This window comes from Dromiciops gliroides, chromosome 5 (assembly GCF_019393635.1).
Source record: "Dromiciops gliroides isolate mDroGli1 chromosome 5, mDroGli1.pri, whole genome shotgun sequence".
NCBI lineage: Eukaryota > Metazoa > Chordata > Mammalia > Microbiotheria > Microbiotheriidae > Dromiciops > Dromiciops gliroides.
Genome location: NC_057865.1, coordinates 101511240 through 101583328, shown reverse-complemented (window position 1 = coordinate 101583328; position 72089 = coordinate 101511240). Strand labels below are relative to the sequence as shown.

The 72089-nt window shown below is 39.2% G+C and overlaps 3 protein-coding genes and 1 pseudogene across 3 annotated transcripts; all 4 read left to right on the top strand.

Moving 5' to 3' along the window:
- The first annotated feature begins 13111 nt into the window (after window positions 1-13111).
- LOC122727787 lies at window positions 13112-13999 on the top strand (annotated as a pseudogene).
- An 18840-nt stretch (window positions 14000-32839) lies between these two features.
- Window positions 32840-33787, top strand: LOC122727659 (taste receptor type 2 member 41-like). The gene has a single exon (XM_043965337.1). It carries the CDS (start codon window positions 32840-32842, stop codon window positions 33785-33787), a length of 948 nt encoding a protein of 315 aa, XP_043821272.1.
- Window positions 33788-48517: 14730 nt separating this feature from the next.
- Window positions 48518-49420, top strand: LOC122727692 (taste receptor type 2 member 134-like). Its single transcript, XM_043965395.1, has one exon. It carries the CDS (start codon window positions 48518-48520, stop codon window positions 49418-49420), a length of 903 nt encoding a protein of 300 aa, XP_043821330.1.
- Window positions 49421-67410: 17990 nt separating this feature from the next.
- LOC122727708 (taste receptor type 2 member 134-like) lies at window positions 67411-68313 on the top strand. Its single transcript, XM_043965421.1, has one exon. The coding sequence runs from the start codon at window positions 67411-67413 to the stop codon at window positions 68311-68313; it is 903 nt and encodes a 300-aa protein (XP_043821356.1).
- Window positions 68314-72089: the final 3776 nt, after the last annotated feature.

Here is a 72089-nt window from a genome sequence, read left to right as displayed (position 1 = left end):
AACCAACAAGTGTTGTACAAATGACAGTGTTTCCGGGACACCTCATTTTCATGATTCTAGGTTTCAGGTTAATAGGATTTAGGGCTGGAAGGCACTTTTGAGATCATGTAGTTGATACCCTTTATTTTGAAGAAACTGAGATTCAGAAAAATGAAAGTTCTTACCAGACGTCACACAACAGATGCAGGAACAGGAAATAGCAAACCATGCCGGTGTTTTTGCCAAGAAAACCTCAACTGGGGTCACAAAGAACTGGATACACCTGAAAATGACTGAACAACTACAAAAGCAGAGACAGAGTTTGAACTCACATCCTCTGTCCATAAAGGCTGGTGATCTTTTTGCTATTTGATGGTGTCATTAAGACATGAGCTATCATTTGAAAGCCCTAGAGAAAATGGTAGAAAACATGATGAGTCTGGGCAAATCTTCAGGTTTCAGAAGTTTGGGAAGAAGATAAAATTTACTATTAGATGAAGCAGAAAATGCTTTTCATGACAGCTAATAGCTGAATCATTAGAGTTCAATGTGGCCAAATTTTTATGACTCTTTTTTCCCCTTCTTTTATATTCTTAGGTTTGTTATGAAAACAAACTTTTGTGACTGCTAGAGTGTCAGACAGGCAGATCAAAAAAGATAATCCATCCATTCTTTTGATTTCAGTTTTAAAAGCTCAGTTTGACAAGTATTTGGTAAGTGCTTTCTATGTGTAAAACTTAGTGGGCTTACAGAGACAAAAATAGAAAGTCCCTGTTCTCAGGAAGTTTACATAGAGAATGTATATAGGTATATACTTACATAAACATACATATACACATGTGTTGTATATATGTACATACATTTATATAGGTATACACATACTCACATATGTACACATATGTGTATATATCTGGATATATAAACAGATACACATACATAAATATGTACACATATGGATATATGTTCATACACACATATATACATGTATGTATATGTGTATACACACATCTACACCTACACTTACATTTTTTTTTTGGTGAGGCAATTGGGGTTAAGTGACTTGCCCAAGGTCACACAGCCAGTAAGTGTTAAGTGTCTGAGGTCAGATTTGAACTCAGATACTCTTGACTCCAGGGCCGATGCTCTATCCACTGCGTCATCTAGCTGCCCCCTACACTTACATCTATATCTACATCTACATCTACATGTACACCCACATCTACATCTACACCTACATCTATATATATATGTATATATATGAGTATATCTATATCTATCTATCTATCTATCTATCTATCTATCTATCTATCTATCTATCTATCTATCTATCTATCTATCTATCTATCATCTATCTGGAGTGTAATCCTAGGCATTAAGGCTGAATGCATCCACTGAGGGGGAGATCGAATGCCAACTTTAGGGAATAGCTAGTAGGCCATTTAGTCTGAAACTAAGACATCCTTAAAATTCATCCTTAGCTGTAATTTGTAATAAAATGGAAACTTCTAGAGGTAAGTTCAAGGAATCATTTTGTAATTATTGCCTTAAATTTATATGAAAACATAATACTCCAATTGTGAAAAATTATAAACAAACAAAATTATACACAATATTTTTATATTCTGTAAAAATTTAATTCACTATGTCTAATCTAGTCTGGAAAAATAAAGAATTGGATTTATGAAAAATTATAGGTTTAGAAAAATTATAATTGGGCCATAAGTCCCATCTGGGTTGCCATTCAAATGTAGAAATATTTTAAACTGACTAGGGCTAATTTGGGGGCTAATCTGACTGGAGGACTAATCTGGGGATTTTTGACTGACCGGCTATCTGACTGCAATTAACTTAATATGGACTGTTTAAAAATTTCTCCACACTGCTCTCAAATTGATGAGCAAAAGATTAAGAAGCCTCTTAACTAAATAATCAAAGCAGAGTTTATTTATGAGATACTATTTGAAATTATGAATACAGGGAAATAAAATGTACAACCTGACTGCATTCTGGGCATCTCTTCCCACCTTTTGTGCCTGGAACTTTTTTAATACAATAAGGGCCGTTGCCCGCCTTTTGCCTTAGGGTATGTTACACTTTCACTGCTCAACTACTTTCTTCTAACTTTCCTCTTAATCTTCTGGCCTCCTTCCAGCATCTCTAGTCTCCATTCCCTCCTTGTAGCCCCTTTCTGTCCGTTTCTCTCCAATCTTGTCCTTCGGCCTCCTTTTCTGTTCTTAGCTTTTTCTCCTTCCCCTGTCTCTTAGTGCCTTTCTGCCTCCAGCCTTTCTGCTCCCTTAATCTCCTCAGCCCCACCTGAGTCTAATTCCCAGGTCTATATATATATTTTCCTTTTCTCCACTCAAATCTTGGGGTTTGTTTTTTTTTTTTTGCCCCCACAGACCCCAAGCTAATCTGCCAGCCAGGGCTGCGGCTAGGGCTGGGGGGACGCTTGAGCATCACGTGCCTCAGCACAGGCTACGCCAGAGCCTGGCCTGGACAAGCCCAGGATCTCTGGGATAGATCTGCTCAGGTCGGAAGGAGCTGGGGGCTTTTTCCTCCCAGTTGTCTGACCTGGCAGCCCACGGGGCTCTTTGGCTCAGCTGAAGTGGAGGGGGAAGGGCGCCAGCTCCTCCCACACAGAAGAGACCCTGAGGGCCTAAGGCTTTCTAATCTCAGCCCAAAGGTAGGGTCCCCAAATCAAAAGAAATTTCCACAATTCCTAAACTAACAAATTGACCTCAGATCTGAAAATACATGGCACATGTTTGGATTTGACTCAATATTTCCACTTCCCTCTTAAATTTAAAAAAATATATTTCAGGGGCAGCTAGGTGGTGCAGTGGATAGAGCACCGGCCCTGGAGTCAGGAGTACCTGAGTTCAAATCGGGCCTCAGACACTTAACACTTACTAGCTGTGTGACCCTGGGCAAGTCACTTAGCCCCAATTGCCTCACCCCCCTCCCCAATATATTTCTTTGTGGTTTATACATTTTTTATCTTTAGAAGGGGAAGAAATACTGAAGTAGGAAAGAGAAAGCTGAAGGAGTCACTGCTTGGTTGTTTCCCTTGTCTTACCAAAGTAGCAGTTGAGGTTATATCTGCTTAAAGAGAAGGAAGGGGCTGAATTAGGGGCCTGAAAAACAGAGAAATTTTGGAATAGTAATTGTAGGGAGTGTGCTAAGAGATCAGCAAAGGATGAAAAATAGCTTTTCTGAGCAGCAGTGATGCATGGCCCATTTGAATTGGGCATGAATTTATACTGGACAAGGCTAGCATCTCTCCCAGGGGGACAGAGTACTGGACCTGGAGTCAGAAAGAACTGAGTTTAAATTTATCCTCAGACATTTACTAGCTCTGTGACCTAAGCAAGTTACTTAACCTCTCTCTGCCTCAGTTTGATCCTCTATAAAGTGGGGTAATAATAGCTCCTACTTCTCAAGATTATTTTGAGGATAAAATAATATTTGTAAAATACTTTGCTGCTGTCGTCATTGCAATCACCATCATCATCACCACCACCACCAACACCAGAGCAGGAAGGAGTTGGTAGAGCTGCTTGGTGTCTGGGGAGTGACACTGCAGTAATGTCAGGTTCCAGCAATTATAGTGCACAATGTCCAAATTTGCTCTCACAATGTCACCGAGTCCCATCTACAACATTTTCTCAGTGCCCATACCCAACAATTTGCATAGAATGCTCACCACCTGGGCCTTTAGTACCTTACCCATGACTCATTGCCTGCAGTTCCTTGCCTTCTGAAAGTAAAAGATTAGATTTGGATTGTCTTTTATTGCCCATAAATCCAGTAACACAAAAGAGAACATAGGTATGTTACAAGGAGGAATAACCAGAGACCTTGCTCTTAGCTTGTAGACAGCAAGGTACATTGGGGTAGAACTGGTTAGAAGCATAGTCTTTGACAAGAGTTGACATTAAAGAAGATTGAGTGTGGAGTGACCACATACGAGCCACTTAATGCCTTTGAGCCTCAACTTCCTCATCTGTAAAATGTAGATAATGGTAGCCATAATAATTTTCTTACAAGGTTATTTCCTGGGCAAATGAGATAGTCTATGTAAAATTATATGTAAATACAAATTATTTAAAAAAGAAAAAAATCTTTGCTGTGGAGACCAACTGATACCTATACCCTTCCAGGTGCTGGGAGTGGGGGTTGGGAACTGTCTCCTTTCCTTCCTTTCCTTCCCCTTCCCCTCCCCTCCCCTTTTCTTTCCTTTCCTTCCTTCCTTCCTTCTTTCCTTCCTTTTACTCTTTCATGTAGGGATAGAAGTGACTTTGTTATTGACCAGATAACAGGACAAAGGTTGTTGGATCCATTCAGCTCTTTTCAGTTTATCTCTTAGGGGTAAGATTTATATGGAACAAGGTTGGAAAGGAGTCAGTCAGTCATTTAGCACTGTGGATACAAAGAAAGGTAAAAACACGGTCCCTGTCTTCAAGGAGCTCATATTCTAACGAGGAAGAGAAACATGTAAATAATTATATACATATAAGATACATGCAGTGTAAATGGAAGGCAGTCTTGCTAGGCAGGGCAGGCTGTGTGTGTATGTTTGTAGACACCACCAAAAGTTTCTTGCAGAGGGTGGGATTTGAGCTGAGTTTTAGAGGAAGTCAGGAAGTGGTGGTGAGAAGGAGAATATGGCAGACAGGTATTGCAAAGACTTGGGGACAGGAGATGATTTGTTTGTGAGGAATATCAAGTGGGTCAGAGTAGCAGGATTATAGAGTGAATGGAAAAGAATAAAGTATAAGAATGGTAGGAAGGACCTAGGTTATGATGGGCTTGAAATGCCCAGTAAAGCATTTCATATTTTATCATGGGAGTCATAGGTAACCACTAAAATTTATTAAGTAGTGGAGTGAATTGTTGAGATTTTCATTTTAAGAAAATCCTGTTGACAAGTGAGTAGAAGATGGAATGGACTAGGGAGAGCCCTGAGGCAAGGAGACCAGCCAGAGGACAATTGCTCTATTGTTTCTTTTTGAGGTGATGAGAGCCCAAACAAGGGTGGTGGCCTAAGTGCATTGACCAGGATATGGACAAGAGATATGAAGGTAGAAATGACAAAACTGACCATGTTCTGTATATGTGTGGTGAGTGTGAGTGAGGGGGTTTAGAATGACATCAAGGTTATGAACCTGCATAATTTGGAGAATAGTGATCCTTTCCAGACTAAGAGATATGTTGGGAAGAGGAGTGGGTTCTTTTTGGGATATTTTGAGTTTAAGATGTTGAAAAGACATCCAATTTGAGATGTTCAAAAGGCTTTTGGTGATGTTTGATTAGAACTCAGGAAAGAAGTTATGACTGGATATATAGATTTGGAAGAATCTGTATAGAAATAAAAATTCATCCTATGTAAGCTGTTGAGATCACCAAAGGACATAATAGAAATGGAGAAGAGAAGAGAGCTGAGGATAGATCCTTGTGGGAGAAAGAGTTTTCATACATTCAGGAGGAGAGCCAGGAGATAATAATATCATAAAAATTAGAGAGGAGAAAAAATCAAGAAGAAGAAGGCAATTGACAGTTTCAATTTCACCTTTATGCACCAAATATTTTAGAATATGTTTTTAAAGGAAAAGTTAAATGAATTACAGGTGGAAAAATTTTATAGTTAAATACAGAAAGGCAGAAATATTAGACACATATTTTTCAGATCATAATGCAACAAAATTATATATAATAAGGGACCATGTAAACACAGAATAAAATGTGTTGGAGACTAAACAACCTAATATTAAAGAACGAGTGGGTTAAAGAACAAATCATAGGAAGACTAATTTCATCAAAGAGAATGATAATAATGAGATAGCATCTACAAACTTATGGGATACAGAAAAAGCAGTAATAAGAATAAAATTTATATCTATAAATGCTTATATCAATAAATTAGAGAAAGAACAGACCAATGGACAGAGTAAGCAGCAAAAAATATAGAAAGAACAAACTAAAAATTCCCAACTAAACACTAAATTGGAAACCCTAAAAATTAAAGGTGAGATTAACAAAATTGAGTATAAGAAAACCATTGAATTAATAAATAAAACTAAGAGTTGGTTTTATGAAAAAACCCAAATTACTAGTTACTAGTATTAAAGATGAAAAGAATGAATATACCATCAACAAAGGTGAATAGGGAATGAGTTATTAAAGCTACCTCTTTTTGCAGATGATATGATGATATACTTGGAACATTCCAAAGACTCAACTAAAAAGTTAGTGGGTTATTCCCCAATTGACAAATGGTCAAAAGATATAAACAGGCAGTTTTACAATGAGAAATGCTCTAAATTATTATTGATTAAAGAAATGTAAATTAAACCAACCTTGAGATATCATTTTACACCTATCAAATTGGCTAAAGTGATGGAATGGGAAAGTGACAAATGTTGGAAGGGATATGGAAAAATTGGGACACATTCACTGTTGGTGGAAATGTGAGCTGATCCGACCATTTTGCAGAGCAATGTGGAATTATTCTCAGTGATATTAAACTATCTATACCCTTTGACTTAGCAATACCACTGTTTTCCAAGGTAATTAGTGCAGAAGAAAAATAACCTATATATTCTAAAATATTTATAGCAGCTCTGTTTGTGGTAACAAAGAACTGGAAACTGTGGGGATGCCAACTGGGGAATGGCTGAACAAGTTTTGGTATATACTGTGTCATAAGAAATGATAAGCTTGATGATCTTAGAAAAACATGGATAGACTCACATGAAATAATGAAGAATGAAATGAGCAGAACCAAGAGAATATTGTATACAGTAACAACAATGTTGTTTTAAGAACAACTTTGAGTGACTAAATCAATTTGAATAATATAAATACTCAACTCAACTTCAAAGGACCCATGAAGGAAGATGCTATCTGCTTCCAGAGAAAGAACTGATAATTAGAAATATGTATAGCATAGTTCTACATATACATGTATATGTATATCTATATATGCATATGTAGATGTGTATATATATGCATATATCTACATCCATTTTTTGGGTGGGGAGGTGGAGAAAAATATAAAAAGCACACAGCAGAGAACAAAAGAAAATTTAAATGGAAGCAGAGAAAGCAGTGTAGTTTTGAAAACAATGTGTAATACTTAATGTAGAGATTTTTTAAGTAAGCAGTGTGAAATATAAAATCATGGTTTTATACTCAATCCTCTTTTTATGTTGTACTGTGTACATAGAAATGTTCTTTTTATCTTTATGTATTTCAGTTCAAAATGGATAAACAAGAGTGAGAAAAAGATCACTGGTGGCTCTGGAGAGAGCAGTTTCAGTTGAATAATAAGATCACAAGTCAGATTCAGGGGGTTTAGAATGGAGTGAGAGTGAAGAATGTGGGAACACCTAGCAGAGATGACTTTTTTAAGGAGTTTAATCAATAAGGGGAAGAAAGATCTAGAATGGTAGCTAACAGGGATCTTCAGATTAAGTGAGAGTTAAGGATGGGTGATACATGGGCATGTTTGTAGGTAGCAGGGAAGGAGCTAATAGATAGGGAGAGAGATTGAAAATGAGAGAAGAAGAGGGGCAGCTAGGTGGCACAGTAGATAGAGCACTGGCCCTGGATTCAGGAGGACCTGAGTTCAAATCCGGCCTCAGACACTTGATACTTACTAGCTGTGTGACCCTGGGCAAGTCACTTAACCCCAATTGCCTCAGCCCCCCCCCCCCAAAATGAGAGAAGACAAGATGATAGAGAGACAATATTCTTGAAAAGATAAGAGGTGACAGGATAAAGGGTATATGTCAAAAGGTTTGCCTTGGCAAGGAAAAGGGCCAGCTCTTCATGAGAGATGGGTGGAAAATATAATGGAGGAAGACATCTGAGTGATGAGACATGTGAGGAGAAAAGAAACTTTCAGTGAACAGCCTCGACTTTTCCTGTGAAGTATAGGGTAAGGTTTTCAAATGACAGGGTAATGGGAAGGGATGCTTTAGGGGGCATAAAGAGAGATGAGAATATTTAGAACAATTACTGTGGTGAATGGGATATAGCAAATTGATTAAGGGGATGTAAAAGGATTGCATAGTTGCTGTGAATACCCAATTGAGATAATTTATTATAATTTTGTAGTGGACCAAGTCAGCATGGTTTCATGATTATTTCTAGCTTTTTTTGGCAGCATGTGAATAAAAGACAAGGAGAGGGGTATGAGTAAAGTACACCACTACTGGAAAGGGTGGACAGGGATGAGTGTTATCAGGTAGAGGCAGGCTCAGTGAGAGCCAGATGAAGGAAAGAGTGAGAAAGGAAAAAGTTTAACATGAAAATCAATTTGTTAATTATGGAGCAGGCATTTCATAGAGCCCAGTGACTAGGTCAGGTAGCTCTACAGTGGAATATTTGAGGAGTAGAGTTAAGGGGGACAGGAATAAGGGAGCAAGAAGCTGGAGATGGGAAGTGGATTTTGCACATCAATGGCGGGGTTCAGAACCATAGAGATAAGAGTATGAAGAGGCTGGATTATGCCAATCATTGAGGAATAATTCCAGGCAGAGTTTATGTGTGGTTTTTTGACTTTCTTGCAGGGCAATGAGGGTTAAGTGACTTGCCCAGGGTCACACAGCTAGTAAGTGTCAAATGTTTGAGGCCAGATTTGAACGCAGGTCCTCCTGAATCCAGGGCTGGTGCTCTATCCACTGTGCCATCTGGCTGCACCCCCCAAAGTATCTGTGTTTTAAAGTAGTCTATTAAGAGGAAGGTGATTAAACTGAATATTCAAAGTCCTCCCTCAAGATCCAATCTTATGGAAAGTGGTGGTATTTAGGTACCGTAGGATCTACCTTGGAGCAGTCAGGACCAGGAGAAGGTATAGTATGATGGAGCTTGGTGAGGAGTCAGGAGATGGCATTTGAAGATATCTCTAGTCAAGGATTGGCTCTGGAGCATTGAAGAAGGCCTTAGGAGACGTAGATTTGATCTTGGACTGATGTAGGGATTGTTGGAAACATCTTAGAGCAATGCCAGAGTCTAGAGGTTGGTGATAGGATTCCGAGCTATTATAGGTCTTATAGAGATCATTATGAAGGCCCTGGAGGAAAGACATGATGTGTGTGGGGGGAGGTTGGAGAGGTTGTAGTCAGAGAAAGAACTTGCTGGTGAGGCATTGAAAGGAAAAGAGAGCATCCAGAGCTAGGTGGCCAGATTCCAGGATAACTTAGGGATCACTGAGAAGGTCCTGGAAGGAAAGGACATTTCTAAACTCAAATGAGATATTAGCCTGGGGTCATGGAGTAGCAGGTGAAGAAGAAGCAAATTGATTTTAAAAATAGGTTTAAATTCCCAAAGACTTCTCCAATTAGTTGGCTAGGTGTAACTGACTAGGGAGTCTAGCTAGTCACAAAAGGCTTGTAATAGTTCTGGGTCTATGAACAAAAGAATTGGGCAGCAGAAGCCCCAAAGAAGCTGAAGACCAGTAGATGGCAACTCAGTGGCAGCAATTGAGTGCAGCTGCTTAGTAGAAATCAACATGGAACTGATAATAGATAAGCCTGAAACCTCAGTTCAGTGGAGGAAGAATCTCTTCTGATATCATCAAAGATATTGGTTGCTCGGTGGGGAAACAAGCATCAGCATTAGAAACACGAGTTACCTTGATGATGTATTTTGTGCATCCTTTTTCTCATTGGGGATATGGTAGCCCTGTGTATCTGAGAATCTTTCTTGTCACTTATTTTGCTGCTTTATCTAATTAAATGTCTTTTGCTTTGGATGAATGTAATCTCTGGTTTGTTGGTAATTTCATGAGATGTGATTTTGCCTGGATACTGACCCACAATGTGCCTAGAACCTGGCTTAGCTTTCAGGACCTCCATCTGTGAGCAGAGACACAAGCATTCTCATTTGTTTCTTTTCTCCTTAGTTTCCCATCATCCCTATTTTTAAATTTGTCCTTCATCTTCTCTTGACTCTCTTTCATTGGTATACATGGAGTGGACTATTTGTGCTGACAGGCCCTCTTTCACTTTGTTTTCTTGATGTCCTCTCATTACTCCTGTTATACCAGGACTTCCACTGGCCCATCCATCCCTTCTGCCACCCCACCCCCCTGAACTGAGTGCTCTGAATTATTATTATTATTATTTGTGAGGCAATTGGGGTTAAGTGACTTGGCCAGGGTCACACAGCTAGTAAGTGTTAAGTGTCTGAGGCCAAATTTGAACTCAGATCCTCCTGGATCTAGGGCTGGTGCTCTATCCACTGTGCCACCTAGCTGCCCTGGGTGCTCTGAATTATGATCATAGAACCCTAATGTGACAGAACCATTGATTTAAAGTTAGAAGGACCCTCAGAGATCAGATAGTCCAACCTCCTCCTTGTACAGTTGAGAAAACTGAGGCCCAGAGATATTGACAAATAGAGTTATTGGAAGAGTCAGGATTTCAATCCAGACCTTTTGATTTCACAACCAGTATGTTTTCCATTGTCTTGCATTGCTTTTCATTTTACTTGTAGGGCAGAGCTGGCCCTGGGTAGAATGAAGGAGGGGAATCCTGTGTCTGCAATCCATGCCACCTTACCTCCCCCTTCTCCCTTTCAGCTATTCAAAACCTTCACAATTACCTATCCTCAGCCTCCCAGAGTACCTTCCCTCCCTACTCCTATAGTGACCTCATGGGACACTTTTTTTTTCTGAGGAGAAACCTATCCTGTCTCTTTCCTTTTCCCTTCATAGAAACTCATCTGCCCTGTTTTACATTCCCTCAGGGTATTGCTACTGACTGGAATCAGAACAAATTAATGCCAAGGTGTTAATTAATGCTATTTTTTGTGGACAAGATAGAAAGATATAACTTGAATGATTGTGCAATTAGGAACATTCAGAACTGGTTGAATGGTGGGGCTCAAAAAGATGTAATTAGTGGTTCAATATCAATTTGACACCTACAAAGTGGGACTTGATATACCAGTCACAGAGGACAAAATAGATGTGTAAATCCAGGGCATGAATGGACAACTAAGTGTTTACATTATAGACAATAAGGTATTTAATTGTGTGTTTGTGGGAGGTATAGATTAGGGTGTCACTATATGAACAGGAGAGGGGGAGGATCGCGGAGAGCCTTATAGCTAGACTTAAGGGAGGGAAGCAGCATAGGCAAGGAACAAGTATGCATTTTGGGGATATTCTTTGTTGTTTTTTAAAAATGTTTTGCAGGGTAGTGAGGGTGAAGTGACTTGCCCAGGGTCACACGGCTAGTAAGTGTTAAGTGTCTGAGGCCGGATTTGAACTCAGGCCCTCCTGAATCTAGGGCTGGTGCTTTATCCACTGCACCACCTAGCTGCCCCCTTGGGGGCATTCTTGAAAGGTTCCAGGATAAGTAGCCTATATTCAGATATTTCCTTCATCCTGGTGTAATGATAGGAATGATGCCACCTACTGGAGACTTACTATAGGAAAGCTCCACCACGAGGAGAATGCCTCAGAGGGCAAGGCCATGCGGCTTTTCCTTGGCGTCAGGAAGTGACATTTGCTCATGGTTGCTGTCTATCAAGGCTACCAGCCAATCAACTCGAGGAGCCTCCTATTTTCTGGGAGGGGACAGGAAGGAGGAAGGAGGACCTGCGCGGAGAGGTCTGTGTCTTTTGGGTTTCTGACTTGGTGGTGATGGCAGGAAAAGACAGAGAGGAACTGAGGAAAGATAGGATTGCGAGGTTGTAAGAATTCTGTTCTCAATCTTTCTCTTTCTGTATTTCAATAAACCCTTAAAAATCTAAACTCATTTTATTGGTGATTTTAGTCAGTTTCCCCCAAAACTGGGGGAACAGATTAGAACCCACATTTAGAATCTTAAATTTCACACTGGCTCTGGTTAAGGGACAGACAAATCTAAAATAAACAAATAGAGACTGGGTTTAGTGACTGAGCTATGTCAGATTTGCATCCATAAAGGTGGTAGGATTCTTTTCTAATCCACATCAGGTACATACAATATCCTCCTGCTCCTCCACTTTTTTTTCCTCCAGCTGGGCTCCTATATAAAGCAAAGAGAGCTGCTGAATCCTTGGAGAGTCTGGCCTTCCAAGTCTTATGCTATTAAAGAGATGCTTGGGCCATTGAGAGATTGAGTGATTTGGTCACACAGTTGGTATATATCAACAGCTGGACTTGAACCTATGGCTTTCTTTATTTCAGGGCCAGCTTTCCCTTTGTTGTATCATACTGATCTTCATGTACACACATGCCCAAAGTTTAATGCTGTTTCACCACAGCAACATTATACTGTATAGTAAAAGAGAAAATAATATAATTAGAAAATATACTGCAATTGTAATCCTAAATTCAGCCGTGATTCTCCCCAAGTATATTTAACCCTATGTGTATAAATGCTTATAAAGCAAACAAGCTATACATTTATTTTTGTGGGGCAATGAGGGTTAAGTGACTTGCCCAGGGTCACACAGCTAGTAAGTGTCAAGTGTCTGAGGCCAAATTTGAACTCAGGTCCTCCTGAATCCAGGGCCAGTGCTTTATCTACTGCACCACCTAGCTGCACTCAACAAGGTATACTTTAAAAGTTATTTTAAAAATCATTTCAGGAGACATTTTTGTAATCTGAGTGGGACAAAAGAGGATTATTTTCTGTTTATAGAAGCCTTATTAAATATTGAAATAAAAATATAAAGGTTTATATGTTCTTTTGTACTACATACTCATTTATTTTTTGGTGCTTCTCCTTTATTCTACTCAAGTCTTATTCAGTTTTTAAAAATAGGACAGTAAAAAGATGTTATATTTTTCAATGTGTTCAAACCCACTCTTGATTATGGTAATGGGTATGAAGAATAGTGCAGATCATTGAAATATACAAATAATTGAGCAACTTCATTCCCATTTCCATTACACCCATCAACAACCTTCTGATTAAAGCTACTAAGAAGTAACAAGACTGCTTCATTAAAGCATTTATTACTTCATTTCTTAGCCCACTTTCTCATTGCAATGTAAAAAAGGTGGTAATCCTTATGTATTTGTAAACTGCACTTCATATTACAAAAATGATGCTACTAAAAAAATCCTCCAGATTTCTTCTGGGTAAGGTGTCCTGGAGCAGCTGAGTCTCAGCAGATCCTCAGAAGAGAAAGAATGCCCAGTCTACTCATTGTCTTCTTCATGATCTTCTTTCTCCTGGAGTCTGTGACAGAAATTATAGAAAATGGTTTCATCATCCTAGCGCTGGGCATAAGTGGGTGTGATATTGGACCCTGCACCCATTGTTATATGATCCTTGCCAGCCTGGGCATCTCTCACCTCTCTTTCTATAGTGGGTGGCAGTTCTTAGCAACTTGTACACATATTTCTCCCCAATAAACAGAAGGCTCCACTTTTTCATTTTCAGGAATTTTACTAACATGGCCATGTTCTAGTTGACCACCTGGTTTGCCATTTTCTATTGTGTGAAAATTTCTTACTTCACTCACCCAATTGTCCTCTGACTGAAGTGGAAGATTTCCCATTTGGTCCCCTGGCTACTGCTATGGCTCCTACTGATATCCATTTTGATATGCATCTCAGGTTTTGTAAAGAGCTATTATATTTTCCAACTGCCAGTCACTGAATTACTCAAAAAAGACCACTTTGGATGATATATGTATTTTTCAGAGGTATTTTTTCTTTCCACTGCAAATGTTTGTTTTGTCCATTACTTTCCTCTTTTTCCTGGTCTCTACCATCTTTCTTATTTCCTCCCTGTGCTGACACTTGGGGAACATGCTGGTCCTCAGGATCCAAGTATTCAGGTCCATATCACAACCTTGAAGTCACTTTTCTTCTTTCTCATCCTCTATATACCATACCTTCTGTCTCTGATAATCACCAACACAGCACAGGGTTTCAGTTTTCAATTCTCAGTTTGGGGTATGGGAGGTAGTGACTTATGCTGACATCTCCATCCATTATGCCTTCTTGATCCTGAACTGTTCAAAACTGAGAAGGGCTATAAATAATATGCCTCATGAACCAGAGACTGCATAAGAGGAATTCAATTCTGATGTGATAACTATCAGTAATCAATACTAAGTAATGACCAATATTGCTACTTGTGATATAGATGCATAAGAATTAGAAAGGAAGAATGAAAGGAAGGAAAAAAGGGAGCAAGGAAGGAAGGAAAGAAGGTGAAAGGAATGAAGGAAGAAACAAGGAATGAAAATATATTTTATTAACTACTTCAGCATTGACAGAGGTGCAAGGAGAAAAACTAACAGGACTATCATAGCCAAATTTCAAAATTCCCAGGCTAAGGAGAAACTGTTGGAAGCAACAAGAAAAAAGCCCCAACCATTTAAATGCTGTAAAGGTACAATAAGGATCTCACAAGACCTAATAGTTTCTACAATAAAAGCTTGATCTTAGAACACACACACACACACACACACACACACACACACATGTTCCATTTATATCTCTATCTCTATACACACATATATTCCATTTATATATATGTTCCATATATGTATGTGTGTATATATATTCTATTTATATATGCATTCCATTTATATATACATTCCATTTATATATGTGTTCCATATATATGTGTATGTATATGTATAAAATAAACAATGAAATATTTAAGGCTTTTTTGTTGGGGTGGGGAGTCAGGAAGGAGAGAAATAGTAAAATAGATATGCTATTCCCTAACCTCAATTTAAAAAAAAAGGAGAAAACTAAATTACCAGTATCAGCAATGAAAAGATGAAGTTACAACCAATGAAGAAAAACTAAAAAAATATTAGGAGCAATTTTGCCCAACTATATGCTTATAAAACTGGCAATCTAAAAGAAATAAATGAATGTTTACACAACTTAAAATTACCCAGATATAGAGTACAGTAAAAAAAGAATACTTAAAATAACCCTATCTTCAAAAAAGAAAGTTTTTAAGGGCATAAATGAACTCACAAAGGGGAAAAAACATTAGAACCAATTGGATTTGCAAGCATATTCTATTAAACATTTAATGAACAATAAATCTTAATACTATAAAAACTGTTTGAAAAATAGATATGGGGAGGGCAGAGCCAAGATGGTGGAAGAAAGGCAGTGACTCATCTGAGTTTTTCCCAAAACTTCTCCAAATACCTTTAAACAATACCATAAGACAATTCCTGGAGCAGCAGAACTCACCAAAGGGTGAAATAATTTTCCAGCAAAAGACAACTTAGAAGTTTTACAGGAAAGGTCTGTTGTACTGGGGTGAGAGTGGAGCACAGTCCCACACAGGCTGTGCCCAACTGGCCCCAGCAAACCAGGAGCAGACCTTGGGAATCACTGAATAAACAACTGCAGGAGCTTCCTCAGAAGCTTTCAGCCCACAGATGGTAAGGGTGTCAAACAACAGGTCAGGAGATTACAGGGGTTTCTTTGCTAGCACAGAGGTAGGACTCTGTTGCTTTGCCCATGCTTGGATCCAGGTTGCAGTTCTGGGGGGACTGCTAGGGTGAAGAGCAGCCTTAGCACACCAGAGCTTGTGGCCATGGTGGAGCAGGGACTCTCCTCACAGTTCCAGGGTAGAAAAGAGTACTTGTTGTTGGTCACAGGCCAGATCACAAACCAGGAGAGTAGTGAACACATCTCTACATAGATCATACCACTTTGAAAGAACTGAAAACTTGCAGATCCCTACAAGTTTCTTGGAAAATAGCTGCACAAACCCCCTAAAGCTTGGGACAGTTCACCCTCCACCTTGGAAGCAGAGCCCTAAGTCCTTAAAAGTCAGGAAATAGGCTGAGAAAATGAGCAAACGACAGAAAAATTCTAACTATAAAAAGATAGTATGGTCACAAATAAGATCAAAACACACCCTCAGAAGATCACAAAGTTAAAACTCATATACCCAAAGTCTCCAACAAAAATATGAATTAGTCTTGGGCCATGGAAGGGCTCAAAAAGGACTTTGAAAATAAAGTAAGATGACTAGCTGTGTGACCCTGGGCAAGTCACTTAACCCTGATTGTCCCACCAAAAAAAAAGAAAATAAAGTATGAGAGGTAGAGGAAAATTGGGAATAAAAATGAGAGTGATGCAAGAAAATAATGAAAAAAGAGTCAATAACTTGGTAAGGGAGACAAAAAAAATAATGAAGAAAATAATATTTAAAAAATGAACTAGACCAAATCATAAAAGAGGTACAAAAAGCCAACGAGGAGAAGAATGCCTTGAAAAGTGGGATTGGCCAAATGTTAAAAGAGACAAAAAAATTCACTATAGAAAAAAAAAGACTTCTTAAAAAGTAGAAGTGACCAAATGAAAAAGGAGGCACAAAAGCTTGCTGAAGAAAATAATTCCTTAAAAATTAGAATTGAGCAAATGAAAGCCAATGACTATGAGAAATAAAGAGAAAACCAAACAAAACCAAAAGAATGAAAAAATTGAAGACCATGTGAAATATCTAATTAGAAAAATAACTGATCTGGAAAATAGATCCAGGAGAGATAATTTAAGAATTATTGTACTACCTAAAAGCCATGATCAATAAAAGAGGCTAGACATAATCTTTCAAGAAATTTTTGAGGAAAACTGCCCTGATATTCTAGAACCAGAAGGTAAAATAGAAATGGAAAGAATCCACTGCACACCTGAAAGAGATCCCAAAATGAAAACTCCAAGGAATATTGTAGCCAAATTCCAGAATTATCAGGTCAAGGAAAAAATACTGCAAACAGCCAGAAAGAAACAATTCAAGTACCATGAAACCACAGTCAGTATCACACAAGATTTAGCAGCTTTTGCATTAAAGGATCAGAAGGCTTGGAATATGATATTCTGGAAGGCAAAGGAAATGGGCTTACAATTAAGAATTACCTATTTAGTAAAACTATTTTTTTCAGGGGAAAAAATGGGCATTTAATGAAAAAGAAGACTTTCAGGCATTCTTGATGAAAAAACCAGAGCCGATCTTTTCTGGTGGCAAAGAATTCAAAATTGAGGGGATGCCCACTAACTGGGGAATGGTTGAACAAATTGTGGCATGTAATTATAATGGAACACTATTGTGCTATAAGAAATGATGAGCAGGATGCTCTCAGAAAAACCTGGAAAGATTTACATGAACTGATACAAAGTGAAATGTACCGTGTACAAAATAATAGCAGTATTGTAAGATGATCAACTGTGAATGACTTGGCTATTCTTAGCAATACAATGATCCAAGACAACTCTGAAGAACTTATGATAAAAAATGCTATTGATCCCCAGAGAAAGAACAGATAGTGTCAGAATACAGATTGAAGCATATTTTTTAACTTTATTTTTCTTTAGATTTCTCTCTCTCTCCTTCTTTTTTTGTCTATATTCTTTCTCAATCTGACCAAAATGGAAATGTTTTGCATTTTTAAACATGTATAACTTATATTGAATAACTTGCTTTTTTAAAAGGGATGGGGAAGGGAGGAAGGAAGAGAATTTGGAAAACAAAATTTAAAAAATGGATGTTAGAAGTTGTTTTTACATGTAATTGGGGAAAAATAGAAAATACTAAATAAAAAAGAAATAATTAAGAAAAAATGAAAATAAAAATAGGTGTGATGATTAAAAGGTTTGAGAGACATAGTTTCTGGGTAATTTAATCATTTTATTAATAAGGCCAGTGCACCATTAATGAAAGGATGGTAATTTGGCATTTCTCTTAGACCAGTGACAATCATAGCAGCAGGTTCACAGTTTACATATCCTTTAAAGAATAGGTATTAAATGAGGGGCTGAGAGTGACATCCTGTAGAAAATATTTTTATATTCAGACTATCCTCAGCCTTGGTCTATCTAGACAAAAGGTTCTGTTTACACCCAAGGTTGAATAGAACACATTGGGCTTCCCCCATCTTAGATTCAATTCCTTCTATGGTTGGGTGGGTTCTGACCAAGATCTAGGAGAGTTAATTCAACCTCATTATCAGTAATGTCCTTCAGGAGACTGAACTTTTTAAAATCAGGAATTTGGAAGAAGGACAGAACTCTGAATCTCTCCAAGAATTGGTTATTAAGAATAATTTCTCTCAATAGATAAGTAGATTAGAGATAAAGATGGACATGAACATGGAGAAAGGTATAGGCATAGATAAAGATACTGAGAGAGAGAGAGAAACCAATGAAACAAAGATGCCTCATAAAAGAGAAAAATATTATCCTTTCATATGGAAAATAAGAGATGGAAATAGAAAGGAAATGTCCCTTTCTCCATCCCCGTGTGCTCCTTTCCTTTTCTGAAAAACTGTTAAAGTTTATTATCTAGAAGATACTAGTTAATCTCAGTTTATCACAATGGAGTGAGTGAATCCAAATATTAGAATTAGTAAAAATAGAAATAAAATCATAGACCTAGGAGGAACCTAGCCATCATTTAGAGTTGCAACTTGGGGAAATGTGGTCCTACAGGGCTAAATGAGTTGCCCAAAGTAACAGAATTATTTGTAGGTCTGGAGCAAAAGGGGAAGGAATCAAGAAGAGTAAGAAAAAGGATACAAGAGTTGTAATGTGAAAAGAAGAAAGAAAAGACCCTTGAGAGGCTTGGAGGAGAGGCCTGAACCAAGAGCAGGGATGGTCGTTAGATGAAAAGAAACTCCCTGATCAGCTAAGTACAAATCTATTCTGCTCACCTGGGTTATCTAATGTGGGAAAATAATGGAGTTCTGGGGGATGCAGAATGCCCCCCCCCCACTCGATGGAGCCTTGCCTCACCTCTTTCAGAGCCAGCCCAGAGTCAGTACAGTTGGAGAGACAATAGAGATTAGAACCACACTTCCCTAAAAGCTTTGCCCTCAGAAGGTCTGTCTTTCACAGACTCTGGGCAGCAGGTCATTGCTCATGTTGATAAGGACCACCCTCAAGTCATGCCAATCAATGGACTGACCAATTAGCTTGGATCAACGTGCAGTGACCCACCTCTACCTGAGAGAGGATAAAACCCTTGGGACAGGGTGGGTTGGGGGGGTAACTCTCTTCTCTCCCCTGGTCTTCTCGCTGAGCCACTCCCCATCCTGGGATTTTATGCTGGGCCTGGGACACCGGAGGAGGTAGCCATGCATCCCCTGCTCTCTCTCTTTTCTATCTAGGCACTTACTGCTTAATAAATGATTGCTAGCTATTTAGGTACGTAACTCTAATTCTGAGCAATGTGTTCTCTTTCTTTACTAACATTGAATATGCTTTAATAAATACTTAACACCAAAGACTGGTACTTTAGCCTCTAATTTATAAGTAGCAATATATTAGAAACCTCAGCTAAGTTCCCTAAAACCTAGAACAGAGACAGGCAACCCCATATATTTTCAAACGACACACTAACATGGAAATAGTCTTTCATTTCTTTGTCTATCATATTGTTCTGAGTTCAGAGCTTAGGACAGTGCCTGGCACATAGTTGGTACTTAACAAATAAATACTTGATTAATTTAGACAGTTTTCCCCCTCTAAATCTGGCTTTCAGAAGATGGCCTATGATTTGTCTTTTAGTTAACACTGAGCATGATGAAGATAAAGAGATCATTGATGATAAAAATGACTGAAATATATTTGAAGGGAAAGATGTTTTTGCATAGTTATTTTCCATATATATGTATACATACACATATAGACACATAACAGATATATGTATATATAGGTATACATATACATGTATTTCTTTCAAAGAGCTCTTATTTTATGATGATATTTATAGTCTAGGTGATCCTCATTCTTTATAGTGAAATTGCCATGATGCACTCAAGAAAGTTAGTCTAAATATATAGGGGCCCAGCTCAATGACTCACTATAGGCAGGGGCCTTGCCTTGCCCATGTAGACATTTTCTGTTCCCATTGGATTGCAAGCAACTAGAGAACAGAGGTTATCTTTTGTCTCTGTGGTACCATACGTATGTAAAAAATACTTTGTTGAGGATGCTTCTCATGGTGACAACTGTTACCCTTGTGTCAGAGACAATCCTCTAACAAAAAGACCCCAAGAATATTTTGGAAAATTTTTCTTTCTCTTAGCTCACAGTCCCCATCCAGGAAACCTGGAGAAATGTACACATTGCAACCTCCATTGCCTAGAGACCAAATATTCACTTGCAATCATGCAGTGTAACATATTACATTATTTATTATTACTGTTATTGTTATCATTTGGCAAGAAGGAAAACAATAGAATTCTTAGAATGCATCTCCATTTGTTCTAAAGATCTCTCTCTCCTTCCCTCTCCAACTCCTTTTACTATACTTATACTTGTATGTGTATGTACACCTATGCCAGTACTGATATCTGTATCTATACCTATATCCATCTTCATGTCCTTCTTAACTTCTAATCTCTATTGCTATAAGCAAAAAGTATATATATATTATTCCTTCTTCCCAATTTCCCCAAGGTTCTATAGCATAGAACATTGTCCTCATTCTTGGTCCTGGCTAAAATATATTTCCATAGAATTCTCTGGTCTTTCTATACCATTTTTCCTAGTACAAGATAAGGGCAAAAAGAAAAATCCTCTTGAGTCCTTTTTTCTCTCCCAGAAGATGCTTCTTTTCTTCTCCAAGTTGCCAATTCCACTAATCACCATGAATATCCCTGGAACAGGGACACTTTCTTTCTTCCAGTTACTCAAAAGTGAAAAGGAGGAGCAAGAAATGTCAAAGAATCTAGCAATTGCTGTATAACAATACACTTTGTGAATTAGCCATAGACTACACCATGATAATTATGCCTACCAGGTACATTGCAAAATTTGATGAGTTCTTGTTCTCCTAGTATCCTCTTTACAATCTGTGCCTCAGCCTCAAAAAGTTAATGGCTTTCAATGCCATAAATAGGCTGCCCCCAGGGCAAAAACAGTTGCAGGTAAGGGGTAGGAAGTTGTGCAGAGCACAGTACGGTCATGGAAACAGTTGTGCAAGGAGAGGGAGAGGCCTCTTTCTCAGAGAGTCTGGCATAGCCGAGCAGAAGTTGGGAGGGAAGCTTGGCCTAGGGAAAGGTGAGCCATGGTAACAGGACAGTGCTACTGGTGGCCTGGGGGTGGCCCCATCAGCATGGGACATCTGAGGACAGTGATTTGTGGGATGGGGAGGGTGAAGGGGAAAAGCTTTGTTCTCAGGAGGTAGCAAGTCCCACTGGATGTTGGCATACTGGGATAAATGCCTTTTCATTCCATGCCAGTTAAAGCTCTGATGACTTTTCATTTTCTATAACATAAAATATAAACTTCTTAGCTTAGCATTCAAGGCCCTCAGTAATTTGGTCCTTCACAAACTCTTCAACCTTATCTCTACCATATTCCCTAAAATAGTGGTCAAGATGCCCTACTGTTTGTTCCTTGGGCATGGTGGCCTACCTCCAGTTGTTCCCTCTGCCTGGCATGCCCACCTGTCTTCTTTCAATTTATCTAAGTCCCATATTTATTTCCTTTCTCCCCCTATATTTCTTTCAAGGACAAACTCTAAGTCCCATCTTCTCTATGAAAACTTTCCTGACTTCCCTGGTTTCAGTGATTGCTCCCTCTTAGTACTCCTGTAGGACTTACTGCCCTTTTTATTTACTTGCCACTTATATTGCTAATTATTTTTGTAAGTCTATTTTTTGTCTCCAATGAGATTGTAGGATCCTTAAAGGAAGAGGACATATGGGAAGCTTCTTTTAAGTCTTTTGGACCTGGTGTAATGGCCATCCCACAGTAGATACCTAGAAAAATACTTGATGGTGGTGATTGAGAAGCAGAATCTATGTTGAATCTATTTTTGTATCTTCAGTAACTAGCATTAGACCTTGAACAAAGTAAATGCTTAATAAATGCTTATTGCATAAAGCTGAACAGCGATAATGATGGGCGATGTTGACTGTACTAGAGTTTAGAATATGTGGAAATATCATGGATGACACTAAATCTAGAGCAGAATTGGGTTGAGTAGGGATAGCAGCATCCCCTTTACCCAATCAAAAATGGGGGGCAAGAGGCTGACTATATCTTATATTATCCTTGTGCCTCAGGTTTAGGTTGCTCAGATTGGTTCTCCTTACCATTCAGGAGTATGTAATTATAGTGTAATCTGTGGCCCAGAGGCCCATGACTCTGGGTCAGATAGAGTGGGATTAGTTTTGGGAGCTGTACAGCAAAATCATTATTTCATTACCTATATTATTCCCACATAGAATGTACTATGTGAAATTTCTCAGTATGGTTTATGTATAGCTTATGTCTTGTTTTCTATAAATGTGGGTAAAACTAACTCTTGTGGAATTACTCAAGGTAACATATTGTTTTGAGTACAAGGTAGCCTCATCAACAATATACACAATTTTCTTCATTCTCCAGGGAGTTCCACTTTTCCATGGGATCCTGTAGACTGTTTCAGCACTACCTTGTGGTTTGGATTTCCCTACAAGGTAAACTGAACTTGGGGTGACCATCAGAGCAACACCCTCACATTTTACTGACTCCTCTCCCTGAAAGTCCCACATAGATTCCTGCGAAGTTGTATTGCTATCTCATGATTTGTATTTACTTGAAAGTGAAACATGATTTGGACAGATAATCCCTTTCCTATTAGATCTACTTGGATTTTCCTTCCATCCTTCCTTCCTTTTTTCTTTCCCTCTTTCTTTCCCTCTTTCTTTCCCTCCTTCCCTCCCTCCTTCTTTCCTTCCTTCCTTCCTTCCTTCCTTCCTTCCTTCCTTCCTTCCTTCCTTCCTTCCTTCCTTCCTTCCTTCCTTCCTTCCTTCCTTCCTTCCCTTCCTTCCTTCCTTCCTTCCTTCCTTCCTTCCTTCCTTCCTTCCTTCCTTCCTTCCTTCCTTCCTTCCTTCCTTCCTTCCTTCCTTCCTTCCTTTCCTTCCTTTCCTTCCTTCCTTCCTTCCTTCCTTCCTTCCTTCCTTCCTTCCTTCCTTCCTTCCTTCCTTCCTTCCTTCCTTCCTTCCTTCCTTCCTTCCTTCCTTCCTTCCTTCTTTCTTTCCTTCCCTCCTTCCTTCCTGCCTATTCCCTCTCTCCTTTTCTTCTTCCATATGGGGAATCAAATCTTTACCTCTGGTTGCTCTGACCAAAGAAAGATAAATTTTGATCTCTGAAACCTTGCCAAATATCTTGGGGTTTATGGGCTAGATTCCTTTCTATGGAAATAAACCCAAATCACTCTGGCTCTCATTGATTAGCCAACAATAGGTCCCAGCCCAAGCATCACTTGGTCATTGTTTGGGCTCTCATGGCTCAGAGTGTAAATAGAAATAGTTTCTGTTTTGGCCAGAGACTCTGAGGGTCTTTCCTTCAGAGACTGATTTTTTTGACTAGGTAAAAGAGGCCATTCTTTGTTTCATTTCTTACCTAGCTTTAATCACTGAGTAGGTTTTGCTTCAGACAAAATGAAACCTGGGAAAGACCTTAGCTTAAAAAGGCCAAGGTCTCCTATTGTATCCTAGGACATCTCCAGTCATCCTGATCTCTATCTTGCCACTGGACTCAGCTCCAGAGGAAAGAGTGAGGCTGGTAACTTTGCATAGCCATGCCTCACTTAAAACCAATTCACTTGCATGTCATAATAAAACTATCCTGATGTCATGGTCCTCTTGGAGAATGAAGGACAAATGACAACATCAATATATCTTCTCCTATCAGAATATAAGTTCCTGGAGTGAGGGGAGGTCTATCTTTTTGCTTTTATTTGTATTCCCAATGCTTGGCATATTGTATATATTTAATAAAAATTTGTTCATTTGATTAATATTGATTCACCCTCCACCAATGTATATTTAAATCTCTTCAAGTTTTCTCATCTTTGGCAAGTTTTATCCATGTTTCCCCATCTTTAGAGTATGCATCGGGTCACACATGAATAGCACTTGGCAGAGCCAGAATTCAAATCCAGTTTCATCAACATTTCAACTGTACTATATTGCTTCCTATTTCATTTATAAAAGAGTCCTTTCCCACTCCATAATAATGGAGTACAACTCCAATGGCTGGCTATGTTATTGAATGAATGACAAATGTATGTCTGCCTAAAGTCTATTTTACAGAGAACTCACACAAAGCAAGTTCTCACATGGAGGTCAGAAGAAGTGATCCAAGAACACTTTTGATATCTTGTTGAAGAACTTTGAACCTGATTGTGTGCCATGAAAGACACTGGCAAAGGACAGCTCTGCATGATATGCCTGCATCAAAGAAGGTGCTTTGTGAGCAAGCAGATTTGTAGTAGCTCAAAAGAAATGTGAGATGCATAAATTTAGAGAAATCTCCACTCCAAATGTTCATGTGGGCTACTTGTGCCTAACCTGTGGTAGAACCTTCAAATCTCATATGGGTCTGATCAGCCACAGTTGGGCACACTGTACCTTGACTCCAACATAGTGATGTCATTTTTATCCTCTTCAAAAATGAAGGAAAACAACCAACCAACCAACCAACCAACCAACTAACCAATAATGGAGTATGGATGTTGATAAATACAAATTTCTAGAGGAATCTCTCTTCTTCTAGGCTCTCTTTCTGGTTTCTTCTTTGGTGATTCAGAGCTTTAGTAGAACTGGACAGGAAGGTACATGATTTCAAGCCAAGGGACAATTCATCTTGATAGAAATTGATGCAAATCTTCCACAGGCCCAATAACTGTTGTTTCCTTTGCATCCCTTTGATTTACATTGCATTTGACTAATTTTTAACAAAGTTAGAATGAGTTGAAATGATCTTCTGCCTATGCTCTGAATCCATCAACCCCTCCACTTCTGTAAATTCCCTGTTTTTTTTCTCACTTTTCTCATTTAACTCTCTTTCATATTGTTCTCCATATGTCTCAGGTCTCTATTGTTCAATTAGTTTAAAATCTTCCTTGCATTTACTTCCATTAATTTTTTAGGGTTTAACTGATTACTTAAAGTAATTTGGAGCTAACTATTTCAAACACTTAACAACCTAATCTTAGTGCTAAATAAAGTAAAATAAAAAAGGGTGGTGTGGAAGCCATAGTAAAATCTCAGAGATTTCATTGGATTTCCATTTGAATGGTTGTCATCCTATTTTTCTAGAGGCTTTAAGTGGTGGTGGGACTAATGTTTCTAGATGCCTCTTGCTTGGACAACTACATCCATTATTTTGCTACTAATTGACCTGCTACTAACTGAATGTTTTTTTTTTTTTCTGGGCAATGAGGGTTAAGTGGCTTGCCCAGGGTCAAACAGATAGTAAGTGTCAAGTGTCTGAGGACAGATTTGAACTCAGTTCTTCCTGAATTTAGGGACAGCACTTTATCCACTGTGCCACCTAGCTGACCCCTGAACCAATTGAATCTTTCAGGAGCCTCTGTCTACCTGATTGGAATGCTCTGCTTCTTCCTTTCTTCTAATTCTAATTCAGATATAGTCCAGAATCCTGCCTGAGTTGCACAGTGTGGGGTCCCACCTAAGAGTTCAGAGGCCTCCCTCTTTGGGAAGGAGAAGAAGCCCTAATTATGCACTCCATTCTTTAGGGAGACACTGAGCTAATAAGATAACTATCTCTTACAACAAAGTAACCCTCAGAGCTAGGTGTATGAAAAGTCCCTGGATAGGCTGGATGAAGAGATTGCTTTAGGACTAAATCTTGTGAGTGAGACTAAAGTGACTCATTGGTGAGCACAGTGAGGAAGAATGTAGGCCTTGTTAAAGAATTAGGAAATACCCCTAGTATGCATATGACTTTTTCTCAGGGTAGTTAAACAGCAGGATGGAATCCCATCTCAATATCTATGCACCTAAATTTCCAAAATGGGGGATTGTGCAGGAATCCAGATGATACAAACAAAGAGGGATGACTGCCTGTCCTTGGAAGGCAACACTGTACTTGGCAAGAATCAGAAAGTGTTAACAGCACATAATGAAAGTCCTCCTTTCCAGGGAGGGCAGGCTTCTGTGAAGCTTATTTCACAATCCTGCTTCTTTTTAGCTCAAACTTTCAGCCTGGTTTCTACCTGTTATTCAATGCATTGCCATCTTCCCACTCTCAATGGGTGTGTATTTTGGGAAGGCAATTTCATTTTTTTTAAATGCAATTTCATTTTTTTTTTTTTTGGTGAGGCAGTTGGGGTTAAGTGACTTGCCCAGGGTCACACAGCTAGTAAGTGTTAAGTGTCAGAGGCTGGATTTGAACTCAGGTACTTCTGAATCCAGGGCGGGTGCCTTATCCACTGTGCCATCTAGCTGCCCCTAATGCAATTTCATTTTATAAGAACCATTTCTCTCCTTCTCCCAGCATTTAGGCACTGTGTCTTCGACTTCTGTCAGCACTTCCCAACTGATTCTTGAAGTTTAGAGGGATCCTCCCTTTCTTTCTCCAACTGCCTTTCTATATTCTATGACATGGAGACGCAAAGGAAAGAACACTGGTTTTGGAATCAAATGACCTTGGTTCAATTCCTTCCCCAGATGTCTATTACCAATATGACCTTGGATGAATCACTTCAGGCCTCATCCTTTCTTTAAAGTGAAAGGGTCTGACTAGGTCAGGGATTCCTAACTGGCGTCTCTACACACATATCTATATATCTCAAACATATATATGTATATGTATATATACATATATACAATAACTATTTCAGTATAAGTGGTTTACTTTGTAATTCTGCATTTTTTATTCAGTTAATATATTATTCTAAGTGGAGGTCCATAGGCTTCACCAGACTTTCTAAACTCTTTTCTAGCTGTATGCCTTTCTATGCCTCATCCAGGGCAGTTTATCTGGAACATAAAAATTACCCTAGGTGGTTTGTTAAAATCCTTCAGGTCAAGAAACACTTAAAGTTAACTGCTAAAGCAGGAGTTCTTAACCTTTTCTTTTTTTGGTCACAGACCCCATTGGCTATCCAGTTAAGCCTGTCTCAGAATAATGTTTTTAATGCAAAAAATAAAACACACATGATTACAAAGGAAACCACTTACATTGAAATGCAATTTTTAAAAAGCATATATCTTATTTATTTATTTTTGGTGAGGCAATTGGGGTTAAGTGACTCGCCCAAGGTCACACAGCTAGTAAGTGTTAAGTGTCTGAGGCTGAATTTGAACTCAGGTTCTCCTGACTCCAGAGCCAGTGCTCTATCCACTGTGCCACCTAGCTGCCCCCAAAAACATATTTTAAAAGAACTCAGGCTAAGAACTCATTTGAAGGGAAAGGAAAGACCCAACTCCTTTAGAAACTGGGGCCTGTGCCAAGGGAAAAAGACCTGTACTGAGTGTAAGTGTGCTTTTAAATAGTTTCTGCTACTCTTATTTCCCAGTCTGTTTTTTTTTCCCCAGTGAGATCCAGCTATCTGTAGTTAATGACTCTTTGGGGCTACCTTTGGGGTTGTAATTGAAAGAAACTTTTTTCCCCACATAGACACCCCAGGGCAATTTCTAAAGGCCTGGAAACATTGATGTCTCTGGTGAAAACAAGAAAAATATCTCTATCATCCTTTCAGATTGTTGTTGTTTTTCCTTCATTCCTGAAGAAGACCATGACATCAGAGTGATGTTATGACTTGCAGTGAATTGGATTTAAGGGAGGGAGGGCTGTGCCAAGTCACCAATCTCAATTTCTCCTCCAGAGCCATCTGGGTCCAGTGGCAAGATATATATATCAGGACAACTGGAGATGGTCCTAAGCAGCTAGATGGCTAGATGGTGTATAGAGCACAGGTACTGAAAAGATTTGAGTTCAAATTTTACCTTAGACACTTCCTAGCTGTGTGATGCTGGGCAAGTTACTTAACCCCAAATTGCCTTAAACATCCTTTCAGGACAGCCTGATTCAAAGAAAAAGGTGTGATAACTATATAGCTTCTGAAGCTCCCAACATCCACTCACATAACATCAGGAAAGAAGAAATACAGAGAGACAAAAGGAAAAGATGAAAATACCATGCATTAATAGCCACATAGTTACTAGGTAGAGGGATAATGCAGCAAGGGGCAATAGTCTGGGGTACATCTCTCTTCCCACCACCTGGAGGTCCATGAATCTCTTCTTCTTCATGTGAAAATTTCCAGAGAAGAAAAAGAAATTTTGTCCAGGCCTGAGCCTTTTCTATGCACACAGAGTTTTGGCTTGCTAGCCAATCAAAAAGCTTTTAAAAAATCAGTACTCAACAAGCTCATGTAAGCCCTGAAATGTCCAAGGGCAAGGAAAGAGCCCCTCTATCTCTCATTTCCAGAAGCAGTCTCACCAAAGGTTCCACATGGATTGTCAGGAGGCAGCATGTTCTCTAAAGATTTAAGGATTGCAACCTCATTGACCAGTACCCTCATTACACTTAGTAAACTGGAAATGTTACAAATTATATAGGTCTTTATAACTTAGTATTAGTTTTCTATATAAATTTAGACACAGACCAGCTTCTATATTATTTAGCTCTCTACCTATTCTCCCTCCCCCTCCACACACTCTATATCCTGAATGAACTCCTTTGTCCAAGTTTTGTTTCTGGAATTAGTTGGGCCATCTTTGGTTTTTAGAGAAGTTTCATTCATGAGTAGTGGGTGCTCTTCCTTTTTCTTCCCAGGGACTTTATGGAAACTTGAGCACCCCCTGCCTGCTTCTGGCTATGTATGACTCATCATTGGTTTGAATTCCCTAATTGGTTGAGGACCTAGAACTTTGGGGACACGCTCAAGGTATGGTCTTGTCCCTCACTCATATTCTTTCTTCCTAGGTTAGAAGGGAAGGCTTTTTTGGAGCTGTGTACCGAAGAATGGGATGGGGGTGGAAGGGATGTTTGAAGCCTTATTCCTTTCTTGTATCTATACATTCATCCATGCATGTCCTACCTAGGTAGATTTATACTTGGGATGGGGCTTCCTCCATTTTCTTACTCTTCCTTTTCCCAGCTAGATGACTAAGCTGTAACCTTGAGATGGTTACGTCCAGACAACCTAGTGAGTTTCAGAAGGTCCTGAGGTCCTGAGAGACCAGTGAGGCTGTGATTTCAGTGTCCACTTGAGTGGTTGGTTGTGGTCATAATAACAGTAGCTGGGGTGATCTGGTGCCAAGAGAAAAACCATTATCAGAAAGAGAGGCCAACAGAAAAGAAGAACATTCTTGGATTGCACTTGGCATTTGATTGGATTGTGCTCAGTAGAAGTAAAACATGAAAATCTAATTAGCAGAATTATCAGACTGTGTTTTGTCATGATGAGTTTTACTGCCAATCTTCCAGCATATTGTAATGTCCTTAAAAATGGGAATCTCTCAATCCTGTTTAAATCATTCTGTCAATGAACACTGCGTCTCTTTATCCTTGCTTTCTGTGTCAGAATAAAATGCTCTAGCTCAATTCACATGATGCGTTGAGTACCTCTTTTATATCCCCTTATGTTGGGAAATCTTAGGCTAGAGGCAAAAATAGATTTGTGGGTATGATGAACCAAATGAATCTAAGAAACAGGGAACCTACTCCTCCTGTTGGGAAGTCAGAGTTTCTCCAGAGCTAAACTCTGAACAAACCATGTCATTAGGTAAAGGAGAGGAAAAGAAGGAATAGACATTTATATAGCACCTACTATGTGCCAGCCACTATGCTAATCAGTTTTTACAAATTTTATCTTATTTGATCTACACAACAACCCTGCAAAGTATGTCCTATTATTCCCATTTTTACAGAGGAAACCAAGGCAAACAGAAGTTAAATGATTTGCCCAGGGTCATAAAACTATTAAGTGTCTGAGGCTAATTTTAAACTTAGGTTTTCTTGACTGCAGACCCAGAACTCTATTGTGCTACCAGCTGCCTCTTAAGGACAGAGATTGGCACAGATCACCAGTTCCTGTGACCTCAAAGGAGCAGAGCAATGCTTAGCTAGTCATTATGTTAGACAGGCTTCTAGCTTCCTTAGCTTTTCTGTCCCTCATTTCCCAGTCTTAGTTCCAAGTTTGGGCACCTAAGCTTGAGACAGATGTTTCCGAATTTGGTCCCAAAGGTTCATAGGAACGTAGATAATGGGAATTTGAAGGGATCTCAGTGGCTGGCCATGATAACTTATACCTGAGCAGGAACCCCTACTAAAATATACTTGGCTAGTGATCTTCCAGCCTATGTTTTAAGACCTTCAATTGTTGAGAACTCATGACTTCCTAAGGTAGCCCATTTTATTTTGAGGTACCTTTAATTGGAAGTTTTTCTTTTTTTTCTTTTCTTTTCTTTTTTTTTTGCGGGGCAATGAGGGTTAAGTGACTTGCTGAGGGTCACACGTTAGTAAGTGTCAAGCGTCTGAGGCCGGATTTGAACTCAGGTCCTCCTGACTCCAGGGTCAGAGCTTTATCCATTATACCACCTAGCTGCACCTGGAAGTTTTTCTTTGCATCAAACCAAAACCTATCTCTTTTTTTCCCAGGTTTTGTGAATTGCTCATAATTGTGCCCTTTAGGGACAAATAAAAAAAATCAAATTCCTCTTCAAATATTTAAGAAGTGCAATTATGCCTCCCTTCTCTCCCACTGTTTTTTTTTTTTCTAGGCTAAACAAACACAGTTTTTTGAGGAACTTTCAAATGGAATGGTTTCCTAGCTCTTCAGCATCCTGATGGCTTTTCTCTTTTCACCATTTTTCCTAAACTGTAGCAACCAAAACTAAACGTAATACTTTATGGGTGTTTTTTGTTTGTTTATTTGTTTTGTGGGAAAATGAGGGCTAAGGGACTTTCCCAGGGTCACACAGCTAGTAAGTGTCAAGGGTCTGAGCTTGGATTTGAACTCAGGTCCTCCTGAATCCAGGGCCGGTGCTTTAACCACTGCACCACCTAGCTGTCCCCCTGAACATAATACTTTAAATGCATTCTGACTAGGGCAGAGAACAGTGGAACCATAAATCTCCCTAATTCTGGATACCATATTTCTATTCCTGCTCCTTAAGTTCACACTAGGTTTTTTGGGTGATATAACACCTTTTGACTCATATTGAGTTTGCATTTCACTAGCACTCTATCCATCCTGCATTTTTTCACATTTTATAACTGTATTTTAATCAAATTAATATCCCTGTATTAACATAAGTTGTATCCATTCACATTGTTATGAATGTACTTTTCTGCCTAAGTAGGGGACTGCCCCCTCTGGAAATTGCACCACCCATAGAGGACTTCCCTTTATGTATTGAATTGTGTACATCTTTTAGACTGTTAATGATCCAAGAGACAAATTTTAGCATTTGTCTTTGGATCAAAGGATGGATAATGTGAGTGAGATTTTCTTTAACCCTTAGATATAAGTGATTTAACTTTGGTAGTAATCACAGCAGAGAGCATAGATATTATGTAACTTGTACTTGATGTATTCTAAATATTATTTATTAGCTTTCTTGTAAACTTGTCTCATAACTGATGTCCCTCTCCCTCGTGGTTACATGTTCAACTAAGGTACATTGTGGTTAACCACAACACTAAAAATAGTATCTTCTAAGCTGAAGGAGCTAATCAGCATTGAGAACCCTAAACATAATCCCTTTTGTGTGACAAACTTGACCAAATCCCTGAATTTGCTGTATTCAGAGCATAACTTTGCCTATATCCCTGTCCCCACGAACCTTGTGTATGACCTTGATCATGACAACTATGATTCAATTTCTCTTTTCTGTATCATTTATATTATAAAATGGGAGGGCCACCCTGCATTTTTCATACAAAATACTCCCTGGCCATGACTCTTTTGTGTTTCAGGCCAACTTTCACTAATATGTTATTACTTCCATCATCCTCCTGGATGTTTGGTGGCTCTGACACCTAGAATATTTAAAGTAGCTTTCACATATTTATCTCTATTCTGGTTTTTCTGAGGCAAATTTACTAGCTGGTGTTATGGTAGGTTCTGTTTTTGTCTTCAATCCTCCAGGGGTCCCCCGAAGGGATACTTGGCTTCTCCATGTTATTCTCTGTAAGGGTCTCCAACACACTCCGGTTGTCTTCTGTTAGAAATTTTCTCTCCTTTCCAGGATTCCTCCTTTCTACGCTTCCTTTTTCTGGGTCAACTTTGATTCCCGTTTCATTTTCAAAAGTGAGATTATTGACAGGTTTACTATTTGTAAAGCCTATTCCTGGAAGAATGTTTATCTTTGTTTTGTTTTGTTTTTGTGGGGCAATGAGGGTTAAGTGACTTGCCCAGGGTCACACAGCTAGTAAGTGTCAAGTGTCTGAGGCCAGATTTGAACTCAGTTCCTCCTGATTCCAGGGCCGGTGTTTTATCCACTTCGCCACCTAGGTGCCCCCAGAGTGTTTATCTTTCAACACATTTTGTATATATAGTGAGAAAAAGAAAATTCTTCTTTCTCTTAGTCTTACCTATAATGACAGAGCACCATGATCCCTATACTCCAAGTCTTGGTAGGACATCTGGAAGAATAATCCTGTCTTCAGGGAGTATGGTTGGGAGGGAGCTTGGTACAGTGAAAGGAACACTAACTCCACAATTAGAAGACATGGGTTCAAATCCCACCTCTGATGATGAATACCTATGGTCAAATCACAGCTTCACTGGCCTGCAATTTTTTTCATTCACAAAATAGGTTGGATGGGACTAGATGGCTCCTTAATAGTTTCTCATCTCTTGATCTATATTATGATAGAAATGCCCAGTTTCCATGGCAGGAGCCCCAAGAAATTATTTTCACAGATCCAGGTAAGGTATGCAAATCACATGCAGTTGAAAAGAGCAGTGGTAACTGAGGCTGGTGGAGATTTGCATCCACAGAGAATTGCATGAACCTTTCTTCCCCAACCTCACAGGGTTCCCTCATTATACTGTGGCTTGGAGGGAAAGGGTAGAGCATTCTCCCTGCCCATCTCATCAAGAAAAGTAGGAGCTCCATGAATCAGAGGCCAGCAGAGACCTAGGCAAGAACAGTCATTGGAGGAGGGACTGAAATGGTGGGGCCATTCATGATCTTCTCCATGATTATCTATATTCTGTTGTGTTTCCTGGGGATCATGGCTAATGGCTTCATTGTTGTGATACTGGGAAGGGAGTGGGTTCGATGCCACCGCAGGTCTTCCTGTGACATGATCCTGATCAGTTTGGGTGCCTCCCGCTTTTGCCTGCAATGGGTTGGAATGATCCACAACTTTTACTATTTTCTTCACCACCCACACTATTCCACAGAGCCTGCTCGCCAGTACTTTGGAATTTACTGGGATTTTCTGAATTCAGCCACATTCTGGTTTGGCACTTGGCTTAGTGTCCTCTTCTGTGTGAAGATTGCAAACTTCACTCACCCCATTTTCCTTTGGCTGAAGTGGAGAGTTCAGGGACTAGTACCCTGGTTCCTACTAGGATCCCTGCTAATCTCTTTCATTGTCACCATGCTGTTTTTTGTGGGAAACAATGCTTTGTACCAGGAATTCTTGAAGGGGACATTCTCTGGGAACATAACCTTATATAGTTTCACTAGGAAACTAGAAATATACTATTTTCTCCCTTTGAAACTCATTACTTTGTCTGTTCCCTGTTCTATATTTGTAGTCTCAACAGTTCTGCTGATTATTTCTCTGAGGAGACACTCCTGGAGAATGCAACAGAGTGCCCACACTACCCAGGATACTAGTACTCAGGCTCACACCAGAGCTCTGAAGTCTCTGATCTCCTTCCTAGTCCTTTATGCTCTTTCTTTTCTGTCTATGATCACTGATGTTGCTGTCTTTTCTGGCTTTGAGGGTAACTGGTACTGGCCATGGCAAATTTTGATTTATCTGTGCACATCTGTTCATCCCTTCATCCTTATCCTTAGTAATTCCCAGCTAGGAGGGGAACTCAGGAAGCTTCTTCTCCTGCCTAAAACCTTCTGGAATGACAAGGGGACATCATCTCCTACCTAACATAGGCACCTCTCTCTCCCATACCAAAGGAAAGACTCCTGAGGACTGAAGCAGAGCATATCCTTTGACTTCAAAGTTTTCATACTACTGAAGTCTAGGTGGAAATTAAACATTTTCCTCATTCATTACTCCCATACTGAGATAATCAAATGCATCTGTGATCTCATGGATTTAGGAGTGCTTGACTTTCAGTCATGCCTTATTGATGTCTGTCTATGCTTGCCCATCCTGCTTCACGGTTGTCCTCCCTTGAGTTCACCACAAGGGGTCTCTATCCAGCATATTGGAGGCCTCCCTTTTTCCTGACATTTGGAGAGTACCAGTGGAATACTCTGGTATCTGTCATCTTTTACCTTGTCACTGTGTCCTCTTCTATGAGAAGAAAAAAATTGTGCTTCTTTCAAAGGATATTTTCTTTCTTTCTTTTAGAAATAACCATAGTGACTTTCTTCAAATGACCCTCAGAAAGGTCACCTCTGGTTTATCATTCCCAAACCAAAATGTTTAAGAATGTCACAGATGCTTTTTCTATCACAATGTCCATGTGATGAAACCACTTTATTTTTCTATTTAGAAAAAAAACCTAAAATTTTGTGCTTAAATGTTATTTTAAACTTTTGTTTGGCTAGGATAGAGTTGGTTTAAAAAAAATCAATGTGATGTACAAGCTATATCAGGTTGCCTACCGTCTTGGGGAGGGAAGAGGAAAGGGAGAAAAATTTGGAACTCAAAATGTCACAAAAATAAATGTTGAAAATTATTTTTATATGAAACTAGGAAAAATTATTAATGAAAAAATAATGTGAGGAAATCTTGGATAAAGCATTGATTATCTAAGGCAGGCTGTAAGAAGTTTAGGTTGCTAGAGGCAATGCCAGATACTAGAAGAGGACATTTAAAATTTAAGCAAATTTCAAGGAGCAGTTTTTTTTTTTTTTTTTTACTGGGAGGGAGCAAGTTTATAGAATCTTCTATTACTAGGAGGGAGCAAGTTTATACCATCTTCTATGATTTAGAGCTGAAGAGACCTTAGAAGCCATTTTCATGGGTGGAAAATGAAACTTAGAGATTTAAAATTACTCTGAAGACATAGAAGAAATTTGAATTCAGATTTTTTCAGTTCGAATCAGGGCTCTTTTAACTAGACCAGTGGTTTCAACCTTTTTGTTTTGTGACATTCTTTCAAAAATAAGAACAGCAACAACAAGAATATTATGAATCTCCAGAGTAATTTAATGTTATTACTACTTATAATAACTAAAATGATAACTTTTTTCCTCAAATGCTCAAAATTAGAATTCATATTTTATAATTTAAAAGTATGAAATTGAACACTAACAGTAAAATTATAAAACAGTTAAAATGTTTTATGTTGGCTATTCTGTAAGAATTAAAAGAAATAATTGAGTAAAATGTCATATGCTTACTATAATATGCCAGACTTTGGATTGAATTCCTTTATATCTTTGTTAATTAAAAATATCATTTATGGGAGCAGCTAGGTGGCACAGTAGATAAAGCACCAGCCCTGGATTCAGGAGGACCTGAGTTCAAATCCAGCCTCAGACACTTGATACTAGCTGTGTGACCCTGGGCAAGTCACTTAACCCCCATTGCCCTGCAAAAACAACAACAACAACAACAACAACAAAAAACATTTCAAATGAAATAAGTGACAACTTGGAAGATGTTTTCTATAATTTAACAATCATATATACACTTGATTTGGATTTTAAAAATTTGAACAATTGTTTATAAAATTTGGCTCAATACCAGACAAACAAAAATTTAAGTCTGTTTTTGCATTGACTTTGTTTCTTTGTTTTGAATTATAACAAGAATAAAGTGAAAATGCTCATTCACACAAATATGTGGTAGAAAATGGTAGAATAATTTTAAAAGCTCTGTTGCTGAGTGATGAAAATTCATTTTTATTTTTAGTTAAAAGTTTAGGGGCAGCTAGGTGGTGCAGTGGATAGAGCACCAGCCTTGGATTCAGGAGGACCTGAGTTCAAATCCGGCCTCAGACACTTAACACTTACTAGCTGTGTGACCCTGGGCAAGTCACTTAACCCCAATTGCCTCACCAAAACAAAAAGTTTATAAGATAATCAGTTTTGAATGTTTGTAGTCTTAAATCCATTGTTTTGTTGATTCAATTTTCTTTTTCAACCTTTATAAATTAATTAGCCAGAGAACCAAAAGATGTATTAAATATGTCAAATTTAACTTGGAAATTTCAGGAAAATTTTTATTGGAAGTTGCTTTTTGGGAGTAGCTAGGTGGCACAGTGGATAAAGCACTAGCTCTGGATTCAGGAGGACCTGAGTTCAAATCTGGCTTCAGACACTTGACATTTACTAGCTGTGTAACCCTGGGCAAGTCACTTAACCATCATTGCCCCACTAAAAAAAGAAAAAAGAAAAAAAGAAAGTTATTTTTCAAAATTTTAGATGGTAATTGACATCTTTTTGGATAGCCTGATGCAAAGGCCATTCATTTTCTAATAAGAAATTAAGCAATGTTACAAATCACTCAGTATTGTTCTCAATTTTGTGGTTCCAAAATTTTAGTTTCTCAATCTTACTCTTTACTTTATCTTGAATATTGAATATATTTGTATTCTTATCATTTAATAATCTGTAGAGTTCATTAATTTTTGAAGCAACATCTGCCAAATATGCTAATCATTATAGCTATGTCATACCACTTGATCCTCATATATTCCCTCAGGTAAAAAGGATGATCAGTACGGTTCAAAATTAACTCTTTTCTCAATTCAGATAGGTGAGTAGTAACTTCCCCATAGGAAAGCCATGTAACATCTTTGTGTGTTTAAAGTGTATCAAGCTTGATATACATTTCTCTGCATAAAATGACAATGAAGAATTACTCTTGATTTTATAAAATTAATTATTTGGAAAGCATTATCTACACATTTTAAAGTTGTGCCATTATGTTTGATGTTGAAATGTGGTTGTGTATGTTGCAGTTTGCCTATTTTATGTGCCAAACAACACTCTCAAATTTCCCAGTCTTTGATTTGCTCCATCTGTATAAATTACAAGAAGAGAACCTTTTGGTTTGTTTTCCTTCAAGTTCATTATTATGAATGAATTAGATTAAAAAGATAATCTTCGCAGATTGTCCTGTTGATTGATGATAAAATACCATATTCTCCTATACTTTACCATCTTGTGGCTATCTTACAAATACACCATGCCTAGTCCTTTGCAGCCTCTAACAAACAGTTTTTCTTTCTTGACAGAGTTGCAAAAATATCTACTTGACAAACACATACATGAACAGGAAAGTTTAAAAGGGTCATTATTTCTAAAACAAACATTCATTAAGTGTTTACTATGTGTCAAGCACTGTGCTAAACACTCCAAAGAAAGGCAAAAGACAATTCCTGCTCTTGAGGAACTCACAGCCTAATGAAGGGGACAACATGAAAACAACTACATACAAATAAGCTATATACAGGATAAATTGGAAATAATCAAAGAGGGAAGACCTGAGAATTGGGGGGGGGGGTCCGGAAAGGTTTCCTGTATAAAGTGGGACTAAGGGGCAGCTAGATGGCACAGTGGATAAAGCACTGGCCCTGGATTCAGGAGGACCTGAGTTCAAGTCTTGGAGTTCAAGTCGTGTCTAGACATGACACTTACTAGCTGGATGAGCCTGGGAAGTCACTTAACTTTCATTGCCCTGCAAAAAAAAAAAGAAAAAGAAAAAAGAAAACAAAAAGAAAATGGGACTTAAAGGGCACTAAGAAATCCAGGAGTTAGAGATTAGAAGAGAGAGAATTCCAGGCCAGAGGACCAGCCAGTGAAAATATCTGGAGTCTGGATATGGACTGTCATATTCAAGGGATACTAGTAAGAAGACCGGTGTCCCTGTATTATAGAGCATGTGGTAAAGTGTGAGCTTTAAGAAATTTGGCAAAGAGCCACTGTAGTTTATTGATTTGGGTAGGGTTTGAAATGGTCATATCTGAGCCTGTAAGCCAGATTGTAGAGAATTAAGAAGAAAGGAAATGGGGGCACCCATTTTAGATGGTATTCTCAAGCAGTTTAGTCATGAAAGGGAAAAGAGAAGTGGGATGTGAACTAGAGGGAATGGTTGGATTAATTGAGGTTTTTTGAGGCTATATATATATAGATCTTGTATTTATATAGTTACCACCATGATAGAATTATTAGAATGTGAGTGTATGGGGAGGAGGGTCTATGTTTTTTACTATATTTGTATCCCCAGAACTTAAGGGGTTCCTGGCACATAATAAGTATTTAATAAAATTTCATTTAGTGGGGCAGCTAGGTGGTGCAGTGGATAAAGCATCAGCCCTGGATTTAGGAGGACCTGAGTTCAAATCTGGCCGCAGACACTTGACACTTGCTAGCTGTGTGACCCTGGGCAAGTCACTTAACCCTCATTACCCTGCCAAAAACAAACAAACAAACTTTCATTTAGTGACTGACTTGCTGATGAACCCCCTCATCTAACTTGTTAGCTATTTCTCCCAAAATTGTATTATCTGCAAATTTTCTGAGCATGCCATTACTGATAAAAATGTTAGATGAACAAGCCAAGTATGGACCAATGATGTACTCTACTGGGCATATGCAGTTACATTGACATTGAATCATCATGTGACCATTCACCCATTTCTGAATTCATCACACTCTTTGTTGGAATCTAGGTAGATGATATCTACAGTACTACTATCATCTACAAGTTTAGTAAATCTGTCACAAAAGGAAGTAGTTTGGAAGGATTTTTTCTTGAGGTTATGCTGGCTATTGGTTGGATTGGATATCCTGGAACATGTTTGTTTAGAAGGGACAAACAAGTCATCCATAAATGAATCTGATTTGATACTTAAATTGCCTATGATTTTGTAAGAGTGGGTACTAATACCTCTGATGAAGATAGAACACAAGTAATTTTGGGATTAGTAGAGATAAAGACTTTGTATTTAACACAACAATCCATGACAGGTACATAAGTAAAGTTCAGGAAAAAATGCCATGTGATAATGAGGTACAAGGAAAAAAGTCTTTACCACTTGGGGATTCTGGGAAAACTTTCTGGAAGAAATAGCCTTTTTTTTTTTTTAAGTGAGGCAACTGGGGCTAAGTGACTTGCCCAGGGTCACACAGCTAGCAAGTGTTAAGTGTCTGAGACCGGATTTGAACTCAGGTACTCCTGACTCCAAGGCCAGTGCTGTATCCACTGCACCATCTAGCTGCCCCAGAAATAGCCTTTTAATTGCTCCTTAAAGATGGCTAGGATTGTAATGGGCAAAAAAAAAAAAAAAAAAAGAGTAGACAGGTTTTTCTGGGAAGAGGCAACAGTCTGTGCAAAGTCACAGAGGAAGGAAAGCATAAAGTGTCTTCAGAGAAGAGTCCGGTTTGCCAGGTCCATAGAGAGAATACAGAAGGGGAATAATATGAGGTAAAAAAAGACTGGGTGGTTCCCAATTGTGGAGCATCGTGAATGTCAAGTAACCTAGAGATTCTTACTTTTTTTTTTCTATTTAAATGTTTTATTGATTCTCTTTTCCTTTTTATTATTTTTTCCCATTAATGCCTCTTCGCAATGGCTCACCTACCCCACATAGGAATCCTCTCCTTTTAGCAAACAGTGGTAGTTAAGCAAAACAAATGAACATATTTGTCTTTCCTGAAAATGTCTACCTCATTTGGCTCCTGTGATCCACCATGTATCTGCCAAGATCAGGGTGGAATAATTCATCATCAGTCTTTTGAAGTCAGGATTTGACACTGAATTAAGTAGAGAATTAATTCTGGAGTCTTCCATGGTACTTTTTTCTTATGACCACCTTTTCTTTTCTCTAAGAGTAGAACTTCTAAAGTATCTTTCTCTTTTTCCTAGGGGAAACCCACCTGGAATTAAGCATTTCTTATTCCCTTTCACATGAGCAGACATGCATTTATTAAGTTGACCACAACCTCCCTTGATAGTCTCTTAAATGGGAAGAAAAGCTACCCAAGTCCCTAATGTTTCACCTTTTCTCCAGTTAGGAAGTCAACTTTGCTATGATCCTTTCTCTACACTCAAGGAGAAAATTTTAATTTTAAACCCACACCTCAGTCATGGCTTTTCTATAGTTGTCAACTTCCCACCCAACCAGATGCTAGTAGAAGGGAAAATTATTTCCTTTCTCTTAAACCTTTATGGCTTGTTACTGGGGCTTCTGCACTAGGTGACAGTGGATAGAGATATGGATTTGGAATCAAGTTCAAAATCAGGGTCAGATGCTTTCTAGTTCTGTTACCTAGAGGAAGGTCACTTAAACTCTCTGTTCTTCAGTTTTCTCACTTATAAAATGGGGATAATGCACTTACCTATGTACAGAATTAATTGTTATTTGAGATTTTTATGTCTCAGTGCGCACTGGCCTGGGGCCCCACAAACCGCATGGTGCTTCCCCCACTGGTTGTATGGCACCTCACATCATCACCACTCGCAGACGCCTACATGGGCCTGGCAAAATTATAATGATTGGAAGCCTAGTGAGGGCAGTCATGTGACTGTCAGAGCGGCCATCCCATTGGCTGGGACTGTGTGGGGGTGTTTCTAGATTTGGGGGAGGAGAATTGGGCATTCTAGGTGGAAGCTGGAAAGCGACAGGCATTCTTCTCCGTATTTTCAGCTGATTCCTGGGCGGTGGTATTTTTTCAGGTATTATAATTTCCCTTTCCCCATTTTATTTTCTTTCCCTTGATCCTACTGATCTGTTTGTGTTTTTTTTTTTTTAAGTTCGTTCTTGTTAAAATAAATCTTGTTCTGTTTTGAGGGAGGCTGCCGGTCTCCTTCCTTGCCCCAATATTGTGGTGAGCCGCTAAGCTAGCACTCCCCAATTAAAAATTGGTCCCCACACAATTACTAATTAAATGGATTAGTAATCAAGTTTCTAGAATTTTACTAAAGCACACTTGGGGTGTGTTGGGGGGGGTGGGATGGGGTAACTTCTTATGAAAAGTTCTCCCTTAAGGAAGCTTATTGGGATATGCTTAATTACTACCATCTAGTGGCAGTGAGAAATATCAAAAGGAAGAAATAAGCCTAAGTGAAAACAAGCACACACATACCACCACCCTTCCCACTCCAGAAGAAGCAACTAAGGTGTTGTAAGCAGGGTTGCATAGCCTAGTAACTATGACAGTAATTGATACTGTTTCTTTTTGGCACAAGAAGGCAAGAGGAAGGACTGTGAAAGAGTAGAATGGCATTATGATCTTGAATTCTTGGCAACAGCAGATTTCAAGTGGCTCCACTTCATTTCTGTGTTTTTCTGAGATCATAATAGCAACAGGGGTAGAATTCTTGGGTGAGAAAGATATATTTAATACAAAAATGTGAGAAAACTTTTCAGCATTTCCTAAATTATGGGTCTTCATACTTCCTTAATAATTTTCTTTAATAGCCCCACCTTTCCTTTATCCTCATAGGCTGGTGAAATGAAAAAAGAAGTATCCTTTGCCTCTTTAACTCTAAAATGATTCCCTCCCATCTTCCCTATAATCCCACCTTACCTTTTTTCAATTGTCACCCAGTGTTCATTATTCTCCCCTTTGGGGAAAAGCAGGACAGATTTCATCCCTTTTCCAGGAAACAGTTCATTAAAAACCTGAAGCCAGCTGTCATATCTTCCCCAAGTCTTCTCTTCTTCATGAAATTCTCTAACTGCCTTCAGTCAAATTGCATATAGCATCATGTTGAAGCTCTTCACTGTTCTTGTTACCATCCTCAAGATACTCTCCATCTTATCAATGTCCTTCCTAACATTGGACACTTGGAATTAATTCCATGTTCCATTTATGTTCTTAACAGAAGAAAAGTATAGTCGATTGGCACCAATATGGAGATTGTGCTAATTACTCAATATATTCCTATATATAATTATATAATATAACAAAATAAATTCCATCATGTAAATAGAAAACATTTAAATTTATTATCTTAATACATGATAGATATTAAATAAATAATAATTGAAATATGACAATATACAATATAAAATAATATGTAATTTATATATGTATATGTATATCTATCTATCCATATCCATATATATGTATATATTCCTGTAAACCATTTCCTACTTCTCAGATTCTTCTCCAGCATCATCATGCTCCCAGGAAAAAGTCATCACCAGGAAACTCTTCATCTAGAGACTATATCAGCTTTGGTACTCACACCTCATCAATATTCTCTGTAGTCTCTGCTCCTCTGATTGGAAGGCTGGAGGGTGGAGTACCAACTCCTCCCAAAGTCTTCATTTGAAGACTCAGAATTCCCAGCCAGCTCTCCATTTCCTTCCATTTGTACTGCTTGGTTTGACTCCTCCATCATTATGTTCTTGGGCATGGTTACCTTCTCCTTGCCCCTCCTCCCCTTTCAGCTTCCTTTTGTATATTGTTTTCCCCCATTGCCATGGGAGATTGGACCACTGCCAGTCAACCTGATCTTGCCACTGGACTTTGAAGCCTGGAGGAGATAGTAAGGCAGATGACTTTGCACAGCTCTGCCTCACTTAATTCCAATTCAGTGGAAATCATGACATCATCTGATGTCATGGTCCTCTTCAGGGATCAAAGACAAAGAACAAAAAACCAATAGTAGGCCATCTCCAGGGTGGGGAATGGGGGAGGGAAGAAAAAAAGAAATTTGCATGACAATTTTGTTGTGTATTTGAAAGAACAGCAAGTTGTGCAAAGTGATTTGCAGTTTCGTGTGCAGTCTTTTTTTTATGTTGTTGTTATACTGTTATGGAAATGTTTGTTTTAATTCTGTACATTAAAAATAAGATAAAAAGATACATTCAGCCTCAGACATTTAGCTGTGTGACCTGAGCAAGTCATTGAACATCTTGTCTGCGTTGGTTTCCTCCTCTCTAAAAGAGGATAATAGTAGTACATACTTCTCAAGTTTACTGTGAGGATAAAATCACATTTTTAAGCCCTTTTCAAACCTTAAAACTCTATATAAATGCTAGCTACTGTTGTTATTGCAATTATTATTTTATATTATCATCATCATCATCAGAGCATGAAGAAGTTAGTAGAGCTGAATGGGGTCTAGGGAGTAAAACTACAATAATGTCAGGTCCCAGCAGTATATAACGCCCAAATCTGGTTTCACAAATTCACTAAGTCCCATCTACAGCATTTTTTTTTTCAGTTCCTAAACCCCAAAATTTGCATGATATGTTCATCACCTGGGCCTTCAGTACCTTACCCATGGCTCATCCTCTTCAGCTCCTGGGCTTCTGAAAGTAATAGATTAGATTTGGATTGACTTTTATGGCCCATAAATCCAGTAACACAAAAGAGAACAAAGATATGTTACAGGGAGGAATAACCAGAGGTCTTGCACTTACCCAGTAGACAGTAAGGCACATTGAAGTGGAACTGGTTAGAAGCATAGTTTGTTGTTGTTGTTGTTGTTTGTTTTCTTTTTCTTTTTCTTTTTGTTTTAACAAGAGCTGACATTAGAGGAGATCAAGTGTAGAGTTACCATAAATGAGTTACTTAATGATTTTGAGTCTCACTCATAGCTCTAGAATAGAGCTCACTCATGTAAAATGGGGATAATGATAGCCATAGAAATTTTCTTACATGGTTGTTCTGCAGGGCAAATGAGATAATCTATATAAAATTCTATGTAAATATCAGGTTTTTTAAAAATCTTTTCTGGGGAAACCATCAGATACCTAGATCCTGATCTCTCACCCATTATTAGGGATGAGATTTATATGGAAAAAAAGGTTGGTATGAAGGTAGTAGAAAGGAATCAGTCAGTCATTTAGCACTGGGGATACTAAAACTGGTAAAACCGTGGTCCCTGTCCTCAAGGAGTTAACATTCTAATGATGAAGACAAACATGTAAATAAATATATGCACACAAGATACATCAATGTAAATGGAAAGCAGTTTTACTAGGCAGGTCAGGGTGTGTGTCTGGGAAATACCAAGCAAAGCCTCTTGAAGAGGATGGGATTTAAGTTTCCTTTTAAAGGGAGTCAGGCAGAGTTGTGAGAGGAGAGTATGGCAGACAGTATTGCAAAATATATGGGGACAGGAGATGGTGAGCTGTTTGTGAGAAACATCAAGTGGGTCACAGTAGAAGAATTGTAGAGTGTGTGGAAAAAGACAAAGTATAAGAAAGGTCGGAAGGAATTATGTTATGATGGACTTGAAATGCCCAATAGAGCATTTCATATTTTATCGTGGGAGTCATAGAAAACTACAGGAGTTTATTAAATAGTGGAGTGAACCAGTGAGATCTTCACTTTAAGAAAATCACTTTGGCAAGTGAGTCGAAGATGGAATGGACTGGGGAGAGCCCTGAGACAGGAAGACCACCCCAAGGGCAATCGTTATATTGTCTCCTCCTGAGGTAATGAGAACCTAAAGAACAATGGTGTGCTAAGTGCATAGAACAGGACATAGACAAGAGACATGAAGGTAGAAAGGATAAAATTGACAACATAATGTATATGTGTGGTGAATGTGATTGAGGAGTTGAGAATGACACCAAGGTTATGAGCCTTCCTGATTTGGAGAAGGGTGATCCCCTCCAGAGGAAGAGAAAAATTGGGAAGAGGAGTTGATTTTGTTTGGACACCTTGAGTTTAAGATGCCTAAAAGACATCCCATCTGAGATGTCCAAAAGACCATTGGTGATGTTTGTTTGGAGCTCAGGAATGAAGTTATGGGAGGTTTGAGAAAAATCTGCAGAGAGATGATAATTTAGCCTAAGTAAACTGTGGAGATCAACAAAGGATATAGTATAGATGGAGCAGAAAAGAGGGTTGAGGATAGAGTCTTGGAGGACATCTGGGGTTGATTGGTGTGATTTAAATGGAGATGTAGAAAAGAGGACTGAGAAAGAAGTTTCATGCAGGCAGGAGGAGAAGCAGGAGAGAATAGTATCACAAAAATCTAGACAGGAGAAACTCTTCAGGAGCAGAAGGCAATTGACAGTTTCAAGGCTGGAAAGAGTTGAAGATGGATAAGCCTTGAGGAAAGGCTTTTAGATTTGGCAATTAAGATAGCATTGGTTGTTTTGGGGAGAGCAGTTTCAGTTGAATGGTGAGATCAGAAATCAGATTGCCAGGGGTTTTGAATGGAGTGAGAGTAGAGGATGTGGAAATACCTCATATAGATGCCTTTTCTTAAGGATGTTGGCCAAGAAGGGGAAGAGAGGTCTAGAATGGTAGCTAGCAGGAAAGGTCAGATTAAATGAGAGTTAAGCATGGGTGATATGTGGGCATATTTGTAGGTAGCAGGGAAGGAACTAGGAGATGGGAAGAGAGATGATCGAGAGACAATCTGCTTGAGAAGATGAGGTGATAGGATCAAGGGTACATGTTGGAGGGTTTGTCTTGGCAAGGAAAAGGGCCAGCATTTCATGAAAGATGGGTGGAATAGAGACTGATGGGACATTGGCAGGGAGAAGAAGAAATTCTCACTGAATAGCCTTCATTTTTTCTGTGAAGTGTAGGGTGAGGTTCTCAAATGAGAGGGTAGTGGGAAGGGATGCTTTAGGGGGTATAAGGAGAAATGACAATGTTTAGAACAACCACTGAGGTATATGGAATAGAAAATTGATTTAGGGGATACAAAAGGATTTCCTAGTTTCTGGGAGAACCCAGTTGAGATAATATATTATAATTTTGTAGTGGCCCAAGTCAGTATGGTTTCAGGATTTTCTTTACAAGACAAGGAGAGAGGTATGAGTAAAGTGTGCGAGTACTAGAAAGGGTGGCCAGGGATGAGTGTTATCAGGTGGAAACTAGGGTTCAATGAGAACCAGAAGAATGAAAGAATCAGAAAGGAAAAATGTTTCAGGTGAAAATTAATTTGTTAATTATGGAGTAGGCATTCCATAGAGCACAGTGGGTAGGGCCATAGCTCTAGAATAGAACATTTGGGGATGTGAGTTAAGGTGGACAGAAAAAGGGGAGCAAGAAATTGGGGATGGGGAATGGTTTTTGTACATCAATAGGTGGGGTTCAGAACTGTAAGGATAGGGGTATGAAGAGGCTTGATTATGCCAATCATTGAGGAATAATTCCCAGCAGAGTATCTGTGGTTGGAAAGAGGTCTATTAAGAGGCAGGTGATTAAACTATTTAAAGTTCTTCCTCAATATCCATCCTTCTGGCAAGTGGTGATATTTGGGTCCTGTAGGATCTACTTTGGGGCAGTCAGGACCAGGACATGGTATCACCTGATGGAGGCTGGTGAGGAGTCAGGAGATGGCATTTGAAGATGTTTCTAGTGAAAGATTCACTGTGGAGCAGTGAAGAAAGACTTAGGGGATGCAGATTTGATTTTGGGCTGATGTAAAGATTGTTGGGAACATCTTAAAGGAAAGACAGAGTCTAGAGGTTGGTAGCAGGCTCCTGAGCTGATATTGGCCTCACAGAGTTCATTATCAAGGTCTTGGAGGAAAGACATGATGTGTGTGTTTGGGTTGGTTGGGCAGGTGGTAGCCAGATCCTGGACCGATGAAGGGCTTGCTGGTTATGCTCTGGAGGGAAAACAGAGACTCCAGAGTCAAGTGTTCAGATCCCAGTGTGATTTGGGTATCACTGAGAAGATCCTGGAAGGAAAGGACATTTCTCAACTCAAATGAGATATTATCCTAAGGTCATGGAGTACCAGGTGAGGAAGAAATAGGCTGGTTTTAAAAATAGGCTTAAGTTCCCAAGGATTTCTCCTGTTAGCTGGCTAGGTATAGCCAACTAGGGAGTCTAATCACAAAAGAATTGTAATAGTTCTAGGGTTGTAAACTAAAGAATTGGGGAGCAGATTTCCCAAAGAAGCTGAAGATCAGTAGATGGCAACTCAGTGGCAGCAATTGAATGAAGCTCCTCAGCAGAAATCAACAAGGAACTGATAATAGATAAATGTGGACCCTCAGTTCAGTGGAGGAAGAAGCTCTTCTGATAATATCACCAGAGATTATTGGTTGCTCTGTGGGGAAACAAACATCAGAATCAGAAACATGAATTACCCTGATGATGCAATTTGTACATCCTTTCTCTCATTGGAGATATGGTAGCCCTGTGCATCTAAGAATCTTTCTTGTCACTGATTTTGCTGTGCTATCTAATGAAATGTCTTTTGCTTTGGATGAATGTAATCTCTGGTTGGCTGGTAATTTCATGAGATGTGATTTTGCCTGGATACTGACCCACAATGTGCCTAGAACCTACCTGGTTTAGCTTTCAGGACCTCCATCTGTGAGTAGAGACACAAGCATTCCCATTTGTTTCTTTTCTCCTTAGTTCACTTTATCACAGTTCTTTCTAAATTGTCCTTCATCTTCCCTTAACTCTCTTCAATTGGCATGCATAGGGTGGGCTGCTTGTGCAGCCCTTTGTTCTCTTGATGTCATCTCACTACTCCTGTTATACCAGGCTTTCCCCTAGTCCTTCCGTTCCTTCTTCAACTCCCTGAATTGGCTGCTCTGAACTATGATCATAGAACCCTAATGTGACAGAACCATTGATTTAAAGTAGGAAAGGACTTCAGAGATCAGATAGTCCAACCTCCTCATTGTACAAGTGAGAAAAAAAGTCCTGACATATTGAGAAGTGTTGTTATTGGTAGAGCCAGGATTTGAACCCAGACCTTCTGATTTCACATTAGGATGCTTTCCATTGTCTTGCATTGCTTCTCATTTTCCTTATAGGGCAGAGCTGGCCCTGGGTAAAATGAAGTAGGGGAATCCTGTGTCTGCATTCCATGGTACCTCACCTCCCCCTTCTCCCATTCAGTTACCCCAAACCTACATGATTACCTATCCCAGCTTCCCAGAGTATCCCCCTTTCCTATTCCTGTACTTACCCTCATTGGATACTTTTTTTTCCTGAGGAGAAACCTATCCTATCTCTTTGTTTTTCCCTTCATAGAAACTCACCTGTCCTGTTTTCCATTCCCCCAGGGCATTGCTACTCATTGAAATCAGGAACCAATTAATGCCAAGGTGTTAATTAATGCTATTATTATGAAAAAAATAGTGAGATGTGGTGTGAATGGTTGTGCAATTAGGTAGATTCAGAACTGGTTAAATGGTGGGGCTCAAAAGATGTTATTAGTGGTTCAATGTCAACTTGAGACCAACAAAGTGGGACCTCATATGCTAGTCGCTGAAGGAAAATAGATTTGTAAATCCAGACCATGAATGGGAAAAAAGTGTTTACATTATACACAGGAAGGTGTTTAATAGTGGGGGGAGAGGAGCAGTAGATGAGGGTATCTGTTCAAGAATAGGAGAGGGGGAAGATCTGGGGGAGCCTTATAGCTAGATTTAAGGGAGGGAAAGAACTTAGGCAGGGAACAAGTGTGCATTTTGGGGGAAGCTTAAAAGCTACCAGGATCAGTAGCCTATAGGAAGATACTTCCTTGATTCTGGCTCTGGGTAAGAGACAGGCAAATCTAGGATAAACAAATAGAGACTGGGTTCAGTGACTGATCTATGTCAGATTTGCATCCACAAAGGGGGCAGGATTCTTTGCTAATCTACATTAGGCACATATAGTGTCATCCTGCTACTTGACCTTTTCCTCCAGCTGGGGTCCTGCATAAAGCAAAGAGAGCTGCCGAATACTTGGAGAATCTGGCCTGCTATTGGATCCCTTCTGGGTAAGGTATCCTGGAGTAGCTGAGTCTCAGCAGAGAAAGAATGCCCAGCCTACCCATTCTTTTCTTCATGATCCTATTTCTCCTAGAGTCTGTGATAGCAATTATAGAAAATGGTTTCATCATCATAGTGCTGGGCAGGGAATGGGTGACATGTTGGAAGCTGCCCCCTGGTGACATGATCCTGGCCAGCCTGGGCATCTCCCGCCTCTTTCTACATTGGACAGCAATTCTTAGCAACTTCCACACATATTTCTCTCAAACTGAGATTCGTCTATACCTTGGCATTTTCTGGAATTTTGCTAATATGGCCACATTCTGGATCACTACCTGGCTTGCCATTTTCTATTGTGTGAAAATTTCTTCCTTCACTCACCCAATCTTCCTCTGGCTGAAGTGGAGGATTTCCAGATGGGTCCCCTGCCTACTGCTGTGTTCCCTACTGCTATCCATTTTGATATGTGTACCAGGTTTTTTAAAGATCTATCAGATTCTCCAACTGCCAGTCACTGGGAATTATTCAGAAAAGACCACTTTGGAAGATAGGATACATGCATTCCAAAAGTATTTTTTCTTGCCTCAGCAAATGTTTGTTTTGTTAATTCCTTTCATCTTTTTCCTGGTCTCCACCATCTTGCTCATTTCCTTTCTGTGCAGACACTTGGGGAACATGAAGCAACATAATGCTGGTTTTCTGGATCCAAGTATGCAGGTCTATATTACAACCCTGAAGTCACTTTTCTTCTTTCTCATCCTCTATACATCATACCTTCTCCCTCTGCTCATCAGCATCATGATACCACTTTCAGTTTGCAGCTCTCAGTATTGGGTATGGGAGGTAGTGACCTATGCTGGCATCTCCATCCATCCCACCTTTCTGATTCTGAACAGTTCAAAACTGAGAAGGGCTCTGAAGAAGATGCTTCATGAACTACAGGCTTCATAGGGGTTATTCAGCTGTGAAGTGATCAATCTTGAGCATTAGCATTATTGCTCTTGGTGACCTAGATGCATAAGACTTAGAAAGGAAGGAAAGGAAAGAAGGAAGAAAAGAAGGAAGAAAGAAGACAGTTAATGATGTACTTATAATCTGACACTGTAATAAGCACTGGGGATACAAATACAGGGTGGGTCAAAAGTCATGAATATTTAAGAATTCTTTTATTTTTGTTTTAAATTTACAATCCCATAACATCATATGCAATATATATACAGACATATATGAAATATATTTACATTATGCATGAAAATTCAAATTTTGTAAATGCTGAAAAAACCAAAAAATAATCTCAAACATTTATTGAAACATCAGACCCCTTTGTGACTTTTGGCCCACCCTGTACAATCACTTAGGTACTGTCTTCTCATCTTCTTTATTCTCTTTTTCCCCACTACCTAGTCATTCATTCCTAAGCCCTGCCAATTTTTCTTTGTAATATTTCATAGTTAATTTAAAGGTATTTTGGAAGCCAACTTATTCATTTTGCATATGGGGGACTAAAGGCCATGAGAAGTCAAGTGACTTTCCCAGAGTCACACAACTGGTAAGTGTGTGAAGCAGAATTTGAACCCAGTTCTTTGTGATTACAAATTCAGCATTCAATTCACTTCACTAAGATTTTACCTTTTCTTGTCTTTTGTTGTTATACTCACTCACAGCCACAGGAATAACCCTTGTCCTGGGCTCTAAACTCCTTGTGCCCATATAATAGTGCAATTCTTTGTACTGGCCTGCAAAATATCTGTCTTGCAAAGAATAGTTAGTTATACCTCAGTTACTGGCAAGAGTAAATATGGGTATGTCACTTAGTTCTCTAAGCCTTGCTGTTTTCATCTAGGGGAAAAAAGTCCAGTGTGTGTGTGTGTTTGTATGCAATATATATTTCATAATTATGTGCAATGTATATACATATATGTGTATGGCCACACATATACACACATACATATATACACACAGTGGAGATAATAGAATTTTCTCTACCTACCTCAGGAGGTTACAGGGAGCAAAACACTTTGTCAACTTCAATGATAGAGATACAAAATTTCATGCTATTCCATCCTCACCCTCTTCAGAAACCTAGAGTGGCTGCCAATTGCCTCTCACACTCCAGCTGAAATGCATCATGGACTTCAGCTGACCACAGCCCTTCCCCATTGAGAGACACTAGACTCTTCTCATTTGATTCACCTCAGATGATTATACTGGAGAAGCTTTTTCAGTCGTGGCCTGACTTTCTTTTGCCTTTCCATTCCTTTCAAAACTCAGGTGGACCCACTCCTTCTGTTCCCAGTACAACTTTCCTTGAAAGCACAAGTTTGTGTCTTTGCACCCCTAGAAGAATGGAAGAGCAGATAAGGACCCAGCCTCTTTGTCAGGACAACCTGGGTTCAAGTCTTGTCCAAGATATTTGCTGTCTGTCTCAGAGAAATAACTTAACCTCTCAGTTCTTTAACATTATGGGTTACTGAACAGGTACTAATCTTCACTCTCCTTGCTCCATCTCCCCCCAATAAAAGCAAAACAATCCTCTGTCACTTCAAACAATGCCTTCAATCACTAAACTCTATTATGTGCTAAGAATTGCTAGCATTTATAGATATTTTAAAGTTTGTAGAGTGCTTCACAAATTCATCTTAGTTTGTCCTCACAATAACCGTGGGAGGTAGGTGTTGTTATCATTCTTATTTTACAGAGGAAAAAAACTGATGCAGGAAGAGGTGCTCAGGGTCACACAGATAATGTATGAGGCTGGATTTGAACTCAGGTTTTCCTGCATCCAGGTCTAACACTCGACCCACTGTCCCACATAGCTGTTGTAGAAATATGAAGAAAAGAATCGAAACAATCCTTGTTCAGTTTAAGCATAATAATATCATTCCAGACAATCTAACCACCTATGTCAATTACTTTGGCAATGTTCTACCCTAGTTCTATCTTCCTGTAGTTTCCTCCCTGACAGGAAAAACTTCAGTGGTGAGAATGGTAGAAGGACATCACCCATTGCTGTGGACCAGGCTTGAGAATATGGAGAGAGAGGGGGGCGGGTAGGGAGAGAGAGAGAGAAGAAACATGGTACTTTGCTAGCAGAAATGGCATCTTTCTCCTAAAGCTGTCTGGGCAGAACTTTGATACCCAGCTTGTGGTAAGAAATCCCTCCTCTCATTTGCTTGGTTTGAGAGGATCAGAGACGACTTGAGTTCAATGTAACCAAAACCAGGGCATGGAGAAGTTGCTGTCCCTGTCTGGACATGAGACTCAAGGGGGCTATAATTTGTTTGCGCACAATCCTTCACCCTGCCACATTCTTTGAGAAAGGATAAGGTTTCAGTGCTCTGAACACTGATCTACATAAGAGTTGTTACTGTGACTGAAAACCTAGGACAATTGTCTTTGTCAGCTCCTTGTAGGAAGTTACTCAATTGAAATGAACTTCTGACTTTTTGCCTAGCTTGGGTTCAGGGCTTAGGGGAAGAGGATATAATGGAGGTGAAGTAGCTCAGGGACATTCTTGCTGGGTATATCACTCTTATTTGTTTAATTAATTTCTAATAGTCTGATTAAAGTCATCAGTATGCCACCATGCCTTGAGAAAGGGAATGTAGCAGTATGAGAACTTCAAGCTATCTATCCATTTGGATAATCCACATGACAAATCATAAGCTAATATGAGTCTGGGATAGCACCCACAAAGGGGTGGGGTCCAGAGGAGATTGGTAGCTGCCTCTCTAAAGACCTGAGTGATGCCCAAGGTACTGGGATATTTTGGGCACCCTCTGCTGTTGGGTGGTTCATATGACATGTGGGGAAAGTTTTGACTGGTAGCAGATATAGCAAGGACCTTATTCCCAAACTAAGACACCAGTCACGGTGCCCAACTTGGTGTCATATCAGTCACCTCTTTGGATTTATCAGTAGAGCTCTTGTTTGTTGCTTGAATATAATAATGTCAATATGGCTTATAAATCCTCAGATAGGTTTGCAATCTTATCCATTTGGGAGTTCCCTCCAGTGTTGAAGGTCACATTTTATACAAGCCTTTGTATCTCCTGTGATCTTGTCTATGTATTCTCATAAATTCTTTATAGAGGATATGCCCAATACAATGAAGGAAGACCTTCTTCACCTTCTCCCAACCTCTTGAAGATACCATGAAACACACTGTCTATTTATATTTTTGCCTTTTCTCTTGCCATGCTATGGTGGAACCAGAATTTAATGACTCAGCTTCCAGGACTTGCCTCTTCCTCTTCAAAACCTGATCAGTGCTAGCTTCCCTAACATAGCTTTCTGGTCTGGGGGCTTGAAAAGTTTCCATTCCAGTGGAATCAAAGCCTCCCAGACTTGGTGGGTGCCTGTGACTATGTGAGTCTCCACACCCACATGACTTGCTGACCAGACGAAGTTTCCAGATGGAGAAGAGGACCATGTCCAGAGAAGCTCATATTCATGTTGTATATTCTTGCTGTGTTCCTTTCTAAAATGTTCAGTGACTTGTGAGTGCCTCATTTTGTCCTGAGATTGAACTTGCACCAAGAGGATACTGGCTGTGGAAATTTATTTTGATTTGGGGACCCTACCTTTGGACTGAGATGAAAAAGCCTTAGGCCCTCAGGGTCTTTTCTGTCAGAGGGGCTGGTGCCCCTCCCCCTCTGCTTCAGCGGAGCCAAATAGCCCTGTGAGTTTTACGGGACACCAGGTCAGATAGCTCGGGGAAAAAGCCCCAGCTCCCTCCGCCCTGAGCAGATCTATCTGAGAGATCCCGGGCTCATCCAGGTTGGCCTCTGGCATAGCCTATGCAGAGGTCCTTGGGTGCATAGCAGGGGGCACGGGCGTGTGGTACACATGAGACACTCGAATGTCCCCTCCCCACTGGCAGCAGTGATAAGGCGTCTGGAGGATTAGCTTGGTGTGTGTCGGGGCACAGGGAGCCCGAGATTTGAGGGGTTAAAAGGTAGAAATATACAGGGGAGAAGACAGTAAAAGGGAGGCCAGAGATTGAGAGCAAAGGGGGCAGCGGACTGACAGAGCTAGTGAGATAGAAGTGGGGGATGCTGGAGGACTAGGAGGACACAGGGAGGCGGGAAGATTAAAAGAACAGGGGGGCTCTGGAGGATAGAGAAAGGAGAGACACTGAAGGGGGAGGACAAGAGAAGGGGAATGCTAGAAGAAGGTCCGTTGGTACGCAGGAGGAGGCTAAAAAAGTTCCAGGGGCGGCAGGTGGAAAGAGATGCACCGAAAAGTAGTCAGGTTGTACATTTTATTTCCCTGTATTTTTATGTTTAAATTGTATCTCATAAATAAACTCTGCTTTGATTATTTAGGTAAGAAGCTTTTTAATTTTTTGCTTATCAATTAAGGAGCAAGTGTGGTGGAACTTTATATATGGCCCATAGGAAATTAATAGTAGTCAGATAGCCAGCCAGTCAAAAGTCCCCAGATTAGTCATCCACAGATTAGGCCCCCCCAAATTAGGCAAGTTATTTAAAATATTCTTACATTTGAATGGTGACGCAGATGGGATTTAAGGCCCAATTATAATTTTTCATATAACTAGAGTTATTATAATTTTTCAGATAGATATAGTTAATAATTTTTTCTTTACATGGCTTTAGAGCTATGTCTGCAACACACAGAACCAGCCTCTCTTTTCTTCCAAACAAGCAGTTCCTTGGTAACATTCTTCTTACATTTCCTCATTGGCTCTATGTTGAAGCTTGCTCACACTCACCATGTACTTTTCCATTGCCCACTGCATTATCCCCATTTTTAGTTCTTAAGAGACAGTGGTGCTCCATTGCCATACAGCAACATTGGTAATACATTAGTATAAGAAAGGTGGATCTTTCCTTTCATGGGTTACAGAGAATCCTTATAGAAGAGGAAAATATTTCCCTTAGTTTTGGACAAATAAGAGATGGAGTTAGAAAGGAAATTTCCTTTTCTCCATTTTTTCAACACCTTTCTCCTTTTCTGAAAAACTGCTCATTTATGACCTAGAAGATATTGGCACATCTCAGTTTATCACTATGGAGTCAATGAATTCAAATATTTGAAATAGTAAAAATAGAAATAAAATATAGATCTAGGAGGAACCCAGTCATCATTTAGCATTACCACCTGGGGAAATGTGGTCCTGCAGGGCTAAGTGACTTGCCCAATGTAACTGTTATTCAGTTAGTAATAGGTCTGGAGCAGAAGAAAAGGGGAAGTAGAGTAAGAAAAAGAAAAGGCCCTTGAGAGGCTTAGAGGAGAGGCCTGAACCAAGAGCAGGGATGGTCCTTGGACAGCTGAAGAGAAATTCCCTGCTCTGATAAGTACAAATCTATTCTAAATACCTGTAACTTGGAAATAGTCTTTCATCTCTATCTATGTCTATTTATCATATTGGTCTGAGTTCAGAGCTAACCACAGTGTATGGCACATAGCTGGTACTTAATAAAGAAATGCTTGTTGATTGATTTAGACACAGTCCCCCCCCCCCGCCCCCAAATCTGGCTTGCAGAGCATGGTCTATGATTTGTCTTTTAATTAACACTGAATATGATGAAGATAAAGAGAGTAGTGATGATAAAAATGAATAAAATGCATTTGAAGGGAAAGATACATTTGTGTATTTATTTTCCACATGTACATTGTAAAGAATTGTTGTTTGAGGTTTTTATGATCCCATCTTTTGGCTAGAATTTTAAAAACCCCAGTAGGCACACTGGCCTGGGGCTCAGGCATGGTGCTCCACCCACTGGTTGTAGCTGTCACCATGGCACTGGCACCTCACGTCATCACCACTCGCCGATGCCTACATGGGCCTGGCAAAATTATAATCACTGGAAGCCCAGTGAGGGCAGTCATGTGACTGTCAGTCAGGGCTGCCAACCAATTGGCTTGGGGCTGTGTGTGGTCAGCCTGGGGTCTGCTGGGAAGAAGGGAGGAGAGTCGCCATTCTAGCTTGAAGCTGGAAAGTGCCAGGATACAGCTGTGGGTTCTCAGCTGATCCCTGGGCAGTGGTGTTGTTCAGGTTGTATTGTTTCCCTTCCCCCATTTTTTCCTTTCCCTTAATTCTACTGATCTTGCTTGTGTTTTTAAGTTCATTCTTGTTAATAAACCCTGTTCTGTTTTTGAGGGAGGCTGTTGGTCTCCTTCCTTGCCCCAATATTGCAGCAAGCTGCCTAGCTAACACTCCCCAATTAAAATTTGGCCCCTACAACATGACAGATATATGATACATAGGTGTACACACACATATATGCATATATATGTGCATTTATGCACACTTAGACACACACAAACATGCATATCCATGTATCTATTTCAAAGAGCTCTCATTTTAGTGATCGTATCTATAGTCTAGATAATCCTCATTCTTTCTATTGAAGTTATCATGATGCACTAGTCTACATTTGTAGGGGGTGAGCCCAATGACTCACTGTAGGCAGAGGCCTTTCCTTGCACATGTATGGAAATTTTCTGTTCCCATTGGATTGCAAGCAACTAGAAGATAGAGGCTATCTTTTGTCTTTATGGCACCATATAGGTGTAATAAATACTTTGTTGAGCATGCTGATGATGGTGATAATTGTCACCCTTGTGGCAGAGACAATCCTCTAACATAAAGACCCCAGGTATAGTTTGGATATTATTCTCACTCCCTTAGTTCACAATCCCCATCCAGGATACCTGGATTGCAGCCCCCAAAATAGAGAGCAAATATTCACTTGCAATCATGCAATGTAAGGCATTACATTATTTATTCTTCTTCTTATCATTTAGTAAGAAGGAAAATAATACAATCCTTAGAATGCATCACCATTTGTTATAAAGATCTCTCTCTTTCTCTCTCTTTGTGCCTGTGTCCCTCTCTCCCTGCCTCTCTTACCCTCTCTCCATAGTATACCTATACCTGTATATGTATGTATACCTATACCTGTATCTATATCTGCATCTATATCTATACCTATCTGCATCTTCTTTTCCATCTTTACCTCTTTCTCTAATCTGTATATCTGAGAGAAATTATTCTTAATAACGAATATCTTAGGGAGATTTAGAGCTCTCCCCTTCTTCCAAATTCCTGATTTTAAAAAAGTTTAGTCTCTTGAAGGACATTCCTGATAATGATATTGAAATTAACTCTCCTAAATCTTGGTCAGACTCTACCCAACTATAGAAGCAATTTAATCTAAGGTGGGGAAGCCCATTGTGTTCTACCCAAACTTGGGTGAAGACAGATCCTTTTATCTAGATAGACCAAACCTGAGGGTGGCCTGAGTATAGAGATATTTTGCACATGAAGCCACTTTCAAACCCTCATTGAACACATACTCTTGGAATATTATATAAACTGTGAACCTGCTGCCCTGATTGTCATTGGTCTAAGAGAGATAGTCAAATGACCATGCTTTTATAATTAATCTGCTGGATTTATTAATAAAATGATTAAATTTCCCAGAAACTATGTCTCTTGAAACTTTTTAATCAGCATACTATAAGTAAAAAGTATGTATATTACTCCTTCCTTCCATTTTCCCCATGGTTCTATAGCATAGACCACAGTCCTCATTGTTGGGCCATGCCAGAGCTTTTCCATAGAATTCTCTGGTCTTTCTATACCACTTCCCTAGTCCAAGAAGATGGAAAAAAAGAAAAAACCCTTTTGATTCCTTTTCTTCTTTCCCAAAAGGTCCTTCTTTTTTGTCTCCAAGTTACTAATTCCACTAGTCACCATGAATATCCCTGGGGGAGGCACATTCTCTTTTTTCCAGTTAATCAAAAGTAAAAAGGAAGAACAAGCAGTGTACAAAGAATCCAGAAATTGCTATATAACAATACACTTTGTGAATTAGCCATAGTCTACACCATGATCCTTATGCCTACCAGGCATACTGCAACATTTGATGATGAGTTGTTGTTTTCATAGTATCCTCTTTATGATTGGTGGGTCAGATAGCTTCCAAAAGTTAATGGCCTCCATTGACAAAAATAGCCTTTTTTTTTACCCTGGGGCAAAAACAGTCACAGGGAAGGGGTAGGAAATGGTGCAGAAGACAAGCTAGTCATGGTAATAGTTGTGCAAGGAGAAGGGGAATCCTGTTTCTCAGAGAGTCTGGCATAGCCTAGCAGAAGTTGGGAGGGAAGGTGGGCCTAGGGAAAGGTGAGCCATGGTAACAGGACAGTGCTACTGGTGCCCTGGGGTTGGCAGCAGCAACATGGGACAGCTGAGGACTTCAAGGCAATTTGTGGGATGGGGAGGGTGAAGGGGAAGAACTTTGATCTCAGGAAGTAGCAAGACCCACTGGATGTTGTCATACAGGGATAAAGACCTTTACATTCCATGCCAGTTAAAGCTCTGATGGTTTTCCATTGCCTATAGAATAAAATTCAAACTGCTTAGCTTAGCACTCAAGACCCTCCATAGTTTGGTCCCTCTCAACCTCTTCAACTTTACCTCTCCCTCCACAAATTGTTCCCTAATATAGTGGTCAAGATGTGTTCCTTGAGCATGGTGACCTGCCTCTAGTTGTTCCCTCTGCCTGGCATGCCCTTCTCTCTTCTTTCAACTTATCTAAGTTCTACATTTCCTTCAAGGACAAGCTCTAAGTCCCATCCTCTCTATGAAAACTTTCCTGACTTCTCTAGTTTTCAGTTATTTCTCCTTCCTGGGAATTCCTATAGGACTTATTGCCTTTTCCATTTATTTGGCACTTACAATGTTCTTTCTTATATTGTTAATTTTGTAAGTCTATGCTCTTGTCTCCAATGAGATTATAGGTTCCTTAAAGGACGAGGACATATTGGAAGCCTCTTTTGAGTCTTTTGGGCCTAGTGTAATGCCCATCCCACAGTGGATACATAGAAAATACTTGATGGTGGTCATTGAGAAGCAGAGTCTGTTAAATCTATTTTTGGATCATCAGCAACTAGCATTAGACCTTACCCAAAGTCAATGCTTAATAATTGCTTGTTGAGTAAAACTGAGCAGTGATAATGATGGGTGATGTTACCTGCACTACAGTTTGGAATATGTGGAAACATCATGGATGGGACTAAATCTAGAGCAGAACTGGGGAAAGGAGGAACAGCTAAATCCCCTTTTCCCAGTCAAAAATGGAGGGCAAGAGGCTGACTATAATCTTATACTGTCATTGTGCCTCAGGCTTCGGTTGCTCAGATTGGCTCTCCTTACCATTTAAGAGTATGATATTACAATGTAATCTGTGGCCCAAAGGCCTATGATTCTGGGTCAAATAGATTGAGATTGTTTTTGGGAGCTAAACTCCAAAATTATTATTTTGTTGATTTTTTTTTGGCAGGGCAATGAGGGTTAAGTGACTTGCCCAGGGTCTCACAGCTAGTAAGTGTCAAGTGTCTGAAGCTGGATTTGAACTCAGGTCCTCCTGAATCCAGGGCCAGTGCTTTATCCACTGCACCACCTAGCTGCCCCCTCATTGATTCATTATTATTCCAATGTAGAATTTTTGAGGGGAAATTTCCAAGTACAGTTTGTGTATAGCTTATGTCTAGGTTTTGATAAATGTGGGTAAAACTAGCTGTTGTGTAATTACTCGAGGTAACGTGTGGTTTTTGAGTACAAGGCAGCCTATATTTCACTCTATTGAAAATATAGAAGCTGCAGGGGACTGGAAGGAATTCAAATGTAGAAATCACAAAGGGATTCTCAATGCCTCATCAATGATATACACAATTCTCTTTTTTCCCCAAGGGGTTCCACTTTTCTACAGGGTCCTATAGACTGACTCAGCACTACCCTGTGGTTTGGATTTCACTACAAGGTAAAATGAACTTGGAGTTACCATCAGGGCCACACCCTGGCATTCTAGTAAGTCCTCTCCCTGAGAGTCTCACACAGACTCCTGCAAATTGAATTGGTATCTCATGATTTTTGTTTATCTGGAATTGAAACATGGTTTGGACAGATAATTTCTTTCCTATGAGACCTACTTGGATTGTCCAAGTCAAGCCAAAATTTTTGTTGGTCCCATGTCTTGGCTTTAGCCCCTTACTGCTCCTCCATCTGATGGTAGTTGGGCACATGGATAATCCTGTTCTCTCTTCAAGAGGTACACTGCTTAGGAAATTTCTTTTCTCAGGATAAATCATAGTCCTGAGCAGCACCATCCAATCTGCTCAAGTAATCTGTCTTCTCTGACTAGAAGGCTAACCTTTGGAGTTGGGATGCACAGTAAACCCTCTAATGATAAGGCTGATATTGAAGGATGACAATATCCATGAAGTGTACTCTCAGACCATGTGAACTACCAGAAAATGGACTATATGTAGTAGACTCACAGTATTTTTTTATCTTCTGGTACTCCACATTCTGGAGCTCCAAATCCTATAACTCCAGTAAGGATTAGGCAAATGTTAGTTAGGCAAACAAGGACTGGAGAAGGGAGCTATAGGAACTCTAAGGGGCATTTGTGTCTCCAAATGAAGAGAGAGCTAAGTGACATTTCTTTTCACCTGCTATCCTTTCCCTAGATATGCAGATAAAGAAAATAATTTTCCTTATCTACATATGGAGAGGAAGCAACCTTATTAACTACTCAGTTTTGGGGTGACATGGACAATGATGATATTATGTATTCTCTTCATTATCTTCTTTGTGTTATCTGTGGAGCTGGTAGTGAGCATTTTTACCGCGTCATGATGTTGTCAAGAAGTCAAGCTATCAGACTCTTCCTTCATTGTCTCATTTAATCAGTCCACATTAAATATATGCCTTATATGTCTAGTAAGTGCAAAATATTGTTTTGGGCACTGGTGATGTGGGCTGAATTTCGGGTCAAATTGATTGTGAGTCATCCCAAAAGAATGACAAGATTCAGTGACTCAGTTTCCCAAGTTTTATTGCAATACTGTGGGTGACCACAGGGAGAGAACCAGAATAGTGGAAAGGTATCTCTCAAATAAGGAAAGATAGAAAGTTATGTTTATAGTATGAATAAGGTGATTATCAGTCTCATTATAATAATCTCCACCTTAGGGAGGTACAGGGAAGGGCCTATCCTAATTTCGAGTTCCTGGAGTTCTAAGCCAACTCCCAAGTAAGGTACCTTTTTCCATGGAGGTGTGTTTTGGGGGTTTACACGTCATAAGGTGAATCTGGGGACAAATTTGGTCTTTTCTGAGCATGTCTCTTTCTGGTTCCCATGCTTAGTTTCAAAACATCTTATTTTTTCTTTTATTTATAGTCAAAACTTCTATAGCCTGTCATTTTTTCATTAGATTTTTAGACAGTCTAGCTAGAATTTTATCCCTGTGCAGATAGCAACCCTTACAGATGGCAACCATGAAGGGATAGCTGAACCTCAATCTTTTGATCTTCCAGTTGGGTAAGAAATTTTTCTCTAGCCTGTCCCTTTAAATTCCAAAGTAGTGCTAAGTACCACCTGTTTTCCCTTTACATTTTCAAATGGGTTTTTATATTAACTCCCCAAGTACCCTGTTTCAGATTTTAGTCTGTTTAACCAGACAAATGGGGGATAAGATTATGTTAATTCTTTGTTTTTGTGGATTTTCTATTTCTATTTTTATTTTTGTTAGAAGAGTGAGCAAGGTGCTCACACAAGGGAATATAAATATCCTTCCCTCTCCCAACCATGCCTTTTCAGAGAAAGTTCTGACTCCTGCACTTTTTTCAAATTCTAACACTGAGTGTTTCTCTCCTTTTGCATGCCTGGAGGCAACGACCCAGCCTCTAGAAACCTTTGTCTCTCTGGTGGTGGGAGGGGAACCCAGGCCTGAGTTTGAAATCAAGCCGGATTCAAATTGACCTGGTCCCTCCCTGGCTGTGGAGCATATGGAAGAGATGGTCCTGCCCCCTCCTCTTGGGACCCCACCTCCTTTACCTCCTCTAGTGCTACCTTCTACTCCTCCCATGGCCATGCCCCTTGATCCTCCGGCCAGGGAGGTCAAGAGATCTAATCCACCCTCCTCAGGTCCTGAACTTGTGCATGTGCAGCCTTCTCTACTTGAGCTCGCAGCTTCTACTCAGTTGCCGGAGCAGCCAGCCACTGCCCCCACACAAACACCCTCAATCCTACCCCAGTCAAGCTATAATTCTAACTCAACTTGCTGTAATTCTTCCAAACAAACCTTAGAAAACCCTTTTGGGGCAGCTAGGTGGTGCAGTAGATAGAGAACCAGCCCTGGATTCAGGAGGACCTGAGTTCAAATCCAGCCTCAGACACTTGACACTCAGTAGCTGTGTGACCCTGGGAAAGTCACTTAACTCTCATTGTCCAGCAAAAAAATAAAAGAAAAAAAACCCTTTAAATTCCAGATATGCTTGCTTTGTTCTTAAGCATTTTGTTAATCTGCTTTTGTCTTTAATTAGTAACCTTATAAAGCATTTGTATTATGAAAAGACTGACAGAGAAAATAAAGGGGTTAAAGACGAACAAGAGAAACTTAAGCTGAATAAAAATGTAAAAGACAATCCTCTTCATATTTCAAGATTCTGCTTCTTTTGCCATGGAGGGGGACATATTTTGCAGAAATGTAGAAGTAAACAGCAAGGTATTAATATGAGCATTGGGGGTTTTAGATTTTGGAATAAAAAATAATGAGAATAAGAAATAATGTTAGTTTGGAGATTACATAAGGATATCTGTGCTATTATATCTATATTTTGAAATTAACATTATGGGTTTATTTTCATAGAGATTTTCATGCTTTTAAGATTGTGTTTTATACTTGGCTTAAAAAAGGGGGGACTATTTGTAAAAGCTTTTTATATTCATGTGATCAAATTTATATTTTGTAATACTCTTTTTTTTTTTTTAGTGAGGAAATTGGGGTTAAGTGACTTGCCTAGGGTCACACAGCTAGTAAGTGTTAAGTGTCTGAGGCCGGATTTGAATTCAGGTACTCCTGACTCCAGGGCCGGTGCTCTATCCACTGCGCCACCTAGCTGCCCCTTGTAATACTCTTTTTAATGTTAAGTTCATATTCATTTATATTTCCCCAGTTTGAATTTCATTGTCTTTTATTCTTCCATGTGTATTTTGTTCTATTCATTTATCTCTATTTTTGAAACAATGCAAGATGGTTTTGATTTGATAATACAATGTTAACTCTGGGAGTTAATTCTAAATTGTTTATTTTTTCCAACTGATTATTTGATCAAACTCTATAAAGCATTTCCCTGGCAAATTGGTTGCCATGGCAAGTATAAATTGATTTTGCAAGTATTATTTTTGATAAGCATATATTTTAAAAAGAGTATAACATTTCCAAAAAGTTTTTTTTTATATTCATGTAATCAAATTTATTTTTGCCATAAATAGGGACATATTGTATAAAATAATAATATGCTATTTGGGTATTTTAGATATTTAAAATATTTTTAATTAAAAAATCAGTTTAAATGTTACATAAGGGTTTCTTTTTTATGCTATTACAACTACATTTTGAACTCAATAATATGGGCTTATTTTTGTAGAGATTCTTATTTTAAGGTTGTGTTGTGTTTTAACTTGTATTAAAATATGTTCTTATTTTTCACAAAAGTAATTGTATACTTAGTAAAAAAAAGTTATTATTTGGAATTATTAAATAATTGTATATTATATTCTGAGTCCAGGCACAATCACATTTTTTGTGATCATTATTATCCTCAATTTTTAAATCCATATGAGACTTGGATTATGGGAACTTATCATTTATGACATTAATTGCTTTCATTCTGAGTTATGAGATGCCAGTTGGCCAGGTTGCCAACCAGTTGCAAAAGAAATACATGCAAGAGCATACATTGAACTGTCACATGAGGGGAGACATGCATGAAGTCAAGGTACTACACCGCTTTGGGAAAGGCTGAGAAAATGGCTATTGACAGACATTGAGGTTGGATCTTCTTGTTTTAATTTTCCTCTACGTGGCACCATGTGGCTGGGCTATGCTGTCTCATTTGATACCTGACTTCACTTTCCCCTCCTATATGCCTTATGCCATGGATGTCCCAATTCCATGCATTTGATTAAGCCTGACTCAGTTTCTTCCAATATGTTCAGTGGCATGGACGTATTTCCAATCCACCCATTTTAAGTCTGGAATACTGTGTGGGCTGTATATATTGCTCAAGTGTGGGAATGCTCATCTCCTATAATTTCTCTGTTCTTTTATGGTAACCCCCCTAATTACCTCAGGTATCATGATAAATACAATGCTGAATTTGACCTTGACATCTGCTACCAATTATATTAGATTATTTAATTTCTTATAATGGCATGAGAATAATTAGGCAGATGATGCAAAAAGCAATGAAACAAAAAATTATTTTCTAAATTAATATCACAATTGTCTTCTCAATTTACCCTCCACGGGGGGGGGATTGTAGTAATATTAAGTTTTAGAGAATGTTTTAATTTTTGTTTTATTGTATGTTTCATGTGTAACACCTAAGATTCTGAATTCCCTTAGACATGTTTTTGAGAACTCTCATTGTTTGATTTGATTATTAGCAAATCTATTTAAAGTTGTGTTAAGCTCAATTTTGTAGGAAATTTTCCTGGCTGATTACCAGCATCCACATATCAACACCTGAAAATACTTTTATTCCACAACTATACCCAGAAGACATCCCAAGAATAATCTGAGAAAAGACTTCCAAAGACTTAAATGGACATTTTCCTGTTTTCCTTTTCCACATCGTATACACTGTTTATAATGTCCACTTACTAAAGTGGAGTGACCCCTTTAGCCTTTGTCAATGCATTGCTCAATTTCTTTTTCTCTTTTTTCATTCTCTTTACTTAGTTAGCCATAAGCAACAGTAATGTTATTGCTTCGTGCGAAGAAATGATGTTTCTTTGCTTGAAGCATGGGGGGACTGTGAGAATTGTAATGACACCTCAGCTGGAGAGACACTGTAGGGAAGCTCTGCCATTAGGAAAAAGCATTCGATTTAGAGACCATGTGACTTTAGCATCCAGAAGTTAGGTCTATAGAACCACCTGTTGTCAATCAGAGCTACCACCCAATTAGCTTGGAGCTGTGTGTGTGTGTGTGTGGATGGCCCTGTTTCCTATTGGAGAGGAAGTTTCTGGGAGGAGGAAGAAGCGAGTGAGCTCTTTTACCCAGGACCTCATTCTGAGTGGAGCTGAGATGCTGGCTCCCTGAGATAGATAGAAGAAAGAATCTTGGCCTCTTTCTCCTCACCAAATTCTTATGCTCCTTAATAAATACTTAAAAGTCTAAACTCTTGCTAAAGCTTATAATTTATGGTGGACACTCATTAGATTTTTAGCCCCATACAGATAGCAACCCTTACAGTAATCAAATTTCTAGAATTTTACTAAAGCACACTTGGGGTGTGTTGGGGGATTTGGGGGTGGTGGGATGGGGTAATTTCTTATGACAAGTTCTCCCTTAAGGAAACTTATTGGGATACGCTTAAGTACTGCCTTCTAGTGGCAGTGAGTAATATTGAAAAGAATAAATATGCCTAGGTGAAAACAAGCACACTTATACCATTCCCTAAGGCTTTTCTTCAGAAAATTCTCCAACTGCCTTCAATAATTTCTCATATAGCATCATCTTGAGGTTCTTCCCCAATCTTGTTACACTCCTTGAGAGACTCTCCAGCTTATCAAGGTCCTCCCTAACTTTGGACACTTGGATGTAATACTATGTTCCATATATGTTCTTATCAGGAGAGAAATGTAGTAGATTGGCACCAATATGGACATTGTACTAATTACTCAATATATTCATATATATAATAATATAACATAACATATGATAAAATAAATTCCATTATGTAAATAGAAAACATTTAAAATGTTATATTAATATGCAATACATATTAAATAAATATAAAATATACAATCATATATAATATGAAATAATATATAATTTATATATGTGTATATGTGTATCTATCTATCTATCTTTCTCTCTATCTTCCTGTAAACCATTGCCCACTTCTCAGATTCTTCTCCACCATCATCATACTCCCAGGAAAAGTTCATCACCCTGATATAATCTAGAGACTATATCAGCTTTATATCAGCTTTGGTACTCACACCTCATCAATATTGTTTGTGGTCTCTGGTCCTCTGAATGGAAAGTTGGAGGGTGGAGCACCAACTCTTCCCAAAGCCTCCATTTAAAGAAGACTCAGAATTCCCAGACAGTTCTCCATTCCCTTCTATTTGCACTGCTTGGTTTGACTCTTCCATCATCAAGCTCCTGGGCATGGTTACCTTCTCCTTGCACCTCCTCCCCTTTTAGCTTTCTTTTGTATATTGTTTTCCCCTATTACCATGGAGGATTAGGCCATTGCCAGTCACCCTGATCTTGCCACTGGACTCTGATGACTCTGAGGAGATAGTAAGGCAGATGATTTTGCACAGCTCTGCCTCACTTAAATCCAATTGACTGCAAGTCAAGATATCACCTGATGTCATGGTCCTCTTCAGAGATCAAGGACAGACAACAAAAAACAGTGGTAGCCATGTCCAGGGTGAGGGATGGGGAATGGGGGGAGAAAGAAAAAAAAAGAAATTTACATGACAATTTTGTTGTATATTTGAAAGAAATAGCAAGTTGTGCCTAGTAGATTTGTAGTTTCCTGTGCAATCATCTTTTTTTATTGTACTATTATGGAAATGTTTTATTCCATACATTAAGAATAAAATAGAAAAATACTTTCAATCTCAGACATTTAGCTATGTGACCTGGGGAAATCATTTAAATTGTTGCCTGCCTCAGTTTCCTCCTCTTTAAAATGGTATAATAATAATAGCATCTACTTCTCAAGTTTGTTGTGAGGATAAAATCCCATTTTAAAAGCCCTTGGAAAACCTTAAAAATCTATATAAATGTTAGCTACTGTAGTTGTTATTTCTATTATTATAGTTGTTGTTACCAGAGCAGGAAGAAGTTGGTAGAGCTGATTGGTGTCTGGGGAGTGACACTACAATAATGTCAGGTCCCAGCAGTTATAGTATATAATGTCCAAATTTGATTTCACGATTTCATTGAGTTCCATCTATAGCATTTTTTTTTTCAGTGCCTATACCCAACAATTTGCATAGGATGCTCACAACCTGGGCTTTTAGTACCTTACCCATGGCTCACAGGTCCTGGGCTTCTGCAAGTAATAGATCCAGATTTGGATTGTCTTTTGTTGCCCATAAATCCAGTAACACAAAAGAGAATGTACACATGTTACAGGGAGGAATAACCAGAAATCAGGAACAAATTAATGCCAAGGTGTAAATTAATGCTATTCTTGTGGAAAAAAATAGTGAGATGTGGCCTGAATGGTTGTGCAATTAGGCAGATTCAGAACTGGTTAAATGGTGGGGCTCAAAAAGATGTTATTAGTGGTTCAATGTCAACTTGAGACCTACAAAGTGGGACCTCATACACTAGTCATTGAAGGAAAATCCAGTGCATGAATGAACAAAAACAATACTTACATTATACACAGGAGGGTGTTTAATAGTGTGTGTGGGGGAGGGGCAGTAGATGAGTGTCTCAGTTCAAGAATAGGGGAGGGGGAAGATCTGGGAGAGCCTTATAGCTAGACTTAAGGGAGGGAAGCAGCATAGGCAGGGAATAAGCGTCCATTTTGGGGGATGCTTAAAAGCTACCAGGATCAGTATCAAGACACTTCCTTGATTCTGGCTCTGGGTAAGAGACAGGCAAATCTAGGATAAACAAATAGAGACTGGGTTCAGTGACTGATCTATGTCAGATTTGCATCCACAAAGGGGGCAGGATTCTTTTCTAATCTATATTAGGCACATATAATGTCATCCTGCTACTTGACCTTTTCCTCCATCTGGGGTCCTGCATAAAACAAAGAGAACTGCTGAATCCTTGGAGAGTCTGGTCTGCTATTGGATCCCTTCTGGGTAAGGTATCCTGGAGTAGCTGAGTCTCAGCAGATGCTCAGTAGAGAAAGAATGCCCAACCTACTCATTCTTTTCTTCATGATCCTGTTTCTCCTGGAGTCTGTGATAGCAATTATAGAAAATGGTTTCATCATCATAGTGCTGGGCAGGGAATGGGTGACATGTTGGAAGCTGCCCCCTGGTGACATGATCCTGGCCAGCCTGGGCATCTCCCGCCTCTTTCTACATTGGGCAGGAATTCTTAGCAACTTCCACACATATTTCTCCCCAATTGGCAGAAGTATATACCTTGGCATTTTCTGGAATTTTGCTAATATGGCCACATTCTGGATCACTACCTGGCTTGCCATTTTCTATTGTGTGAAAATTTCTTCCTTCACTCACCCAATCTTCCTCTGGCTGAAGTGGAGGATTTCCAGATGGGTCCCCTGCCTACTGTTGTGTTCTCCACTGATATCCATTTTGACATGCATCCCATATTTTATAAACACCTATCATATTCTCCAACTTCCAGTCTCTGGGAATTATTCAGAAAAGACTACTTTGGAAGATAGGATATATGGATTGCAGAGGCATTTCTTATTACCTCAGAGAATAATTCTTTTGTTAATTCCTTTCCTCTTTTTCCTGGTCTCCACCATCTTGCTCATTTCCTCCCTGTGCAGACATTTGGGGAACATGCAGCAACATAATGCTGGTTTTCTGGATCCAAGTATGCAGGTCTATATTACAACCCTGAAGTCACTTTTCTTCTTTCTCATCCTCTATACATCATACCTTCTCCCTCTGCTCATCAGCATCATGATACCACTTTCAGTTTGCAGCTCTCAGTATTGGGTATGGGAGGTAGTGACCTATGCTGGCATTTCCATCCATCCCGCCTTTCTGATCCTGAATAGCTTAAAACTGAGAAGGGCTCTGAAGAAGATGCTTCATGAACCACAGGCTGCTTAGTGGCAATTCAGCTCTGAAGTGACTGATCTTTAGCATTATCATTATTGCTGTTTGTGACTTAGATGCATAAGGCTTAGAAATATGGAAATTTGTTTTGATTTGTGGACCCTACCTTTAGGCTGAGATTAGAAAGCCTTAGGCCCTCAGGGTCTCTCCCCCTCCTCCTAGGCTTCAGCTGAGGGAAAAAGCCCCGTGGGCTATACAAGGCCAGGTCAGACAGCTGGGGGGAAAAAAAAAGCCCCCAGCTCCCTTCGACCTGAGCGGAGCTATCTAAAGGATAGCCTGTGCTGAGGCATGAGGCTCGAGAGCACCCCCCACCCCAGCTGCAGCTCTGGCTGGCATATTAGCTTGGTCTGTGGGGGCGAAGGAAGCCCCGAGATTTGAATGGAGAGAAGAAAAGGTATACATAGACCAGGAGGACAGACTGGGGCGGGGGCTGACTAGGGGCTGAGGACAGACTAGATAGACAAGACTCAGTGGTTCGTATGGACTAGAAGAGGTCAAGAGGAGGCTGAGGAGAAGGCAAAGATTGGAGACTAGAGACAGGGCTACAAGGACGCAGGAGGCTGAAGGGCAAACTGACAGAGCAGACAGAAGGTTACAGGCCTTAATATGAACCAGGGAAAGTATAACGTGCCCTGAGGTCAAAGGTGGCTAAGGCCCTTATTGTATTCAAGAAGTTCGAATCCCGGCAGGTGGGAAAGAGACACAGTGGAAAGAGACGGCAGGAAAGCAGTCAGGTTGTACTTTATTTCCCTATATTCCTAATTTGAAATAGTATCTCATAAATAAACTCTGCTTGGATTATTTGGTTAAGAGGCTTCTTAATTTTTAGTCTATCAGTTTGGGAGCAGTGTGGTGGAACTTTATAAATGGCCCATATTAAATTAAACGCAGTCAGTTAGCCAAATAGTCAAAAGTCCCCAGATTAGTCCTCCAGTCAGATTAGCCCCCCAAAATTAGCCCTAGTCACCAAAAATATTTTTACAGAAAGGAAGGGTGAAAGGAAGGAGTGAATGAAGCAAGGAAAAAAGGAACCAAAAAGATATTTAATCATGTACTTATGATATTTTGGCACTGTATTAAGCACTAGTGATATAAATACATGGTGGGCCAAAAATCACAAATATTTAAGAAAAATAATTTTCAAAATATTAATAAAACATCAGATTCCTTTGTGACTTTTGCTGTACAATCACTTTGGCACTGTCTCTTCATACTCTCCATTTTCTTTTCCTCCACTTCCTAGTTGATTCATCCCTAAGCCTTGTTTCTTCATAATATGACACAGTTAATTGAGAGATATTTTGGAGGCCAACTTCTTCATTTTGCAGATGCAGCATTAAGGTCATGAGAGATCAAGGGATTTTTCCTGGGTTAAACAACTGGTAAATGTGTGAGGCAGAATGTGAATGCAGCTTTTCCTGATTACAAGTTTATTCTTCCTTGTGTAGTCGGTTCCATTAATCTATCTCTCTATTTTTTAATTAATACCAGATAGCTTTGATTTCATAATAAAGTATGCAGTCTAGAAGTATTTATCTATCAAGCTCTATAAAGTATTTCCTTGGTAATTTGAATGCCATGGAGATTATAAATTAATTTTGGAAGTATTAATATTCCACCAGCTATTTAAGTTTTTCTTTAGTTCTTTAAAGAAATTCTCTCACTGAATATATACAAGTACTTTGTCTGCTTTGGTGTGTCAATCTCAAGATATGTTACTTATTAATGAATTGATGAAAATTATGTAATAATGACTAATGGTGTCAGTCATTTACATTTGTCATTTATTTTCAATGTGATTGTGATTATATATTTCTAGTGTTATTTGGAATAATTGTATATTGCAATTATATCCCGAGTCATGAAACAAATTCACATTTTTTGCTTTCATCATTATCCTCAGTAGTTAAATCCATATGAGCCTTGGATTATGGGAATTTACCATTTGAGACATTAATTGCCTTTATCCTGAGTTATCAGATCCTGAGCAGCCGAGATGCCAGCCATCCATGAGGGGAATACATATAAGAGCAGGCATTGAACTGTCACAAGATGGGAGACACACATAAATTGCAGGCAGTACACTGCCCTTAGAGAAGCTGAAAGAAGGGCCATTGGCAAGAGCTGAGGTTGGCTTCTTTGGCTTCATTTCTCCAAAATTTTTTCACATAGCACCAGGCATTAATCCTGGCTTTGTGATTTCTATGGCTGGACACTTTTACCCCACCCATCTCATTCTCATTCCATGCCTGGTCTTGATACCTTCTCCAATTTGCCAGATGCCACCGGTGCTTCAATCCCATACATCTGATTAAGTCTGACTCAGTTTCCACCAATTTGTTGGGTGACATGGTTGTATATCCCATCCACCTATTTTAAGCATGGCATACTGCATTGGCTGTATACATTGCTCAAGTATGGGAATGCTCATCTCCCACTACTTTTTTCATTCTTTAGCGGTAACTTTCCTATAATTATCTCAGATATGACAGACACAATGTTGGATTTGACCTTGACATCTGTTACCAATTATATTTGATTCTTTAATTTCTCATAATAGTGTGAGGATAATTAGGAACATGATGCAAAAGTGATGAAACTAGAATATAAGTCCTTTTCTTAATTAATATCACAATTGTCTCAGCCCTGTATTAAAGAAGGGTATGTCAGCATAACTTGTGGATTCTTTTGCAAATGCCTTAAGGAGACATCCACATTTGTTAGAAGTTATAATACCTGAAATTAATCTGACAGCTTTTATATTACATCTTCTTAATTTATTCTCCAAAGGGGGGATTACAGTAATACTAAGTTAAAAATGTTTTAATTTTTTTATTATATGTGTTTCATATGTAACAACTGGACAATACATAATTGTTAAATCTCTAAAAGATTCTGAATTTCCTTACACATGTTTTTTTTAGAACTCTCATTGTTTGATTTGGTTATTGACAAACTTATTTAAAATTGTGTGAAGATAAATTCTATAGGAAACTTTCCAGCTGAGGAGACTTAATAGTTGAGTTGAACATCAGCATATGAAGATAACTGAGAGACTTCTCTGCAACCACACTTGAGACCATGTCCAGAATCCAGAGCTGCATCCAGTTGACACCACAAGAATCATCTGAGATAAGACTTCCAAAGACTTAAATGGACATTTTCTTTTTTTCCTTTTTTTTTTGTTTCCTTTTTTTCTATTGCATACACTATTTGTAATATCTACCTCCTTAAAGGGGACTGCCCCCCTCTATTTTTTGTCAATGCATCACTCAAATTCTTTTCTCTCCTTTTATTCCCTCTAACATTGTTGATCATCTAAGTCCCAATGTTAAGAACCCTTTGAAACAACACTGCTTCATTAAGAAAAACAAGCAAAGGGGGATTGTGAGAAAAATAAGGATTTTGGGGAACTTTCAGAGTCAGCCTAGGGCCTGTAGAGTCAGAGACAATAGAGTGAAACCACACCTGCCTGAGGAGACTTTTTCCCTCAGAGGGTCTGTCCTCAGGACTCTGACCTCAGAGTGTGCTGCTCATTTTAATATGGACCTCCCTCAGACCCAGTAAACCAATAGATTTGAATGATGCTAGCCAATTAGCTTTGAACAGTGTGTAAGGGATACCTCTCTTCCCTGGCCCACAGGAAGAGAGTTCTTGGGTCTGTGATGCTGGATGAGTCAGATACTCTGTTCCTTTTCTCCTCTCTATCCTAGGTAATGTAAGACTCCTGAACTTTCAGAGTCAAGAATCAAGAGACTCTATAAGAAGTA

What these genes read in the sequence shown, in the direction of transcription:
- LOC122727692 (XM_043965395.1), top strand. Translation starts at nt 48,518, where the DNA reads ATGCCCAGCCTACCCATTCTTTTCTTCATGATCCTATTTCTCCTAGAG.
- LOC122727659 (XM_043965337.1), top strand. Translation starts at nt 32,840, where the DNA reads ATGGTGGGGCCATTCATGATCTTCTCCATGATTATCTATATTCTGTTG.
- LOC122727708 (XM_043965421.1), top strand. Translation starts at nt 67,411, where the DNA reads ATGCCCAACCTACTCATTCTTTTCTTCATGATCCTGTTTCTCCTGGAG.